The sequence below is a fragment of the Sprattus sprattus genome (genome assembly GCF_963457725.1).
Source record: "Sprattus sprattus genome assembly, chromosome: 2".
Classification (NCBI taxonomy): Eukaryota; Metazoa; Chordata; class Actinopteri; order Clupeiformes; family Clupeidae; genus Sprattus; species Sprattus sprattus.
In genome coordinates, this window is record NC_137921.1 from 58,138,024 (window position 1) to 58,198,971 (window position 60,948).

The window sequence follows — 60,948 nt, forward strand, 5'->3', positions numbered from 1 at the left end:
TTACAAACACCCTTTTCAAGATATGATATGACTGCTTTAACATTCATTTTTTTTACTTTATTTTATTAAAACATATTTCACTGTGAGATCTGTGAGCTAGGGTGTTAAAGGGTGTACCACATAAGAACAAAGAGGCAATTAACACTATCTACATAACAATCTGCACTCCCGATGAGTGGCACCACAACACAGATTGCACACTGTGCAAGTCCCAGCATGCCAGGCTTGTTTGCAGAGTTTGCAAATGGACTTGAACTAAGGCACCAGAGAGGAGTGCAGAATACACACATAAAAGCATGAGCCTCCCTCTGTCATCGGTGTATTTGAGCAATTACACTGTGACTACATTGGTGTTAAAGCAGAGGGAGAGACATTATTTGAACGGCCGGTAATCATCCCCACTTGAGCTGATATGTAACTCAAGCATAATGGGCCCAAGAGGGAGCAAACATCTTAAAGCTGACGCGCTGCTCCAGTAAGCACAGACGCATGCCTGGCAACTATCTGACAGTGCAAACCAAATGAGGCACTGCTAGGGGTTCCTGCATCAGGGGACAGGAGAGTACCCAGGGCAGGGGGTATGTGTAACAAGTGAGTTTATGATGGGTACACGGTGTACCAAGTGTGCTGTATTGCACTGGTTGGCAGAGGAGCTCGTAACCTTTTTGTCTGAAGGGCCTACCGATTGTTGTCGTGTACAGAAAGGTCTACACCTTGCTATTAAAATAATGACTCATACTGTATATGCATACAGTTGGATTTTAGGCAGTCCACAAAATTGTAACTACAGCCTTTGTTGAAGCACAGTGGGAAAACACTAACAAACAAACTAAATTCTTGCATAATTCTTACAGTCCACAGAGCAGCCCTTGATTGTGAACCAAAGGTTGAAGAACATGTTTAAAGGGTGTTAAAGGATGTTCTTTAACATTATTTTAGAGGTAGGCCTGCATTATGATTCTTCTGGAAGAACGCCATAGGTCACTCACAGATTCGGAGGACTCGGAGAGCTCCCCCTCTGGTCCAGAGTGCTGCGTGCGGCTCCCCCTCGGACCTGTAGGAGGTCGTGGAGACAGCATGGGGATGAAATCTTCATCGTGTCTTTTGGAGCGCTCCACCTAGAAAACAGAAGTATACTGTAAGTGAAATATTTTTCAAACTGAGACAAAAAGACACAATTTGGAGAATATGTTATTATTGTAAAGTTTACAGAGGACAAACCAAAAATCTAATTATTGTTTATTTGTCATTTATGGGATACAGTTTAAAAAAGAAAATGTGCTTTTATACCTTTATTTTGTACACTCTCTCCCTCCTAGCAAATTCCTCCAGCCTCTTTTTGATCTCTGTCTGGTGTGATCGCTGAATTGAGTTTAGTAAGAAAGGAAATACACGATCAATACCGCAATGATACTGCTAAGTTATTGACCAAAGCTTTAAAAAAAAAAAAAATAATAATAATGCTGTGTCTATATGTTCTGCACAACTATTTTCAAAAAGGTTTTCCTTTCTCATCTCTGACTTTAATTTAGTGTATTGTCAGCACTTTTACATGGACTTTTTTTGTCAGAGATAGGTAAGTAAGGTATCTCTCTCAACACCACCTTTGTTATCTCCCTCTGAGTGTGGCAATATTTTAAGTTATATTTAACTTATGATAAGTTATATTTAGTTATTTAACTCTATAATGACCCTCTTCTTGGCAGGCAATAATAAAACATGTTCTAACCTCCATGTCCAGGACCTTGTGGAATATGGCCTGGGCCAGACATTCTCGCACGTGCCTCTGGTGGGTTCTGTGGATCAGCTTTTGTCGGTACTCCTTCTCAGGGACGATCCGGCCACTTCTGGTGATCTAATCACACATTGAATGTGTGTAAGGAAACAACCAAATTCCCGCGTGTATTGTACGCGGGAAAAAAGGTTGATGATCTCTACAAAGACGCACAATGTTTAACCTGTATTGCTGAGATTATTGTATGTCATTATGGTGTTGTCAATGGTATCAAGTACACACACACATGACTATATATGCCTTACGATAGTTGTAATAGCAACTGTGAAAATTAGCATTCCTAATGCTTGTTTGAAAATTAGCATTCCTAATGCATTTATACAACACATTTATAAGATAATATAGAGGTTCATGGTATAGCCATGGCATATTCATAGTAAGTAGTAACACTAAAATTGAATCAATGTATATTTGAAAATGATAACATTATAATTAGATATAACCAAAGCCAACCCCCAGTACCAGTCCAGCTCTTCGGAGATGTCTTCGTATTCTTGTGTTGTTAAAATATCCAATCAGGTGCTTATCTGTCAGACTGTTGTACGCTTGGAGGAGTCTAATTAAAATCCATAAGATTGATTAGAAACATCCAACATTCAAGTGATTGTTATTGTTGAAGTAACAGTCCATATTTAGACTCAATCTAAGCTTGATTTAGCAAAGTAAAGCTAACAGAATGGGCAGAAATAACAACATTTCTGTGTTGAGTTGTGGAATTTGCTCTGAAATTGTTGTAGAAGTTAAGGCTTTTTTGCTGGCAAAATGCTTGGTCTCTTTTCAGCAAAATTCTAAATACAGACGTCTTATATTTGCAACATCTGTATCCTGACAATGGATAAATCACATGATGCTTTCCAGGGCAGTTGTCACAAAGTAATTGAGTGATCACACTGGTGTCAACTGTACCTTAGGAAATGCTTTGCTGTTGGTAGCTAGCTTTTTCCAACACAGATTTGATTTCCCCAAGCATTTGTAAGGAAGACAACAGGATCTCTACAACTATCGGGTCGAGTATACCATTACAGGTGTCTTATTACTTTTTGAATTAGGATGGATAGCACACTTAACCTGTACCCCTTTTCTCATTACTCGTTCCTCTCTCTCCTTCTGTTTCTTTCAAAGAGAATGTCAAAACATCTTCTGATGAGTGGGGAGAAGATGAAAAGCTAATAGATCTACTTCACAATTAATGACGGTCACAAGACTCTCTTTGTGTCCAGATAATTCATTAATAACCCAACACTGTTATGTCCTATTAGGCTACTGTACACTCACTGTTAAACTTCAGATACAAATGTAAAGTCATGCTTATGAAAACTGGTGTGTCTACTACTTTGTATGCACGATTAAGTTATTCTATAACATCCCCAAGGTAACGGTAACGGTAACAGGCCTGCAATGTTATGCAATTTTCTTCTCTTGATAAACTTCAATAATTCGACTTTGTCAGTCACACAAGTTGTCTTAAGAGGTCAGCATTGTACTCTGTAGCAACATATCATCAGTTGTTAACTCAAAATTAATCAGACAACGTGTAAGCACATTGCTAAAGATGATATGAGGCAGTGCATTAGGCGGATACATACCCTGGGCTGAGGTAACTCATGACTGAGATCCGCAGTTACCCTTGAAACCGCTGGAATGTTTTGAACAACCCGGGACACTACTTCACATAGGCTGCTGACACATTATGAGCTCAAGTAACACGTAGTTGCTTCGTTTCTTCACACCTTGTTAGACCTGTCTCCATCCTGTACTTTTCATTGCGCCCGAACCACCTGATGTCAGCCAGCGTTGCTATGGAGCATCACGTGACGATGCCATGCCAGAGATTGGTTAAGCGTACATGTTGCTTTAACTCCCCATGCTTGTGACTATCCAAAAATGCATTGCCTGAATGCACAGTTTAACCGTGGCTCAAATAGGAAGTAAAATAGCTATTTATACCTAAAGAGTATGAATTAATAAATATTACATAAAAGCTTCATGCATTTGTCTTTTGTATCATAGGTCCTGAGACTCAATATGCCTAACCTATGAATATTTCTTACTGGTAAGTTCATGTTTTCTTAAATGAGCATAGATAAATAAAATAAACTACTGAAAATGCGTTATAAAATGTATTCTCAATTTGGGGGCAGCTGCAAATAGTAAAACAACATTTGACCACCTATGAGCGCTTCATTTCGGGTAAAGACTGCTGTTTCTTTCTTGAGATGCAGCTGTTTAATTACATTTGGTAGACTACAAATTCCTATATGAAACCTGCTCAAGGCTGCCTATGGAGCTGGGTGCACCAGAATTGTGTTGAGTAGTGTGTTACCGCCACCTACTTGCGAGAGCAGAGGCTGATGTGGGATTATGACATGCTCTAGCGCACCTCAGCGGTTGAGGGCGCTGTAGAACAAGCATGAGCACTGGAGGTTCAAGGCCAGGCTCCCCCCCTCCCTCTAATATACTGATACAAAAATAAATGTTACAGAAAGAAACTGTAATTGGATTGCCTTGTACATTCTCAACCTTGTTTATACTTCATAATAGATATATATATTCAGTTGATTCTGATTTATAGAGGTAGGCTATTATTTGTATTTTTTATATATTTTCCTATTAACACATGTAGACATCAACCTGTTTACGGTTTACACACTATTCTCTAATTCTCATGTGGGTTTTGAAGGCTACAATGAGGAAGAAATGTGGGCTGCTCAACAATGTTTTGCAGTTGAGTTTTGTCTCTTGCAGTGTATTCTGAGTGAGGAGAGAGCTTAACTACAGTCTGTAGGAATCTGCTAGGACTGACCAGCTCTGTTTGATGAGCAGGACCCCATAGGACAGAGATGATACAATCAATCTGTAGTCCCAGGAGGTACACTCCAGCCTGCGCTAGGCATGCAGCAGGGGGGAGATATCCCCCCACAGTTTTCTCCCCATTGGCTGGTTCTGTCCCCGTTGTTTGTCCTTATAAAACCTTCTAGTTTTCCAAAATTACATTTTCAAAGACACCTTCAGCATTTGAACATTTTATTTGACCACATATTTATTGAATAAAGTTAAATTTGCTTGAGTTTGTGTCATATTTTTTTTGTACAGCTTTCACCATCTCTTATTATTTTTTGCATTTATTGATGAGTGTGTGCATGTCGCTTGTGCTGCATTTCCCACCTAACCTTCCACATATTTGTAGAGGAAACACACCCTCATGTTGTGTGTACAGTTATGTCATGAAAGCATTTCCTGGATACTGTCACCTTGCAGTTTACATAAAATCATGTGTTTATGAGAGGGCCATACGTCATATGTTCCATTGTTACGACTGTGTCTGTCGCATTCGATGATGGTGAGTGTTTTTATGGCACATAACCAATAACAACATTTATCTCAAATATCCTAAAGAGATTAGGTCTTTTTTTTTAATGTTTTTTACTTCCTGATGTCCTCCCTTACATCATATCCAGCAGTATTCCATTGGTGTCTCAGGGTTCAGACAGAGGCAGCCACCTAACAAACAATCATATTTGACTGAGGAAAAGCAAAGCAACAGTAGGGTTTTGAATGTAAATCCACTAAAACATTATAGTATTTGGTACTTTCCTGGTGATTGTAGACATAGTGCCAAATATTGAGACTGACTTTAATTAATACAAATAATAAAAATAATGCATTTTATTTGTAACGTACTCTTCATTCAAAACAATCTCAGAGTGCCAACAAAATTAGTCTCATTTACTTAATTTTATTTTATTGTGTCTCAATGCATTTTACCGATATTGAGGCCTAAACTCCACAAAGGAAGGTCAAGGTGGAAAAGTTCCTCTTCATCAGAAGAATACTGGTCCCAGATCAAAAAGGGAACCTAACGCCAGCCTGAGATTGGAAAGGGAAGAGAGGTGAGAAAGGAACAAAGCAGAGAGAGGGACGAAGAGAGAGAGAGAGAGAGAAAGAGAGAGTCCTGACTGCTTAAGACTGCAGACTGGTACAAAGAACTGTAAAGCGAGCAGCAAAAATGACAATCAAAAGTATCTGCAAGTTGCAGATTTGCAGGCTGTAAGTTATGTTATAGAATCACTGGCCCGCTAGATTGGCTATGTGAGACCAGTAAAGTTAGCAGGTAATATAGCTTTTCTGTTCATCCTGCATTCATTTTGTGACCTTTTAGCATTACCAGAAATCATTTACAGTAAAATGTGAAGGTATGTATCATTTTTACTCCCTGGGAAGTATATTATAACAAGTGCTCTAATTTAGGATTAAAGTAATATTTTATATGTCATTTATGTTTGAACATAAAATCCTGACATATTGTTATTTTTTTCTGGTGAGCTATCATTGTTATTGCTGCTTTACCGGCACTCTCTTTACATTCTGGACTTAACGAACAAACAAAGACCCCTCATGCGAGATAATTATGTGAAAATGAAAACCATCTTTCACAGGCAAATATTCAGTTATTTGAAAATGTGTTTTAAATATCTGATTTGTTATCCCAATTCCGTCATTGTACCACGTATCTGGGAGATAACGTGACTGAGGAGGCTTAGACCACTGAAGTATATCTGCTAAACATTAATAATACAAGTGTAAACATTTATAAACACTAAACCATAAGTTAAAATATAGGCTGTCATATACGTAATACCAGACCACCTACCTGTAATTAAAATGGGAAGCGTTTATTCTAAAATTGCACAGTCTGTCAATCAGAGGTGCTAATTGTGCCAATATACAAATACTAGAGATTACTACTGTCTAACTGATCAGTCCATGAACTTCAGACAGAAATTCCCTTTTCCAAACAGAGGATAGCGCTGAGGAAACGGCACGATAGAGTTTGTTTGTGGCCATTAGAGGGTAAACCACACTTAATTGGGTATTTGTTTACACACAGTTGCATGCATAATTAATAGCGGTCTTTGCAATTGGTGGGACTTGTTGACAAATTTGCTCAATTTGAAATTCTGTGCACATTGTGTTCAAGACAAGTTTTCCCCCAGGGCACCAACATTTTCCTTTTTTTAAATGATTTAGGAGATTAATTGAACGGCTAGCTGTAGAGGCAGAGTCAAATCTAAATTACTTGGTTTTCTTACTTTATATGTAGACTTGTAGACACATATAATAATATTTCAGTTGTAAATGCATGGTGATTTGTTTATACATGGTGATTTGTAAATGAATTGTAAACACAAATAAGGGGGATCCAAGTGAATAATGGAGCAGCGTCCTTTGTTTTTATCACGGCTTGCCATATAAAAATTGCGGAACATTTCAAAAGTTAGGATTCTCCCTTTTCTCCCTTTCTTCTTGTCTGTGAATAGAATAATGTTTCTCAGACTCCTAAACACAAGTTCAAATAATTAAATGCAGGCTGTGAAATGCCTTCAAAGCCTTTATTAACTATTGCAATCAGGCAAGACATTTTTGCCCGAATAAAAGCTTCATATCTTAAAATAACAATTAGTCTTCAAATAGACATCTGGTGATTATGAATTCCTTTCAGGAGAAGGTCCTGGTGTTTTGCTGGGGTGGTTAGGATGGGGAGGGGGATCAGCAGGGATATGTTGAGGAGTCTTGGGAGGGGGCCGAAAGGAGGTGTGGGGGGAAAGAGGAGTTAGGAGGCTGGCTGGGGGGGTTGGAGTGTTGAGGTGTGGGGGAGGGAGGGTGGGGAGGGGGTCACACAACCACTGCAATCAGTGTTAAACGGTTCGGTTTTGTGCGTGTGTGATTGTCGAGTGGGCCATTACTTCCTGATTAGGGCCCTTTTTCCATGGCTCTCTGATTGGGGCTGTGCGCGTGGCCCTGTCCTGCCGGCCTGCCTGCCTGCCTGCCTGCCTGCCTGCTGTCGCCGTGGCAATCACAGGCTTCTCACACTGCCATTTTGCGCCACACACACTCAGTCTGAATCTCTCATTGGCCCCCAACCAACACCAGGCATCCTTCAGACGTTCTCAAAGGGGACCGGGACAAGAGACCATTCACTGCAGAGAGAAAGGCTTATGCCGAAAGGGAAAAAAAGGGGAGGAGAAAAAGCGCTCAACATGTCAATTTCAAACCAGTCTATTATAATGACCCATTTTATTAAAACAAATGAGTAGGTCTTGGCTAAGGAAAGCAGAGGTCAAAATTTGGGTGGAAGGGTCGAATTAACCAGAGTACACTACAACTGAATCACACTCTGCCTGGGCTCCGTGCCTGACTGGTGTATATCCATGCCTGCATTCATTCATTCATTCATTCACATTTTTGAAGAGAATTCAAGTATTTTATGATGTGGATATTTATGGCCTAACCTTCCAATAGTCTTTGAGAAGTGACATTGTTGTGTCAGTGTTTGTGTGAGTATTCATAAAGATGGACCCAGGCAAATAGTTTAAATGGAGTCATGGTAATGTGATAATATCCATGGAAACTGACAAATATAATTGCAATGAACAAATTCAATTCAGACTAGCGTGTAACTTTCTGACCTATACCGCAAGAGCTACCAAACAGAGATTAATGTCTAAAATTAGGTCTTTGGTAGCATTACATTGAATCGTGACAAATGTAATCTGCTATCACGGTGTGCAAAGTCCTTTGTCTAGGATAACTTGCATTGCTCTATTCATATCATAGTCAAGTCCCCCTACACTGTGACCTGTTGGACAACAAAGGCAAATCATTTGAATGAGCTCCCTAAATCAAAGCAAATCAAATCAAACTTTATTTAGACGGCGCATTTCATAACAGGAGGTAACACAATGCGCCTCACAGAAGGAGAAATGGGTGGGGGGGGGTTCAAACACTTGTATGAGACACAGATTTTCCAGAGGCCATTTAGTCGATCAACCGTGGGTTAGTTCCCAACAGCAGGATCAACCATGGCTTAGTTATCAACAGAGATCAACCTTTGGTTAGTTATCAACAGAGATCAACATTGGGTTAGTTATCAACAGAGATCAACCTTTGGTTAGTTATCAACAGACATCAACCTTGGGTTAGTTATCAACAAAGATCAACCTTTGGTTAGTTATCAACAGCAGGATCAACCGTGGGTTAGTTATCAACAGCAGGATCAACGGTGGGTTAGTTACCAACCGCAGGACCAACGGTGGGTTAGTTATCAACAGCAGGATCAAACGTGGGTTAGTTATCAACAGCAGGACCAAATGTGGGATAGTTTCCAACAGCAGGACCAGCAGCAATGTCTGCTACAAGCAGTAACTTTGCGGGTGTCTCAGATCTGGCATGACCAAGTACCTCAGTCTCTCCTTCCCAAACCGTAATCTCTGACATAGGGATACACCCTCACTCCCCGCTCATTTGTAAAGGCTCAGTTTATTCGAGATTAATTGACTTGCCAGTACCAACAATAACTGGACTATGTATCTCTCTATCTATGATTGAGTAAAAACACAAAGATGGATCCTAGATACAGTGTGGAACATGTTTGCGTCAGAAGCTGATGTATTGTGTCAAAATAACAGTAGTTAAGTTGTTCATCTGTGCTTGTCTCAATGTTACAGAGATGCAGTGATGTGATCACTGAGAAAGGAAGGATTTCTATGCTATTTTAGGAACTGAACTATTATCCCCCTGTAACTTTTGAAAAGTCCCAAACTGTGAGATCACGTCACAGCTTTGTGTGAAGATGCTTGAGTGTCTTTGACAGATGGATGATAGGGAACTAGAAAAGCCATACCTTTGTCCTAAACATGTTGTTATCAGATAAAGGATTTCTTTCAAACATCCTATTTTCTCTGGATAAAATAGAAGTATAATTTAATTGTCATGGAGGGATGTCTGTCTCTGCGCAGGGATCCTGATTGGTTAACACATCTGAACCTCTATGAAATTGTCGTTGTACGCAACAAACCCAAAGAGAGTTCCAGAGAAAATGTTGTTTTCTGTCTTATTGATAATAAAGTTAAACAAACTGTCTCAATATTCCAAAAAAAGGTACCACCTAGGACAGTTTTCAGGCTATTACAGTATGCTTTTAACTACTTGGTAAATACTTCTTTCTCTATCAAATTACAACAAACAATAACAAACAATAAACAGTGTAGCTATGAACTGACAATTCAGTGTGCAGAAATGGTTAAGTTATTAAAATATAAATCTGTCCATAGGAAGATGAAGGAACAGAGGAAAGTGGTTGCATCATTTCTGTGTGTGTGTTTGTGTGTGTGTGTGTGTCTGTGTACATGAATGTGCGTTGGTGTGCCTGTGCACATTGGTGCGGCGTCCAGGGAGGCAGGGATGTTAAAACTATATTTTACTATTTGAAGGCTTTAATTCGAAACATCAAATCATTTGAGTCAACTTACCAGAAAGTAAGATTTACATATTTATAAAGCATTTTTGATATTATGATAATAAAAAATGGTTCATGTCAAAGAGACAAAATCAAGCTCTTAATCAAAAGTCATTGGACAAATCATAGGTCCTTTAAGGTACAAATATTTATAATCTTCTTATTGAGAGAGCCCTTGTGAATGAAGGCTGGCTTTCCATACACTCATATATTATTACAACTAGTCCATCTATTATGCATTGACCAAAATTAGCTGTCATGTGTTTTCGGTTTATAACTGAAATCCAGTATGGTGGCCGTGTTGCACATCAAAAGTTTTAACATGTAAGGGTTCTTCATGAGGAGACAGGCTTTTCATTTTTCTGGCAATCACATCGCTAGGCTATGAAAGCGTATATTCTTTATGTTGTAAGGACATATGACAGACAGAAATGAAAGTCAGACAAATAGAAGCACTAATTGGGTCATGTAGCTCACACAAAGTGAAAAATAAGTGTGAACTTTGTTGGCCAGTTGCTGGAGACGCTCCTGAAACAACAGAGAGCCTTCTTTGTTCAAAATCCAATGATGGATTTGTCTTTGTGATAATTCAAATATAATAAAAAATGCATTCATTTTTTATTTTTTACTATTTTTTTACTAATCTTTTCCAGACCTTATTCAGTGCGACATACCTTGTCTAGGGTCAAATCTCCCCTCCTACCCTGCTGAGTTAAAGACTATATTACCATAACTCTGTCTCTGACTAAACTACACAGAGTCCTAGGGAATTGCATTACCTTTGCCATCTGTTTGTAAATCATGCCATGTTGTAATCACAATTTAAATGAATATAACACAATTTAAATATGGACAGTCATGGCAAGTTCAAGTTTGTACGCAGCAAAAAGGATAGAGAGTAGGTGAGACCATGTTCACAACTTACACCAATGCGACTGTATTCAACTCAAGACACATTAGTAGACATTACCTCTAGAATATATCTTATGCAATGTGTCTGTTGTAATGTGTCTGGCAAAATGCTTCATTGTGGTTCAATCATTGTTAAACGATAGAGAGACTGTCTTTTTAAACACTCATTCAATGATGATGGTTGTAAAATAATGATGCTTCATGGGAAATGCAGATCTTATCTTTATCTTCCATTGACCAAAGCTAGTCATTGAGAACAGGACTTTCACCAGATGTGATCTTTGGGAAACAGAAAACATCTCCCTGCTCTCATGGCTTCAGGAACACCCCAGATGTTTCCTTTGCAAACCTGCAGCAACTTGCACATCTTGTAATCTTGCTATCTTACCCGCTTCAGTGAAGAAAACTGCTCAACTAAGACCGACTTAGATTCAATGACTGACCAGCTACTGACCACTGCTAAGTTATAAAAAAAATTCAAAGGTGGTTTTACTGTAAATTAATGAACAAACCGAACAAACCTTTCTGTTATCCTTTTCTTTTCCATGCACACACAAACACACACACACACACATACACACACACACACACACACACACACACACACACACACACACACACACACACACACACACACACACACACACACACATATACGCAAATAATGTATCTAGAGTAGCTTAGATGATCATCATCACCATCAATGAATGAATTAGTTCGTTTTTTTGGATGTTTTTTTGTAGTACAGTACAGTGGTTATTGTAGTTCAAGCAACATGCATTAAGATTTATCACACATAAGTTACATTATCCATTAACAAATTGCTTAATTTTAGACAGACTAACCATCTCAGAAGCAGGTCTCACCAAAAGAAAAAAAAACTTGATTCTTTTTAGTCAAATTGAGTTTAAAGTATATACACAGATACAAAGAATATTTACAGATTCCGTGTAAGATTAATACACTCCAACTAGGCTACCACTCCAATATTTGTTATAGTAGAGTTGAAAGGCAATAAGTAGCCATATTTTGCCTTTGAAGTTAAGGTTTATAAATCACCTACATGGTCAGTGTAACTGTTAGGGGTAGTGTTAGGTGAACATTCGGAAATTATCTTCATCAGGTAGTTTGAGTGTATTTACAATATTGATATTATAATGAATATGGACTGCCCTTTTTTCCCATGCTCCAGGAGCATTCATATGCCATACCATTTTCAAAAACGAACAAAGAGGGCATACTTTCATTTCATAAAGTCAGTTCTAAAATGGACAAAAGACTAACACGACCTTGTCCAGAGGTGAACACTTAGTCATTTATTGATTCAAGAAGCAGTTATAATTCGAATTGACCGAACGATTTAGTCTGGCCGCGTGGTTTTGGGTTATCAAAGCACTTGTGACCCTTACCGCTCTCTTGTCTCCTGTTTTTAAGTGATGGCATTAGATGCTGGGCAGGAGGTGTTGGATGAAGTCCCCTGTTGGACTTCGAAGTCCCTATAGATGTATTTCGAATATAATTCCTTACTGTAGCATAGACGTATAACAATAGATGTACGATATCCAAACATGCGTAAACAGTCTAGATGGGAGAATTATGAAACTTCATTTAAAATAAGGATTGCGTTTTGTTAACATTTAGCAAACCCTACACACAATTCTTACAATCGCATCATCGGAATTTTTCATGACTCTTGCCAGATATCTTTTGTGGGCTTACAATGGAACTTCATCATTGGATAACTTATTTTGATAAATTGCCTGAAATTGTATAAAATGTAACTTAATTTCAATTCGCGCGATATGTGTGATTTGAACCACTGCTATATGTTTTGCCTTAATGTTTGTTTGACTGCTTTCATACTACGTATGTATACTTCCACTGGGCTACATGCTTTGTTAAGATGTAGGCCTGAAGCTTTGCTTCAATACGATCCAAAATGAGATTGATTCATATAATAAAAGTTAGTTTCTGCTTAACTTAACCCAATTTATTTAATTTCCTCCTGCCCTTCTTCATTTCTTTCTTATTTACTTTTAGTAATGAGTTCAACAATTTATGTTCTGTTTTAAATCAGTCAGTTGCCATTATAGGCTTAATGTAGGCAACAACCAGCATCTCAAATCTGAGCCTACAATAATGCCTTACTTTAAAAAAATGTGCATAGCATGACATTTCAGCACCCAAAAAACTCCACAAAAATAGCATTCATTGCTGTATATTTTGCCCTGACCATCTGATGAAAGAAAAATTCGAAATTAGGTGTGACCTGTGTTTTAAAAATGTTGCTAAAATTGCTGGCTACAAAGAAGCATCCGTCCTCATTTTGTCCTCGAACGTTCAGCAATTAAAACTCAAGTAGTTAATGAGACCTCTTCACCTTTAGGTTGCCCAGGGCAGAGATTTGTGATAAACTTTGGCTTGTAATTGCTGTAATTAAATAAATCAATTCTCTTTTCCCAGAGACTCTTCACTAGTTTTGATTGGCACGCGAAATTGATATGTTTGGGGGCAACGCATTGTGTTAAGCGTTTCCGAATCCTTAATGCAGATCTTAAGAGTGTAATACGGCATGGATAACTGTTACGTTGAGAGTTTGCTGTTTTTGTAGGTAAAGACTAGACTCTGTCCTTTTCAAATGCTATTTTAATAATCGCCCAGGTTGTCATGGTGAACGTACAAGTGGGTCATATTTATGGGTTGGAGCGTAGAGATTTAAAGGCTGCCACTGGCTACTTGACTGCAGAGTGAATTTTAGTCAGTTGTCTAGCTCGTCATGTGCGGAGACTGTGAAGGAGACGCCGAGCAACTGGGCAGGTGTCTAAACAGACGTAGGGAAAGCCGACTGGTAAATACAAACTCCTGCAAGAGTACACGACAAATTTGGACAAGTACTGTATTCATTCTGGGCAGGTGCGCCTGATTTCGGACAAGACACGCACATAAGTTGTGTCGTTATAAACGTAGCTTTCACTGGATACAACTGCCTGTAGTTAGCGCTATAATTTGCTGGAAGTTTAGATAAAACTCAACGGAGAATAAAAGTTTTTTTATTTTTTCAGGGAATACCAGAAGAAGTTTTGGACGTTGACTCAAGTTCTCTGTCGTCCCCCTCCGCTTCACCGAAGGGAATGGCATCTCCGAGTCGTTTGGGGAAAGCGGTTTGCGCTAACTGTCGAGAGGAAATTGGGGATAAATACTTGCTCAAGGTATACAAGGATACGTACTTGCTCAGTGATTTTTCGCCTCGAAACAATATTAAGTTCGCTATTTATTGCCAGACTTGCTTATTAGCTTGCTAAGTAGCTTGTCCACCTAAAAATTAAGTTGCTTGACATGTATAACTGATAAGATAATATACATACATTTATTTTAAAGTGGTTACATTTGAATGGTTGATCTCTGTTCTAAGGTCCTATCACTGTTAAATCTAGGTGAACGACTTGTGCTGGCATGTGAGCTGTCTGTCGTGCAGCGTGTGCCAGACTTCGCTTGGCGGGCACACGAGCTGCTATATCAAAGAAAAGGAGGTGTTTTGCAAAGTGGATTATTTCAGGTAGGTTATTGTAATATATCTCAGCGTTGTCTTAAGGCCACGGACTATGTTTATTTTTGAATAGATATATTTTGACAACAATGTAAATTCAATGCCATTGTATTATTATGTTAAGCAGCTGTTATACTCAAAAACCTCAATCTCATAAATACACAACAGGCCCATGTTTGACACTTTATTAAGATTATGTGCTGCAAACATAATGGAGTCTTCTTATGGTATGTCAGATTATTTTTTCCTGAATGCAGGCACATGAAATTTGATTTCATTCTGAGGCTAAATGTCCCACTGTAGTCCATCAGCTCTTAAATCTTGTGCCATAATTACGCAGGAGATACAGGACCTGGTGTGCGTGCTGTGGTCGGAGCATCCATTCCACGGACTGGGTGCGGCGAGCCAAAGGGAACGTCTACCACCTGGCCTGCTTCGCCTGCTTCTCCTGCAAGAGGCAGCTGTCCACGGGCGAGGAGTTTGCCCTGGTGGAGGAGAAGGTGCTTTGCCGGGTGCATTACGACTGCATGCTGGACAACCTCAAGCACGCCGTGGAGAAGGGTGAGGAGGAACCGCCTACCCTGGAAATGCACTTTTCTACTAAGCTCTCAGTCAGGGGAGGTATTTTGTGTGTCAGTGATACATCTGTTTGGCAATGCTGTTTAACTCCGTTCTCTACAGAGTAGTTTGACATTGCCTTGGATGCCGTCTTTGAATCTGTAAAGCGTCTTGGTGCAAATACTTTTTCAGCTCTCCACTGATAAAGGTGAATGTAACTAAGCAAGAGCCTTGACTGAACAGTGGTTAATGTGCGCTGCTGTTACAGTAAGTATTTAGAATGCTGCAGTTGCACACACCACAGGTATTTGGCAGGTCATGTTTTTGGATGGTTGTAAATGTTACACGTAGGGCAAGCCTCAACAGATTCTAAGCGTGAAGCTGAGACATTTGTGCACAGCGTATCTGATCTTCCGCATCAGATACTGTACCCACTGACTGGTTTTGTTGCTCTTACTTTGATAATAGGAAACATGGTCAGTGTGGAGGGAGCCATGCCTACAGAACAAGAAGTGAATCACCCGAAGCCATCAAAGAGGGCCCGCACGAGCTTCACGGCAAACCAGCTGCAGGTACTGTAACAACATCAGCAGAGATTCCCACCGTTTTAATCACCGGCCCTGAGTTTTGTTTTTATATTGTACACATATGTGTATGTACAAACAAATTCATAAAAGACATGAGCATGAAGAGACATTGATGAATGAAAGAGATGCACAAAGAAAGGGAAGATAAATATTAACTGTTATGGGGAACATAGCGTGTGATCATCAGGAGATGATACTGGTCTGGTCAACGTCTGGTCAGGGAGCTCTGATTAGGGAGGGAGGGGGGAAATGGTCATTAATGTAAAAGAACATTATTTTTGGTACAAAGCTACAAAATGGTGGCCATTTTTAATTTTTTTCACTATATCCCAGTGAGGGATCTGCACAGCCTTATGGTGTTGATCTATTGCGTTAGTAATAGTGGTCTTGGGACCTGTAGTTCTTTTAGAGTAGTGGCGTTGTAACCTACAGTATTTGGTAGCACGGTGTAAGTAAAAGAGTTCATTAAGTGTTTTACACTAAAGTAGCTTCAGAAGCAGAAGCCCAACATCCCTCAGCATATCACATTTAGTTTATTAGATTCCAGTCTTTATGAAAAGCAGTGTCTGGTCTTTCTTTGATGGACAGGTAATGCAAGCCCAGTTTGCTCAAGACAATAATCCAGACGCCCAGACACTCCAGAAGTTAGCAGAACAAACTGGGCTCAGCAGAAGGGTGATTCAGGTGAGTCTTTCTACAACTCCAGCCTCTGTGCGTGAGTGAGCAGTTTGTTCTGATTGAAGGCTTACTCTTTGTAGCGTTACAACGTTTTTAAATTTACATTTTGTAGGGAAACTGTAGACAAGTACAGAATAAAATAGAACAAAGGAATATAATATATATATAGAATAGTATAGAATAATATATATATAGAGTAGTAGAATTGTAAGGTGGTGTATTCTTTGTAAAGTGCCACAGCTTACAGCATAGCTCGCTGCTGCTCTTCTCCAGGTATGGTTTCAGAACTGCAGGGCACGGCACAAGAAGCACATCAGTCCGTCTCACCCTTCGTCGTCGTCGTCCTCCTCTTCCTCCTCGTCTGTGCCTCCCCTCTCCTCCCTGCAGCCTTTCCGCCTGCCCCAGCCCGTGGTGGAGGAGCTACAGTACTCGGCCTACGAGCCTGAGGGCTCCATGCTCTCCGCACTGCACTCCTACATCGACGGTGAGTCTATACCTACATATACATTTACCTCTCCATTTATACATCCATTCATCAGTTTGGTATTTATATGTACATTTATCAATTCACTAGATGCATCGATTTACAGCAATTTAAAGTACAGAATGGGGGATCCCTTGAAACCTCATATAGATGTCATTAAATCCAGAACAGGTCGTAAGCTTGATTATGTTTTTGAGAGCAGTATATTTACACGGATGAGTGTCAAGGAGCGGCTGGTGAAGTTTAGGTGGACTTTAATTAACACGATTGAATCTATGTGTTCCCCTGCAGTCCATTCGCCATCATCCGTGATTTACCAGTCACTGCTAACACATCCAGGAATGCCGCTTCCAGTGACTCATGCCTGAGCCTCACGCTCTTTTTCCAACATCTTCTTTGCCACTAATGGGCAAATAAGCCCGGGACTGAAACTCTGGCCCTTGTTCACTATGGAAATGCTTATTGATTTATACATCAACTACCCAGGTTGTACAGTAAGTATATTGTTGCATTATCTTCTTTATAGTGCAAGTCATCAGTACGGAAAGGTTTGGGTTTTGGGGGAAGGTTTGGGTCTAACTCTTAGAGTGAGGTATCCTTCCTCCAACAGCATGAAATTGCACAATTTGGAGTCTATTTCTGCGTAGACTTTTTGGCTCACAAATCCTATCTGGGCTGTTAACGATGCCATTTGGTTCTGTACGTGATCATTTAGGTGACAGCTGATCATTTAAAGGGTGAACTGGCGTTACTACCTCCATGGTTGGCTTTGATTGTATACAGGAACTGAAATGTGGTTAATTACAATGGTTGAAATATAAAGTTTGAGTGCCCCACCCTTAATGTAAAATAGTGATGATTACCCTATGCGTTTGAGATTAATGCTAAATCCTGCCATATACTGTTACATGTGGTTAAATAATAATAATGGCTTGTTTGTACATGCAGCCAGCAAATGGTTAAAGTTATATAAGAACATAATATATCATCAGTATGATGATACCAGACACTATTTTGACATTACAGCATTGCATTGCTTAGATATGGAAGATGTTTGCCAGTTCACTAAAACATGAACGCTGCTGTTATTTGACTATGAATGTTGTGCTATAAAATGTTGTTTTTTCTGTATATTGTCCATATGAATTATTTATGTTCTATTTATTTCCTGTTCTTTACTGTCATTTTTTTAAATAAATGTAAAAGGATACAAAACGCTGTTAAAGTGTAATCTTTTGGCTGTTCTACCACTTCAAAGAGGCTATGAAATTATAAATATTTTACCAAAAATGGATTAAATCATACCACACCATTGTCTTTCACATGTAGATGAAGGAATAAGAATGTAAGATCAAAGGACATAACATTTTGCAGAGCAACACACTTACACAGTATTTAAGAATGAGTAATTGCAGGCTGCAGATTAGCGGCAAGAAAAAGCGGCTAGTACTGCTGAAAATGAAGAAGTATGTAATATCAGAAGTAAGAAGAATGGAATTTCAACCAAATACAATGCAGAACAGCTTTGCCTCACTTAAGTATCTATCAGCAGGGGGAAATAAGATCTCCCTCATCCAGCTTGGCTCTGCCATTGCAGTTATTTGTTTAACTACAGTTCAGTGTAATCTTCCTTTTACGTTTCACAGGTTATTGGTGAAACTGTGGCTCGTTTACAGCGTAAAATGGTCATGGTGCTCAAAAAGGATACCAGACAGTTTATACAGTGATGTTCAGTGGCCTCTCTTTAAATCTGAAAAAAATATGAGGGAGGGAAGAGACAGCATGTTATTCTTGCATAATTTAGCAAGTGGTACATTTTTGTGATTTGAATCCTTTTCACTGGTTTGCAGATGTTGACACCATCCTCAGCTCAGCAGTAGCTTAAACCTGTCTGACTTGTGTCTACTTGCTGTCTGTGGTGAGCTGAAAGAATTCATGAGAAAGATGGGTGGGGCAAGGCATGACGAACAACAAATATTATACATATGGCACACAACCCGTTGCACATAAGCTATTCACAGACTGATGCTGAATACAACAGCTCTGCTTTGGATATTTGATCATTTCTCATTTCTAGTACTCTGATTTTACTTAATTTTTCAGCTCTCATTACATTTTCAAATGTGTTTAGATTAACAGTGGAGGCAATCAAAAGACAGACACATCATACATGTTATAATGCAGCTTTTATTTAAAAACAATGACAACAACAAAATATTATCATTATTTGGCTCAAATGTAAATGTAAGAAATTAAATCAGCCCCCTGTTCCCAGAACTTTGGCACAGACACAGTTCTTGGTATGGACAACACAGGTACACGTGAAGGGCACACATGCTCAAGATGTGACCCCTGTAACACCCACCAACGTAATAACTTCCCACCAACGTAATAACCCTGCCAACGTAATAAAAAAGTGTGCATTTTAGACGTAATAGCCCGGCCAACGTAATCATTTCCTGCCAACGTAATAATTCTTGCCTCCTGCCAACGTAATACACAGCTTCCTGCCAACGTAATAAGTATTACATTGGCAGGAAATGATTACGTTGGTGGGAAGTGTAACACCCACCAACGTAATAACTTCCCACCAACGTAATAACCCTGCCAACGTAATAAAAAAGTGTGCATTTTAGACGTAATAGCCCGGCCAACGTGATAATTTCCTGCCAACGTAATAATTCTTGCCTCCTGCCAACGTAATACACAGCTTCCTGCCAACGTAATAAGTATTACATTGGCAGGAAATTATTACGTTGGTGGGAAGTGTAACACCCACCAATGTAATAACTTCCCACCAACCTAATAACCCTGCCAACATAATAAAAACGTGTGCATTTCAGATGTAATAGCTTGACCAAGCTTGAGAAGTCTTACATTTTGTTACATTTTGTCCCACCAATGTAATACATTTGATAATTTGCTTAATAGATTCCACTGGGCAGTAAGCTCTTATTTGTATTGAAGACTTTGTTCCCAATGACATTCTCATCTCTTGTCTGACACATTTAATTATACAGTTTTGAACAATAATACAAAGAAATAGTGATGGCAACAAAGTTAACTTAGTTGGCAACAAAGTCTACATGCAAATGCAACCCTAATTCAGGGCCCTGTTTCTCGACAGGTTAGTTGCTAACTAAGTTAGCAACTTACTTGGCTGCAATGCAATGTCCCATTGGCAACTTACTAAGTTGCTACTTAGTTAGCAACTAACCTGTCGAGAAACAGGGCCCAGTTAATGAATAAAAGTATTTTGATTCGTTTGTGCGTCGTTTGTGCACGATTGTGCAGGCAAAATGAGCGTTTGTGCACAAACCGTCTTTAAGATATTTAACTTTTAGGACTTAACATAAATAAAATGACAAAACCAAACAAAGTGACATACAAATGGTTTGTGCACAAACGTTAATTTTACCCACACACACATGCACAAACAATTCCAAGCATTTTTGAGTCATTTGGATGTTGACGGGCCTACTTCCAAAAAATTAAAAGTTAAATTATATAAAAACGGTTTGTGCACAAACGTTAATTTTGCCTGCACAATCGTGCACAAACGAAGCACAAACGATTCCAACCATTTTCGAGTCATTTGGATGTTGAGGGGGTGCTGAGTAGCCTATGGTCAATTAAGGTCACAAAGTTAAATAGGCTATCTTAAAGGCGGTTTGTGCACAAACGCTCATTTTGCCTGCACAATCGAAGGCCTACCAGAAAACAGTGGAAAAGAGGCATATATCTGTATGGTTAAATGTGTCAGATAAGAGATGAGAATCCTGACATGTCTTTGCCCCTTCAATACAAATAAAAACTTACTACCCAGTGGAATCTATTGATGATCAAATGTATTACATTGGTGGGACAAAATGTAACAAAATATAAGACTTCTCAAGCTTGGCCGGACCATAACATCTGAAATGCACACTTTTTTTTATAACGTTGGCAGGATTTTTACGTTGGTGGGAAGTTATTACGTTGGTGGGTGTTACACTTCCCACCAACGTAATAATTTCCTGCCAACGTAATAAGTATTACGCTGGCAGGAAGCTGTGTATTACGTTGGCAGGAGGCAAGAATTATTACGTTGGCAGGAAATTATTACGTTGGCCGGGCTATTACGTCTGAAATGCACACTTTTTTATTACGTTGGCAGGGTTATTACGTTGGTGGGAAGTTATTACGTTGGTGGGTGTTACAGACCCCCCCCCCATCCCCCCACCCCCCCTTGCACTCTCACTACAGTCTTAGTGACAGGTGAGTCAGAAGTGTCAGGGGGTCGCGTGGGACCCGTGCCTGGACTGATGGATGAACCCATGGTACTGTATCAGCATGGGCATCAAAACTGGTCAACTGCAGAAGGACACGCCAAAATAATCATAAATACTCTGAAATCTTTTGTGGCATAAGGTATGTAATTCTGGTTTCATACGTTATAAGAAACAATGCAAAGCAACTTCATAATGGGCCAAAGCCTGCTCAATTACTAGTTAATTCCGTCTATAGTACACTCACTGATTAAGAAAGAGGCACACAAGAAAGGTATGGATAGAGTGCTTAACTAGTCTCCATCTCTGCATGGCAGAAAGTAATAGAAAGTAGTAATTTACGTAACAGCCCTTATGACAAAGATATACTTAACAGGGCTTCAATTATCGAATTGGTCGGGGGGAGAAGTAGAAGAGATTTTGTAAAGGCAATATCCCAAGGTAATAATCTCAATATGAGAGGACAAGGAGCACTCCACCTACTGTAAGTGAAATAAACTGGATGGGAGACTTGTGTGCTGGGGCTGATTAACATCGTACCAATGCACAATCAGCTCACGTCTCAGAATCTATGTATACATAAATCCTTTTTACACTTACACACGCACTCACACACATAGACCTTCAGTTCAGTCATGCATTCAATATTTTGTATATTTGTTCTACAGCTCCATCTAGTGGACCAGTTACGGCATTTTACAAAATACATTACGCTCAAAATGCACAAAAAGAGCAACACTGTTTGAATACCAGAGAAAATCGCACAACTTAGTCTGTAACTAAGAGAACTGCATGAAAAAAATATAACTGAAAAGTACTTTATACAAAAAAGGTATCAGTGATGTGTACGTGTACATCCCCGATGTTTATATAGTATATATAAAAACACATGTATTTACAAATGCGTAGCCTACTTGACAGACTGTCAATAGTTTTCCCTTTCAGTTCGTTCCCTTTGTAGATAACGAGGATTCTACTTTTTGTTCCGTTGCTGGTTTGTTTTTAGAGGAATTCCCTTGGAATATCAACAGTTTATAAACTCCTCCCCACCTTATCTGGGGTCCTCTTCCTTCATTTCCTCACCGTACACGTCTATGTTTTGCAAAAACACGTTTAAGTGTAGCTCAGCTCCTGTGTGTGGCAGTGCCGTGCCACAGATCTGTGGTTGAGGTTTCAGGGCCTTCTCTCCTCTTTTTCCCCAGATGGACGGCATTACTTCTTCTTGCCAGGCCGACTCTTGACATTCTTCTTGTTGAGGATGCTCCTCAGCTCGCTGCTCATGTAGTACGGTCTAGCCGCTGAACCGTTGTTCCTCTCCAGGTCGACCACTGAGAACAGGAGAGAAAAGTCGTCAGAACCGCCAGAAACTCTTGTAATGAGCAGAGTCACCACATGGAGGTGACAGTGAGCCTCTGTAGGAGATCATGATGGCTTGTTATTTTGTAAAACAACTCAGCCAGTGTTTGTGAGTGGGTTAGTCTAGGATAAATTGTTTGTCAACATACCAAGGGTGCAATGATTCAGAAAATGCAATATATTTGATGGAAGACAAAGGGAAATGTCAGGCAAGGCAAGGGTTTGCAGAAAATAAGTGCATCTTGTTTGAAACATTCAAATTTATTTAGAGGGAAAAATCACATTGTCACGGATAGATTGATTTTATGTAAAAGGTTTCTCATAGAAAACATTTATGCACTCCCCTCCCCAAAAACAGATGTATCACCTATAAAAAGGCAGCACTGTCCCTCTCCCACGTAATACAAAATTACCAAAAATGGCTTTTACATCCTTATATAAATTGTATTTGAAAAAGAGTTTAAAAAGAAAAAGAGTAACACAAAAACAGTAAGTACTCAGTTTAAACTAGGCACATGTACCAGAGACTGCCATCAAGAGTTCCTGAAAAATGCACAGGCTCGATTAGAAAATCCCCTTCTCAAGATCGAACGACAGGAATCAATCTGTTGGTTCCCTGACATTTTGCCTTCAGGTGTGTGTGTGTGTGTGTGTGAACCCAGTGTGTGTGTATGTATAGTATGTGTGTGTGTGTGTGTGTGTGTGTGTGTGTGTGTGTGTGTCTGTGTGTGTGTGTGTGTGTGTGTGTGTGTGTGTGTATTTGTGTGTGTATTTGTGTGAGTATTTGTGTGTTTGTGTGTGCTAGAGTGAAGCTCCAGGCATTTGGAAAGTTTGGAGCGGTGAGGATGTAAGTGAAAGAGAACGTGTTTATGAGGGAGGGAGACAGACGTGGGCAGCAGCACCAAGTGCCAGTTCCGTTAATCCAGCCCCACTTCTGTGGGTGAGTGAGAAAGAGCCACATTCTGTACTGTAAGCAACACTGCAGAGTCATTTACAAAGTCTGGAAACAAATATACAAAGTGTGTACTGCAGAAGAAAAACAAAACCCCTAAGCAATGGTGTATCAGACGCAAGCCAGAGCGGAGGTGATCAGCGGTGACTGCATGGTGACTGCTTTATGAAGTAGCTAGGCTAGACAATCTTAGAGTCCACTGCTCTTCTTCTCAAATGACTCTGAAAATAAAGACCTGGGCGCTCCCTACGCTACGATGGCCTATCCAGATACACAATGCTGTAGACTGCACTGCGGTGCCATGTTCTGGGAGGCGTCGCTGTTGCTTGATGGCTAAGGCAGCGATGAGGAGGATGAAGAGGAGGCAGAGAGAAGCAGAGTACAGGCGACAGAAGGCAGGAAGTCAGAGGTCAGTGCCATGGCTACTGGGGCAGGGAGGGAGGAGAACTGAAAGCCCCCTGCTTGATAACAGCCACTGACGGGGGCCATGGAGGAGGTGAGGGCTGTCCCCACCCCTGTGTGGACCCCCCCCGGACTACAAGTCACATAAAGCCACTAGTCTAGCATGCTTTACTGTCCAGCACATGGGCAGCTGGGCGGCCCCTGGTCTATTCCGCGGGCCCTCAGGACCCAGAGTACTGCTTGCCGGCCTGGTCAGCCCTCCGCAGGATTTTGTGCAAACTGGGGGACATGAAGTAAGGCTTGCCGGGAGAGCCGTCGTTCCGCTCCAAGTCTTCGCCTGGTGGAGAACCGGCCAGCAGAGGAGGAAGAGGAGGAGGAGGAGGAGAACAGGGCAGCAGGGGCATGTCGCCAGTAAGCAGGAAGAGAGAGAGAGAGAGAAAGAGGAAGAGAGAGAAGGAGGAGAGATAGCAGAGAGGCGGAGAACAAAAGAAGGGGGGAAACAGAAGGGCAAAGGAGAAGGAGGGAAATGTGAGAAATCAGTTAGCTTCAAGTTTAAGAGGGTCAAGCAGGAAGAGTACTTTAGTTTCATTAAGTGGAAAAAAAATTGGTTACATCAGCCAAATCATGCATAGCTGCAGAAACTGATCAAATCCAGCCCAGAGAAGCACAATAGCAGATAGTCAAACCAGAGAAATCAGAGGAGAGAGAAAGAGGGAGTGTTTCCAGAGTGTTTATACATCAGTGTGTCTGAGGAGGTTAAAGCTGCCATAAATAAAATACTCACAGAAACAGAGGAAGAGTGTATCCACACACATGGCGTAGACGTTAAAGAAGCCATGCGCTACCAGGTATGATCCAAATATCACAGTCTGTGTACCACAGAAGAGAAAATGTCATTAACAAAAGATTAAAAACAGATCTGGATCACCTTGAAGCCCCCCCTAGAAGCAGTGAACTCAGTGCAGTTCAACGACTTACCAGCAGAGGTACCCAATAATAATTCAATGATGGCACTTCTTCCTGGATGACTGGAATCTTGCGAGTGAAGAAGAAGAAAGCCAATACACCTACAAAATATTATGAAAACCAGTGAGCTGACAATGAGTTTTTAAAATGGAACAGAATATGGTCTTTTATCCATGTCCTGTGGTCACATCCATTCTCAAAAAAGCTAACTTAACAGAACCATATATACAATATATGCAACTCACCCACACTCCCTGAAATGAGTAATTTCCCAAGGAACAGTAGGAAGTCTGTCACCTTATCCAACACTGCCACTCTAAGGAACGAGAGGAGAGACGTTAAACACACCAGCCTCACTCAGACACACAGACACAGCCCGAGGCTCTGAGAAGCAGCCTTTATCTCACCTCACCACATTCCTCATCAGGAGGAAGAAGGCTTCCCTCGCAGAGGTGCAGAAGCTTTTACCATATATTGCAATCTAGAGGAGGAGATTCAATTCAGTAAGTTCAATTGCAAACACGTTTCTACGGGGCTCATATCAATATTTAAACATAGAAATAAATCCTCAAACTACAGGCTAAAACATGGTATTGGTCATTTGTAATGAAATTGTACACTACTATCTTCCTCCAGTGTCCATGTGCTATGTGTACAACATGTGGGAGGTACACCCCATGGTGCCGAAGCAGAGTTTGAAGTGACACTTACCATGATGTAGGCGTTTCTGTTCATGAACTTAATGAAGTGCTCCAGGCACCAGAAACAGCACTTGAGACAGCACAGCAGGAAGCGAGCAAAGGCATTCTGAGCACCTGGTGGGGGTGGGGGGGGGGATTAGCAGAGAACTTGTATCAGAGACAGACATGATGAGAGTGGTGAGAGGAACAGGGGTGTGTTGTCCTTGGAACGTCCCGTACCTTTGAGTTTGTGATCCAGGTATTCCAGGATGATGCGGAAGAACTGGACGATGGAGAGGATGAGGGCGCCGAACGCCAGGGAGCCCGTGTGATACCTGCAGGTGAGAGGTCAAACATACAGTGCCACTTTAAAGTATGTGAACCCCTTGACCACTTAGGAGTTTTCTGTTGTTTTACCATGATTTTTCATTTTTTTCATCACCAATTTTCCATAGAAGGAATGTCAGGTTTATGTTTATCATTTGCCTGTACTTTTTTTAGAGGGAATTGTTTGAGTAGCCAAAAGACTACATGAAACATGGAATTAGTCCATTTCAAAAGTAAGTGAACCCCCAGCTGAATTGGTAAAGTCAAGCAGGTAACAGATTCAGTGAAACTTATTTGGGTGCTTAATTAGTCAATTAAGCAAACCGATCATCTGAGACATCCTTAGGGAAAGGTTTGGGCAACACAGATTAAAAGAGAGAGGAAACCAACCAAACTACTGTAGTGCCAAGGTGTACCCACACAGATCAACAATGCCGAAAGGAAACGAGATATCCGAGAACATCAGGAAGAAGGTTCTGACAGCCAATCAGTCTTGGGAAAGCTATAAGACCATCTCCAAAAGATTCCAGCTCCATCCATCCATCCAAGACAAATAATTTAGAAATGGAGGGCATTCAACATGACCGCATCTCTGCCTAGAAGTGGACGCCCATCAAAACCATCACCAAGAAGCATCAGAAGAAGAATAAATCAGGTAAAAGTCAACCCACACATCACCTCTAACGAGTTTCAGACCTCTCTGGCAGCATCTGGGGTAAATGTACATGGGTCTACAATCAGACGAAAATTGAATAGACATGACTTTCATGATCGGGTTGCTAGAAGGAAGCCTCTGCTCTCAAGAAAGAACAAAACTGCCAGTTTCAACTTTGCCCGAGAGCACTTGGATAAACCAAAGGCCTTTTGGAAGTCCCTTCTTTGGACAGATGAGTCCGAGATAGAATTATTTTGTCACGATCAAAACCAACAATTTTCGTCTGATTGTAGACCCATGTACATTTACCCCAGATGCTGCCAGAGAGGTCCGAAACTCTTTAGAGGTTATGTGTGGGTTGACTTTTACCTGATTTATTCTTCTTCTGGTGCTTCTTGGTGATGGTCTTGATGGGCGTCCACTTCTAGGCAGAGATGCGGTCATGTTGAATGCCCTCCATTTCAAAATGATTTGTCTTGGATGGATGGATGGAGCTGGAATCTTTTGGAGATGGTCTTATAGCTTTCCCAAGACTGATGGGCTGTCAGAACCTTTTTCCTGATGTTCTCGGATATCTCGTTTCCTTTCGGCATTGTTGATCTGTGTGGGTACACCTTGGCACTACAGTAGTTTGGTTGGTTTCCTCTCTCTTTTAATCTGTGTTGCCCAAACCTTTCCCTAAGGATGTCTCAGATGATCGGTTTGCTCAATTGACTAATTAATCACCCAAATAAGTTTCACTGAATCTGTTACCTGCTTGACTTTATCAATTCAGCTGGGGGTTCACTTACTTTTGAAATGGACTAATTCCATGTTTCATGTAGTTTTTCGGCTACTCAAACAATTTCCTCTTAACAAGTACATGCAAATGATAAACATAAACCTGACATTTCATCTAAGGAAAATTGGTGATAAAAAAATGAAAAATCATGGTAAAACAACAGAAAACGCTTAAGTGCTCAAGGGGTTGACATACTTTCCAGTGGCACTGTATGACCTTTGTGTTGTGTGGAATCGTCCTCTGCAGTGAAACACTGAGGCTAGACAGGAAACCACACAGCTGACACTGAGCTATATTTCACCACACTAAAGTACCTTATATACGATACATAGAAAACATGCCAGTTTGTCTGGGCCAAAAACGTACGGGGTTATTGAAGATGTTAATGTGGAAACACTATAGACAAGCCCATGTGCCTGGTTTTCCCACTGGCATAGATGTCTACCTTATAGCCCTGCCGAAGGAGGCGAACAGCGGGCATGCTGGGATGTCCCCTGGCTTCTTGAGGGCCCAGTAGTAGGAGGCGAAGGCCCCGGCCAGGGTGCACTGGCCCAGGGCGATGGTGAAGTTGACCAGCCACAGGAAGATCAGCAGGTTGCACAGCTGCAGGATGAAGATGTAGCGGTGGTACACGCTCTCCCCGCCGTAGAAGGCGAACGTGCACTGGGCTCCCGGGCAAACCTTAGTCACGTTGGTCTTGTTGAAGGTCTGAAACGCAAATACGTAACGCCACAAATGTCAGTTCTAGCAAAATGAGAAATTTGAGGGTCGTACACATTCCCAATGTGTCTTAAAGGTGAGATTCACATCTAATTTATTACATTTCCTGAAGAAGATCTATGTTCACATCTAAGGAAACTGTGGACAGTTTTTCTACCCCTGCACCCTGCACTTTTTTCTACCCCTGCACAGTTTCAACTTTGTCAATAAATAAATACTGAGATGAAGTCGATTGGATGAAACATCATAGCTTACCTCTGGGTCACAGGTGAGATTAGCATACTGGCACTTGGGCTGCGTGGACATGACCTTGTACACAGCGTCGCCAGACGAGGCCAAGAAGCTGATTAGAGCTCAAGTTAAGGACAGCTCCGACTCAAACACAGGGGACATAAATAACACTCAGACCGTGACACTGGGTCCCATTCAGTACGCAGTACAGACCAAGGACAAACTGTTTTCATTTGGGAAAAGGATACACAGCTGTTACAGCCCAGTAGGCAATGCAGACAGCCAAGAGGAAGAAGGTGATGATAGGGTAGAAAAGGGCCGTCATGATGTATCCAATGGCCCTGAGAACAAGAGCGTGGGAGAGAGGGAGAGAGAGAGAGAGAGAGAGAGAGAGAGAAGGAGGGAGGGAGAGAGATGGATAGAGGGAGAGAGAGGGATAGAGGGAGAGACAGAGGGATAGAGGCAAAGAGAGAAAGGGAGGGAGGGAGAGGAAGATAGAGAGAGGGAGACGGAGGAAGAGAGAAAGAGAGAGAGAAATAGGGAGAGAGAGGTAGAGAGAGACAGTGAGACAGAGAGAAAGAGATGAAGGAGAAAAAGTGATAAAAAGAGAGAGAGAGAAACATAGAGAGAAAGTGAGAGACAGAGAGAAAGAGTGAGACACTGTGCAGCAGTATCTGTCCAGTTCAATGGAAATTCATGAGCCAATCAGCCTTTGAGACTGGACTCAGCCTTTGAGACTGGTCTCTGCTCTGTTGTGCTCTGTCTGTGTGGACTCACTTGCTCCCCTCTTTCAGAAGGGCGATGGCAATACGCACTCTCCTCCTCAGGAATATGAGCACTATTATGACGACTGCCTCGATCACAGCCAGGGAGATCACTGCAACAAAATGCAACTTTTAATTACAATGAACTGTCACAAAACGTGTTTGACTTTACATATAGGCATGTCTTACACAAACTCACTTTTGTTTATAATACTGAAATACTGTAATACTGTTTATAAACCTTTGCCCCAAATGAATCTAACAAAACCACAGGAAGATAGAGAGGCCATTATTGTTATCTAAGGATCACAGAAACACAAGAAAAAATTATAGAGTGAGCCAATACCACTCCATAACTCGGGTACATTGATTTGTAATGATTTACATTCCCATTTCAGGGTCAGAGGACGACAAAAGTAATGGGGTCTACAAACAATGTAAATCTATTCTATGCATCCCTGCAAGATGTGTGTGTGTGTGTGTGTGTGTGTGTGTGTGTGTGTTTGGGTGTGTGGGTGTGTGGGTGTGTGGGTGGGTGTTCTTACTGAAGATTAGCCAGGTCTGGCTCAGCTGCAGGTACACTCTGAAGTCTGTCTGGAAGCCAATGTCTGAGATGGTGACATCAGCATCAGGCTTCCCCTGGAGCAAGCTGAACTCCCAATAACAGTGCCAGATTCCTGAGAGAGATTAAGAAAGAGAGAAAGGTAGACAGAGAGAGCAAGAGGAGGAAGAGAGGAAGAGATAGAATGAGCAAGAAGGACAAAAGGAGAGATGGAGGAAGAGAGCAGAGGGAAGGAGGAAGAGAGAGACAGACATGGGGGAGATTAAAGAATGATTAATCACTGGGTTTCTCTGCTATGCGATGAATGAGTGTAGGCAGCGTCAGGCAGTGAATGTTTCCAGCCCCAGCGCAGGCGTTAAGGCCCTCCCAGCTCCACCTAGTCCCGGCGCGGCACTCACCATAACCCACGGCGGCGATGACCCCGAAGATGACGAGCCACAGGAGCACCCCGGCTGTGTACCGCAGCAGCAGGATAAACAGCAGGCTCACCACCATGGTTATGACCAGACCGCTGCAGACACAGGAGAACACGCAGTGCTACGGGCTTAGTGACGGGGTGGAGCGCCCACCAGGCATAAACACACATACAACATACAACCACAATAGACATAGAGCCACACAGACACACACAGACAGACACACACACACACACACACCCACACACCCACACACACACCCACACACCCACACACCCACACACACACACACTCACACACACACACACACACACACACACACACACACACACACACACACACACACACATTTTCTCCAGCAGTGAACATGCAAACATTCAGCTTTGACTTACATTAGGATCCAGTACCAGGAGCTGGCGTAGTCCTCAAAGATCTTAATGCCCACCTCCTTGGCATCCAACAGGGCAGTGATGCCGCTGAAAGTGAACAAGGATGATTCAGAAACGGCGACGTCCACAGGCTGTTTACAAACACACTCTCTCAAAGCCACACGGAATTAGTCCTGAGAGTTTATGAGGAGGCTCTTTACGGACTGCCTGCCTGCACACGGCCAGGCGTTCAGTATCCAGGGCCTCCATCATCAAACCAACACAGGTGAGCGTTAGTGCTACCACAGTGGTCGAGGGAAAGCGAGTGTGTCTCGTAACTACCGGTTACTAACGGCTACAGTATGTCCGGTCACACAGAGGGTTATGCAGAGGAACACAGAGCAAACAGGCCACAGATCAGCCAGCTCCCTTTGGCTTTTCTTTTGGGTGACCCAAGGGTACATGAACAGAATCACTACGGCGGGGTTGTTGCATGTACACAGAAGAGGGCCAAAAAGCCAAGGCTATAAGAATGTGTTTGGATACTCGGTTCCGATAACCATCACTCAAAAAAAGTATAACGTTTGTACAATTCTTTCGGGCCCGGTTACAGATTAAGAGGGCGCATCTCGTATCTCTCTCTACTCTGTTTTTCCACTAAGAGATGTAATAGATATCGGAACCGGAGTATCGGTGAAATGCGTTTCTAAAGGTCGCTAGATGGACGGCCTCTACCTGGGTTGGTTCTAAAGCAAGTCTGCAAGTGTGTTGGGTCGGTTGGTCGGTCAGTGTCCATTTGCTGCCTGACTAACGCTAGAGCTCCACTTCTACTTCTGAGACCAGCTGCATAGCATCTCAAAAGGCAACCAGACCAATGCTACAGATCTGATTTAAACATGTATTTTATAAATTGGCTTCAACATAAAGTCACTTTAACTTACTATCTGTGAAATTGGCTCAGCAATTAGTTGCAGATTTTATTCCACATTCAATGAAGTTAAAAATATAACTACTAGGTCTCTACGTATGTCGGAGTATGTTAATGCAAAGGTTAAAACACAACACAGCACTACCCAAGCTCTACTGTACATGGAGGCGTGGACACGGAGGCTCTGAACAGTTTTCTAAGAGCCCCAGATTAAATGAAGGGCAAGTGTGTATGTGTATGTGTATGTTTTTGTGTTTTTCTGCGCTCCGGTGCAGATGGCCAATTATACGGGGGTGGAGGGGTTAGTCTGCAGGAGGCTTGGGACAAGGTCATGGGTGGAGGCTAGAAAATGAGGAGAGACCTTTCTGATCCTTGCTGTATGGCTGTTACTCGGCTACAAAAGAAGACATTGTGCTTGTTACTCGGTACAGAAATAGAGAACTTTCGAGATCAAAACAATTCCTCACATCATTGCATCCCTCCCTCTGAACGTACTGTGCCAATGCAAAACTGATTCATTGTGTAAAACATCATGTCATACAAAGCAGCTTAATCACATCTGCTGCGGAGGGAACTTTTCTATTCTAGAGTGTCCTTGTTTGTATTCTTGTGGCATAGTGGCTGTCCTTGGTTTGGTACTCGGCAGAACATATTGAGACAGTGGTTATGAAATGGTAGGCTGTAATTACTGCCTCTGATTTGCATACTCAAAGTGACTGTAAGTCCTTTGCACAGCAAAGCATTAAGGACTGCACATTCATGCAATCATGCATTATTCCATTAAAGAAGTTAAAGGTCTGAAAATGTCAGAGTCTCTTTGGTCTAAACCACAAACCAAATATCCTACCCCAAAATAGCTGTCCAGTCTTCCCTGAATGGAAAGATAATCAACTTAAGATGGTGGCTTTAGAATACCACAACATTAACTCACATTCATCTTTCGATTGATTTTCTTTCAAGTATAGCATTATGAAGTCTAGCTTTAGGACAAACATTCACACACACACACACACACACACAAACACACTCACACACTCATACTCACGCACACTCATACACACACACACAGTCACACTCGCTCAAGCAATATTGAGTCTAGCTTTAGAACACACACTCATTCACAGTCACTCTATCTCTCAAACACACACATACACAAACCCACAGACTCACAGACACACACACACACACACACACACACACACACACACACACACACACACACACACACACACACACACACACACACACACACACACATATACAGACTCGGACACACACAGATATACACACACCTTTACAATTTAGTCCAGTCTAATGCCATGACAAATTGAGAGAGTTTTCAGGACAAGTATGAAATGTCAGCCAAAGTATTGCCTTATTGTGCGGGCAAGCTGCACGGCCTCCTGGGAATGAGGAGGTGTTTGCCATTCCTCTGGGCCATTTTCCCCTCTAATGGCCACTGTCAAATCTGCCCTGTCGCTCACTGTCTCCCCTCTCCTCTACTCCCAGGCTCCCTCGCTCACACAGTTAGAGGAGTTACAGGAATCCTTCAAAAATGGACTCTTGCTGATCAAACTGTTAATTTTTGGGTAATATATCTTACATCACAGTTTGCTGTGTTAAACTCTACTAACAGCAAAGGATAATCCGCTGAAGTGTCACCCAGACAAATATGTTCTGACTAGGGGTAGATAATTGAAAGCTTTTTTGATTATTTCAAACCGTTCCCTGGTTTAGTGACTGATTGTATTCTTACATAAATACTCGTCAGCTCTGATAAGGAAAAAGCATTAACCTGGATTTATAAACAACTTCCTCTAAAATAAATATATAGTACTGAACACTAGGTGAAAAAAGAACTTACTTTGCGGCGTCTCTAAGATCAGTCACGCTCCTTGTTTTACCTAAGCCGTCTTTGAAATCAGTTTTGTTGGCGACGGTTAAGGTGCCATTTCTGGTGATGAAGTCAGGGAAGCATCTCTGTAGGACTGAAATACAAAATGGAGGAAGTCAGATATGGCTCAGGCTGTGACATCACACCAAGGGTGTATTCCACAGAGAGTGTCCAAAAACGCAGTGTTTACTTCTTTGAATCCAGACTGAGTAACTTCAACATCACAAAGATGCAGTGAGCTTCAGTGTTGAAACTACAGGTAGATGTGAAATAAATACAGACCTTCAGTGTTTTAACAGAGCTGCTGAATAATTGAACCACACACAAAATGTAAGACTGCCATTAAGCCTAAGTGATATAGTTACTTACAGTGTTACAGCCTTAACACTGAAGTGAGGTAAAAGCGACATTTTAAATGGTATTTAAAACACTGTCCTTTCATAAAGTTAAAGACTCATCTGTGGGCACACTTACAAGGCCTGCTTGGCACAATCATGGACGGGCAGTCCTCATCTCGTAAGACTTGCGCCACAGACTGCAGAAGGGGAGACAGACACCAAAATTAGCCGTCCTGAAGACACAGTGTAGAAAGATGACTGTAGACTGTGACTTTGATGAGTAGGATGACTGATGATTTTCAGCATTACAACACAGCCCTAGCGTCACCAGAGTGATAACGTGGCAAGGATTCTGACACACTGTGGACATGTGCGTGCGTATGTGTGTGTGCGTGTGTGTGTGTGTGTGTGTGTGTGTGTGTAAAAGATCTTGTATGCTCATCTAAATGTGGTGGCATGTGGGAAGAGAGCCGAGGTGTGGTGACTCAGCAGAACTAGGCCGTCAGCGTTTACGTCGGCGTGCGACCTCCGGACGCTAATGATAGGACGGCGTTGGTGTCGCCGGACTCCCCGTGCCAGATCCTACACACAGGCTAATGACACTTACACTTCCTGACATTCCCTACTTGGTCTGTCCTTGTGTATCGTCACCACAGCATTTCACGAAAACATTTCCAAACTCTGAACACCGCAACATCTAGCTGTGATATTTCCAGAGGTGAGAATGGTGTTTGGTGGTGTTGAAGATGAAAAGAAAGTACCTTTCGCGGATTGTCAAAGCCCGGCTTGCAAAACTGCCGATAGTACTCCCAGTGGCTCTTGTTGTATCTGTAGTTGTATTGCATGTCAAGGTATGTGGCAAATCTGTCTGGGCACTTGGACACGCACAGCTGGTGAGACAAAAAGAGTGTGTAAGCACTGGGATATGAGTATACAAAAGGCAAAAAGAGTGTGTAAGCACTGGGATATGAGTATGCATAGGGCAAAAAGAGTGTGTAAGCACTGGGATATGAGTATGCATAGGGCAAAAAGAGTGTGTAAGCACTGGGATATTAGTATGCATAGGGCATAGGGCAGTAAACATTGCCATTGATTATGTGTAATAGAGATTACAGTTTAGCACAGTCACTTAAACAGTTACACTGATTCGATGAGCAAAAACAAGCCAATTCAGGATGGACAAAAGGATGAATCACACATATGTAAAGTAACCCTACAAACACTATTCATTTTTTAGCCCCGGTATGGCAAACATGCTGAGGCATACTGCACACACATCCCTAAGCCATGTCCTAATTTAGAAACACAACACAAGCCATTACATCCCAGAATGTACCTCACAGACAACAGCTAGAAGTATGGAGAACTCAGATTCATGATTCAGAACTTCATGACTTCAAAACGGCACATGTCCTATTTTAACGTTACTTTATCATGTTCTTTCACTTCCATGCTTGCATAATATATGAAGATATATGTCGTACTCTGACAATGCGTGTCATGTTGTGCGGGGGCCAGTTTTATACTAGTGATTTGTAAGGTTACAGTCATGCTTTTTCTCAGAGGCATACACAGCAGCGTGTTAGTCACCAAGAGCAAAGCTTATTTATCTGAACTATAAAGCCCATCACACACAATCTGTTTATAAAAGCACCGACTGCCTTCTGTGCTCATTCACTGTGTAATGAGGCAGTGAGTGCAGTCTTCGAGTCTGATAGCTTTTTCTCCGGGCAATGTTTGATTTAGTCAGAGGACAATCTCTCTTTGAATGTAGTGTATTTGATTTGGTTGTAGTCGGACGGTTTGGTGTTTGATTTTGTGATGCATTTGATGGGTTTCAGGAAATGTGACATCGTGACTGGAAAAGAAACCGCAGCCATCTCACTCACCTGAGTAGTGGGACACTGCAGGTTTATCAAAACTGCAGGATTGGCACACTGTAAAATGTTGAAGTAAAATAATATGGCTTTGTTTCTGTGGACAAATAGGAAAACACAGGATCATAAAACACTGCTGACATACAGTATACGTATGGTATTACAAGGCCATAACATTTGATTAGATACTTCTGGCAGGGAGATTACTGTTGTTATAAAGTACTGATCCCAGTACAGTCAAAAGAGTACATAAGAGTTTACAGGGAAGTACTGATCCCAGTATAGAGTGCTTGTGATACTTACGCATTGGGAGTGCCCTGTTGGCCACAGAACTGTCCATGGCTGTCTGTAGGATACACCACCTTCCTGGGGTCCCCATGTATCCAGGCTGGAAGAAGAGCAAAGGATTCAAGTTCAAGTTCAATTTCAAGTATGTTATTGTCAGATACACAGAACAACACAGGGTCAGACTGGGCAATGATATCCTTATGTCAAGACACTGCACAACAACCTAACATAACTTTTAATATAATATATAACATATAAATATATAAATTCCCATTTTTCATCACCGTGTCATGTGATGTACAGATTTCAGATTAGATTACCTTTTCTGTCCCAAAATGATTTAATAAAATATGAAATATGTTTCATAACAACAAGGTGCTACTGAGACAGTTGTTGTAGCTGGGTATAGGGAAGTGAAGATGCATGCAAGCAATGCTAGATCTGACCTGAGAGCTGACACTCTGATTTAAATATATGTATATAATCACCATTCAACATTACTACAAATCTACGTGGTCAGCATGGCTACGCAGTACGTAGTCACTTTATACACACGGCCCAACAAATCTGGCAGATAATGTTGAACACGACCCAACTCAGCTCTACCATCAGCTCTCTCAACTCAGCTCCACCAAACAGGCTGGATTGTGTCAATATCCATAGAAAGCTGAACAAAACTAATCTCAACTAAACCACCTGGCTCAAGGAGAGATGGATGAAGCACAGTGTTTTAATAAGCTTTGGCATGAAAACCTCTTGCACTTGACCTCTGTAACGCCGACTGAGCGAGTCATGATAGGCACAGCCTTCGCCTTGGGAGGGAGGAGAAACAATTTAAAAAATGGGGTAGGGCCCAAAACACTCTTTACTTATTCACAGCCGGGCCCAAAGCCATTTAAAGTCTCCTCAATTCCCTACCACAACACACACACACACACACAAACTCCTCTCCCCCCCCCCCCCCCCCCCTCTCTCTTATAGTAATTGGACAACAAAGTCCACCCTTGGCCTGGGACGTGAGACTACTGCCTAAGGGGGTCTCCAGATAGAATTCTCAGTGAGATGATATCGCCAATGATCTCAATCTGTTTTACTCACAAAGAGAGAACAATACAGAGGGGTTTGTGTGTGTGAACGTGCATGTGTGTGTGTGTGTATGTGTGTGTGTGTGTGTGTGTGTGTGTGTGTGTGTGTGTGTGTGTGTGTAAATATGCATGTGTGTGTGTGAGCGAGAGAAAGAGGGAGATTGTGTGCGAGACAGAAAAAGAGCATTTTAGTGTGCAAAAGTATTTTTGTGTGTGTGTGACCAAAACAACCCCACAGAGCTGAGAGTCATGTGACTGGTATTGTCTCAGTCTCCTGTCAAGCTGTTGGCCGTCCTGAGAGCCTCAGACAGAGCTGGTCACTGCGGGTCAATGCGGTCCGGTCCATGGGAGAGACAGATTAACACGAGATGAAAGGGAGTCCGTGAAAATGCACGGAGACGCCTCGGCCGCCGCGGCACAAAGCAACCGTGTGTCTCACAATAAGCACAATCTCTGCATTCCTGCCACCCACTCATCTGTGCAGGCGTGACCCCTCTGAAGACCTGCCTGGGAGTCTGGCAGAAGGAGCTGGTTTCCTCCTCTCCCACAGTCTGCTTCGTACAATCCCAGGCGTTGTCATGGGTTGCAGAGGGGAGGCGGTTCAAACGAGTGTGGCTCTGTGATTTCTCTATGAGGTGAACTGAGAAAGATGGCAGCGCAGCATAGGCTGCAGTCAATAAGTGCGTTTCATCCTTTCATACGGGGCCAGCTTCTGCAGTCGCGGTGAAAAGGGAAGTCACAACGCAGCTGTAACCTCAGCGGGCGCCGTGTACCTTTTTTTCTAATCTTGTAGACAGGGAATTGTCATAATCACGACGTTATGAAAGGAAATAATATCTGCAAAAGCCTTTCTGAGGGAAAATTTGTGTGCCACTCTCTCCCCTAGACCTGCTTATTACCAGCAGTAATTCCGACCCAAAAACGAATCATTCCCCTCATTACACACTCGGAGAGAAGTGAGAGATGTGCGGTGGAAATAAGCTCTGAAACAGTCGTGATTGAATACAGGCGGCCATTTCTCCCCACCATGAAGATAAAGAAAGGGATTAAAGGTAATTGCTTCGCCTACTGGTGTTTGGGCCTGGCTGTATGTGTCACACGCTGTCATATTTCTCACTCAGTGCAAACGCCGGGCAAATATTACCCCGGCCGAGTCGCAGGAGGATGCGGAGACAAGGAGATGCATGTGGAGACGCATTTGGAGACGCATGTAGAGGCGTAAGTGGAGACGAATGAACCAAAATCATAATATTAAATGAATTAATATTGCAATACTAAGTCTCAATCGATTTAATGTTTTGCCACAAAATATTCCACTACACTGTATGGATTTTGATCTCCCACCGCTATTAGATAGTGGGTCACTCTGAACCGGGCCAGATGTGGCCCAGAACTGTTTCAATCTGAAGTTGAGATGCAACTGGGTCTGATGAAGTACAAGCAAACAGGGAGCGGGCGCCACTTACCCACGGTTCCCAGTGCAATGTAGCCGAGGATGACGATGATGAAGATCACACAGCATAGGACGTCTGTGCAGCTCCTGGAGAAAGACAGCAAAGGAGAGAGAGAGAGAGAGAGAGAGGGAGAGAGAGAGAGAGAGTATGTGAAAAAGATAGCCTCACATCTATTATTACTGGAATCTATACGCTCCATGAAAACAAACAAAGAATGAATCTGGTTTTGAGGCTTTGGGTTTCTTGCCACCACGTTCTCCACTGGGCTTCTCTGATTATCATATCTGGAAATAGTTTGGAAACGCAAAGACAGCCGGCATCCCAGGACCGCTCCGTATCCCAGGATGCACCTCTGTGAAGTGGATGGTAATGGGCAAGTCAGAGCGGGGAAGGGGGGATGGAGTGAGAAACAAAGCTTGTGTTTTGCGAGCTCATCTGCTCTTCTCAGTATTTTTGGCTCTTGAAATGACGGTTTCCCCCACGGTGTTCTGTTGTGTCAGGTGAAAGAGAGGGGGGGGGGGGGGGGGGGCGCATCTCACTGTGCAGTGTTCTCTGTCAGGTGAGAAAGAGGGGGGGGGGGCAGAGTGATAGAGAGATATATAAATAGAGAAAGAGGTAGAGAGAGAGATAGAGAGAGAGGTAGAAAGATAGAAGTATGGAGAGAGGGATAGAGAGAGAGGTAGAAAGTAAGAGGTAGAGAGAGAGAGGTAGAGAGATAGAAGTACAGAGAGAGGGATAGAGACAAAGGTAGAAAGACAGAGGTAGAGAGGTAGAGAGAGAGAGGTAGAGATAGAAGTAGATAGAGAGAGATAGAGAGAGAAAAGTAGAGAGAGAGAGAGGTAGAAAGATAGAGGTTAAGAGAGAGGTAGAGCGATAGAGAGAGAGAGAGAGGTAGAGGGAGGCAGCTCCCCGCGTGGAGTGAAGACAGTGAGGCCCGGCGGGAACAGGCCATTGCAGCAGCTCTAATGAGACGTGCTCACGCCCCCAGCCGCTCGCTGCCTCCCTCCACCGGGACTCCTCAAAGCGGCACACTTCAAAGGGAGGATGCCTGCCTCGTTCGCTCCTTCTCCCTTTCTTTCTTTCATCCACACTTCCTCTTCCCCTCCTTCCCTCTCTCTCTTTCTCTGCCTCTCTCTCTGTCTCCCCCTTTGGCATGCAGCACATCTCTCTCACTCCTCCTCCCTCTCTCTTTCTCTTTCGTCCTTACCTCTTTCGCCTCTCTCTCTTTCTCCCTCCCTCTCTGTCTCACTCCTCTTCTTACATATAGTAGTACATATCAGTTTGGAACTGTCACAGAAGAGAAAAGCCCCCAGAGGAGCTGTCACTCCAGTCTCTCTGTAGCCTCCTTTAGAAACCCCCCACCCCGCCCTGGTGTTCCTCTCTGTCCTCTGCACACTGCCAGACCTCTGTTTCTGTCAGGCATGACATCAGCCCCTTCATCTTCACACATGAAAAACAAACCCACACAGAGAGATAGAGGGAGAGAGCGAGAGAGAGAGAGAGAAAGAGAGAGAGAGAGAGAGAGAGAGAGAGAGAGAGACAGAGAGAGAGAGGACTGTGATCTCAAAGGTTGGACTGCAGCTATAGGGTGCATTGGCACACGCTGAGGTGCTCAGCTGGTCTTTAACGATGCGTCCTCCATTACATTACAAATCAACTTTTTTGTCAAATTCAGCAAATTTCTCCTCATTGTCCTCTAGCTAGTGTGTGTGTGTGAGTGTGTGTGTATGTGTGGGTGTATATGTGTGTGTGTGAGATTGTGTGTGTGTGTGTATGTGAGTTTGTGTGTGTGTGTGCATGTGTGTGTGTGTGTGTGTGTGTACGTGCGTGTGTGTGTGTGTGTGTGTGTGTGTACATGTTTGTGTGTGTCCGTGTGTGTGCTCAGTCCTTGCTGTGTAAATGTGAAAAACAAAGTGGCTTGGACTGACAGACACTATACCAAGGTAAAGGACTGAACCTTTAACTCCTCATGCTGAGATGGCTCTCTTGTGGCAGTTACGCTGGCAACAGGCAGCTTCTGGGGGTTCCTGATCGCCATTTCATAATTAAATATCAGGCGGGCCCCTGAGGCCTGCATCAGTGATGATTCACAGAATATCAATTTCAGCAAAATGGCTGTTTTAAGAGATAACTGCCTCAGACAAGGAGGTCCAAGGAGCAGAGATCAATGGCAATATGTGTGTGTGCATGCATGCGTGAATGCACACACACAAACATAGGCATATGCACAAACACCTTCACTGACATCATCACCTTCATCACACACTCACATGCGCGCTCTCTCTCTCACACACACACACACACACACACACACACGCATCACACACACAATCACACACACTCACACTTGTGAAACTCCAAACTCCAAACACACAAATGCACACACACACACACACACACACACACACACACACACACACACACACACACACACACGTATACACACTGAACTTTCAGACTAATGTATTTCACACACAAACGGGAGGACAGGGCTATGATGGCAGATATGTGTGGCACATTATAAAATGCTCGGGAGCACATCTGCCATTAGGCAGCAGGTTTATGCACCCGTATAAATACTGCAAGTAGCAGCAGCTGCGCTTTTATTTTAACTGTAAATATTTCAACAATATGTCTGCTTCCGTCATGTATCAGAGAGAGAGAAAAAAGAGAGAGAAAGAAAGAGAAAGACAGAGAGAGAGAGCGAGAGAGAGATAAGAGAGCCTCCTGGCTAACCTGCCGCTTCCAGAGAAAGAAACCCGCGCCGCTAATGACTCCTCCATGCCCTTGCTGCGGATGAACCTCTCCATAGCCTTCTTCCTCCTCGTAACACCAAAGGCTGGGCAAATTCTAATGTAATTCAGGGCACCACTATTAGACATCTCCTTTGATTGCGTTAAGCACGTTATCCCCTTCCAGCTCGTTAAGGTCAGTGCGCTGTATGTTACACCATCTGTTCAAGTGAGGGGCCTTCCGTCAAAGATTCAATCACCCCCCATCCCCGTGCACATCCCCATACACACACACACACACACACACACACACACACACACACCGTATTATAGGTCAGTACACCTTTCAGTTAATGCTGTGGGTGACTCAAGCAAGAGAGAGTGGGAGACAGAGAGAGGGAGAGAGAGAAATAGAAAAGGGAAAAGGGTTGAGAAAAGGAAAATAGAAAGGGTTGAGAGACAAAGGAAGATAAAGGGAAAAAGAGAGAGACACAGTGAGAGAGTTGAAAGGAGTGAGATGAGGAGTTGAAAATCAGGCTCCACAAAGAAGTCTATTCTTCATCAAAGTCCATAAATACTGTACACAGCCCTGCTTTCATCCCAACCGTGGCGATAAACTATTTAAGAGCACAACTGTGCTGTGATCCCGTGCTGCTCGGCTAAAAGCCTCACACATGCTCTCACAATGGCTCTCTCTCCCACCCGATCACGTCAGCATGTGAGCCCAGCACAGCGGCTGGTGTAGCGGCAGCGGTAAATCACACTCCCATGAACGCAGATGAGCGCGTTGGGGATGAGCTCTGGGTGATCAGGGCCGAGGGAGGAGAGAGGGAGGGCCGGTGCTGGCAGGTCTCTCTGGGGAGACTGTGAGGCCACACGGGGGCTCTGAGCAGGGACGTTTCCTGGCAGTGGAGGCATCAGTTAGCCTGTGATACAGACCCAGTCACCGTGGTGCCAATGACGTGGGGAGCATGGGGGGGGTTGTTGAGAAGGGGTGGGTGAAACTGTGACACTGTCACAAACTTGTATGGGTGCCATTCTGATTCTGAGCACAAATACACACAGGCAAATACACACGCGCACACACACACACACACACACACGCACACACACACACACACCAAACAGAATCTGAATCTCAACTTATTTACATGCACACACATACACACTCACACACAAACAAACACACTGACACACACACCCACACCCACACACACACCCACACACACCCACACACACACACACACAGTGAAGCTGTCTGTCTCCAGTAATGATTTCAAGCAGGAGCAGTGGCTCTGTGACAGGGATACAATGGACTCCCATGAACTACGAGATGATGTCACATGTTGACAGGCTGTCTGTTTGCGTGGCCAAAGCTCCCCGAGACCTGAGAGGCAAGAACACACACACACACACACACACAAACACACACACACACACACACAAACACACACACACACACATACACCACACACACAGACACACACACACACACACATACATCCACACATATACCCACACACACACACCCCAAGACCTGAGAGGCAAGACAAGTGAATGCCCACTACTGACTTGGATTAGAATATCATGAATTTACAATGAGTTAATTCGATGAATGAATTCATGAATAAAATGCAGCCAAAACTGATGTGTCAGTTCATTGTATTTTTGAATACATTACCAGGACAACTGCTTGGCATTTTGTGAAAGCTCCACAAATATGACTTGCATATTTGATGAACTGATTATCTGCTTCAGTCATTTCTTTCTGTGATCCTTAAATCCTTTAATGTGTATTCCCTGATTAACAGGCATTATTAAACTGTATGCTTAGAAAAATAAAATAGCTCAAATGGGGGACTAATCTGATATACTGTGTCTGACACAAAAAAAAAATTCTTGACACAATTCAATATGATTGAGTACACACACACACACACACACACACACACACCATTGTATAAAAATATTGTTTTAATACGGATAAAATCAAATGAAGCTCCGCATCGAGGGAAATCACCCAAACCCAGTTATTGCTGTTCGGAAACACTCTGTCCTGTCCTTCTATTTCTATCAGTGCTAGTCCTGAGCTCCAGCTCCAGCTGGCCTGTTAATAATGTGTGTCACTAAGGCAAATCTAACCAGCCGTGAGACTAATAGCCATTGATTGGCTGGTGCAGTGGTGCGGGCGCTCCACACTTCACCTCCTATCGCCTCGGCTCACGCTCGAGTCCGTCACCGCCTGACCAGTCATCGATTCGTCAAGGCCACTCAGGGAACAGGGCCAACGGGGTCAGCGCACTGGCTAAGCGCGCGTGGACGAGATCATGAACAAAGTCAATGAGCGGCCTGCGAGTGGAAAAATCAAAGATACGGGAGGCCGAGGTGGATGGATGACAGCGGGCTTGTTTGTTTGTCAGTGACGTGACGTTTCAAGGTGATGTTGTGCTTTTTGAGGCTATGAAAATGGAAACCGTAAAAAAAATAACGACGGATAGCGAACTCGCTACGGCGAAAGAAAACAGACATGCAAGGTCAAGTGGGTAAATTTGAAATGTGAACGTGAGGCGTACCTGTTGTGAATAGGTCCTCGGAATGTCGGGTCAAACTTCTGGGGCTCACCTGTACAAGGAAACACATTCATGTTAATTTCAATCAGATTTATCTTTAGACTCTTAACATAATCAAGATAGAAAAATTAACAAAATGCTGATCATGAATAAAGCTTAACACAACATACTATCAACAGATCAATACATAGAGCTTTATGACCAAAATGGCATGATGCCAATTAGTTAGAAATAATGATTTGCACTCTGTGACATATCATTGTTCAACGTGACAAAACGTGTCACAGAATCACATTGCAAATCATTGTAATCAGAAAAAGGCCACAAACCAGCTAATTTCCCAGCTACTGCAGACAGCACCATGACGGAGCTATACAGTGGAGCACTATTCCCATACAACAATACTTGGTTGAAATAGGGACTAGCCGGGGTAGTTCAGTGTGTGAGCTTATGTAGGTCAGCAAGAAAAAGTCACTGCCTTGGTTGTGAATAATTCACATTCCCACCTTCTGCAGTCTTCCACATCCATCCTGGCAGTACTGTTTGAGTGCACGTGTACCACCTTGACCCGCCCAGATTAAAGAAGTGCACCCAGACGAGCTCAGACTGAGAGCATGAAGTCTGGCAATCACTGCTCATTGTGTTGTTCTGGAGAGGAGTGGCACAGGTCACACACCATGCCAGCAGTGGGAGGCTGCTTCACTGCCATCTGCCCTTCTCTCTCTGTCTCTCTCTCTCTCTCTCTCTCTCTTTCTCTCTCTCTCCCTCTATCTCTGGCTAACCTGAGAGATACCGCACTAGGCTCCAAGATCTATCCCAGGCCAATTAAGTGCTTGTGTTCCCAGGGGAGGGTGTGGGTAATCTGGACCGGCACAACTCCATTGCTCCTCAGCACTGTACGGCTGGGTTGGTATGGTCAAATGCATCAGCCTGAACTTGCTGGATCTTTCACAGCTCAGACAATCAGAGGAAACATATTCTAACTAATATTCTGGTAGCTCACTTCAAAGGGATGACAAGTCCCATTTCTGTCAGATTGTCATTTATGGCAAGCTACAGAATGATCTAATGATGACGATATTTTCAGGATGGCTGTAAAAACTGACAATGACATCCTTGCTAAAGTACATCAGTATGCAGACACGCCACAAGATGCCATATTATTCCCTATCCTCAGCACCCACTGAACTGCAGGCCTGTCAAGATTTGAAACGACAGGTCATGATGAAACGATGAGCCAAATGAGCTTGGATTTTTCTCCGGGAAGAAATTTGAGACTGTGAGAGGAAAACATGAGAAGGGATCTGCCATTTTGATGGCAGTTAAAGTGACACATGAACAGCTAAATATCTGTGAGATAAAATCCATCTGTCTCAAGGAATTTGCTTTGGTCTGCAGGATGGCTCGTAATGCTGGTAATTTGTCAGTGTGTGCACACACTCAGTGCTGTTATCCACGGGGAGTCCATGAATCGTTCGGCCTTCCAGGAGAATTATGACAGCATGAGAGATGACGACATGTCTACAGCATGGAAAGTGCCTCCTAATCTATGTCTAAATCATAAACCAGGAAAGATCTCTTTGTTTGGGTTATAATCTCAGAGAAATCATCCATGGCAGTTTTGCTCTTGCTATAACATCTGCTCATCTCCTGCCAAGGTCAAACAGAAGAAGGCCCACACCTCCCTAGTTGGATATTACAAGGCTTTCAGGCGGCAAGTGGGCTCTTAATGCTGTTATGATACGGGCATCGCTGTTTCAACGGTTCAACAAAAACAACCAAAAGTCTAGTAGCAGGTTGAAGATCTATATGCTCTGTTTCTTGATTGGTCATGTGGTACTAATAGACTATTGCCCTTTCTCTGTGATGTCCCATTAATTGTCCTTGGCTCCTTAAAGCTCCCAGCGGTGCCGGGCGCACAAGCCCCGAAGCCATGAGGTTGCAGCACATTAGCTCAAATCAAAGCTAATTAGGTCTACAGCTGCAGTACCGACTGTAGGATTGCAGAGGGCAATGAGCTGAAATGAGCAAATGAAGAAGAAACAGAAGAAGAAGAGGACAGTAATTGATATTCATTTGGCTTGGACTTTTTTTTTTTTTTACAACCCACCGTGGACACTGTGCGATTGAAACGGCTCACTTAACGGCCCTCGCTATGGAACTGAAAGTCACAGTCGTTTTGGAGTTGGAGGCAAAACAGAGGAAAAACAGACTGTGCCATGGTGGGGGGGAGAAGTTTATTAATGGATGGAGGGAGATGGGGTGGGGGGGTGGGGGGGGTGCAATTTGAGCTCGCTTTCACTGCCAGTCAACCGCTGATGGGGCACTACTGGTGGGCGACTGCATGGCAGCGAAAGGCTGCCTTCACGCCCAACTGGATGCCCTGTGGGAGAGAACTGTCTCAGCCAATTCGACGACAGAACTCAGCCACTCTCTGTTACTAGATGTGAGCCCAGGGCTCCGTGGTGGTGGGGCACGAGCCATGATGGTCCCTGGATCCCCGCTTAGCACAGGCAAGCAGGAAACAGAACCTCACAAGCTCTTTGAGGTCTTCTTGAGACTGCATTGCATAGCTGAGCTCTGGTACATCTGGCGATTGAAACGGCTCAATTAACGGCCCTAGCTATGGAACTGAAAGTCACAGTCGTTTTGGAGTTGGAGGCAAAACAGAGGAGTGTTAGTAGTTCACCATGAAGCACCCTTATGGGTTTGCTTCCTGTACCCTCCTGTGAATGTCAAGGGTGGTTATGCTAACGCTAACGGGTGCGGACCCGAGGAAAGACCTGAGGAAATAATCAGCTGCAGCGCATGACTCATTTTTCTCAGGAAGCTGCAGTCTGTGAGGGCTCCTCACTCTGTGAGGGCTCAGCAACGGGGAACTGGGTAGTTACAGAAATCAGTGCCGAGCTGCCAGAGGCGGAGTTACTGCTGCTGCTGCTAAAAGCCTAAAAGCCCGAGAGCCTCTTGTGAAACGGCCTCAGAGGTGACTCGGCGGAAATAGAGTGTCAACTCTCCGCAGCCCCGCAGCCCCATGCAGAGTCGGCCATCAGCAGGACATTTGGAAAATGGCTCATAGGCACGGCGAGAGACGACACATCGTTGCCGGGTAATCTGCTCTGTGCCAGGCCTGGTGGCAGGCTGTGGCGGGCCAACTGTTCAGGTGGCGCTCAAAACACAGTTTCTGGATGAGGCGTGCAGCTTCGGCACACATTACCATTACGACCGAGAGAGAGTAAATGATCGGATGTTATCTGCGCGTGCCTGCTGACCCCTTTCATTACTGCGCTGTTTCAGAGCAGTCATTTGTATAAACGCTCTGTGATGCCTCACATAATGTCAACCATAACCATAACAGTGTTACTGCACACAGCGTGTTTCTACAACATACGGTACTGAGCTGTGCTGTGGGCTGCCTTCTCACATAGAATAAGCCACCACATCTGATCTCAGCACAGTCAATCAATTCCTGTAATAAGCTAGGCTAAATAATGAAGGATGTCCAATGTTTGTCTCTGTGACAGAGACAAACAACAGCTTATTCTAATTTGCACGGAATCAGCTGTGGAGGAGTTGGGGGGGTGGGGGGTACAATTATGTGCTGGGCAAACAGCAGAAAATGACCAGGCCAAATAATCCTCTCTGCTCAATCTCTTTTTAAATCTGCCACCCCGCATGGCAACAGATTGACTCACCACACAGCACATCTTAACAGCATTAAATCTAAGAAGCATAATGGGGCTTGGCATTTGTCTTACGTCTCTGCAGTGTTCTAGTGCAGGCTGTATCCTACTTTTGCCATCTCATTCCTACTATGAATAGGAACTCTGAAAGAAGTTTTTTTTTTTTTTTACCTCGGATGGCTTTCTGAGTAAAAGCTTTCACATTCGGATAGGAGCAAACACTTACGTTCTAAATAGGTCTGTTTTATTGACGAGTGTAGTGCTCTTCCTTATGAAAGGTATGCATACTCAGAGGATTCATTGTTGCACATCGATTTCAAGCTTTTCAGAGGACTGACCAGGGTCTGTATCCCTCTCAGTAGTCAATGCTGGATAGCTTTTCTTTTCTTGTTTTACCACTGTGGTACTGTCCAGTTGCCCCGGATGGAAACTCAGTTAATCACTAGTGACATGCAGAGCAGAGCAGGTATGCAGGTCTAAAGAGTTTGTGCTGAGTTTGTGCTCTCCATGTCCTTTCAATATTGCAAACACTGACTTATACTTAAAGGCGTCCAGTAGGATCTGGATCTGAAAATAGGGTAAAAAGTAAAGACGGTGTGAGTTTAAATGTAAGACAAGGTGTCACGACTGCAACCGATCACCGTGGACATGAGCTGAAGATCCTCCATTTTAGAAAATATACTGGTAAGATAATTACCATGGAGCAAATGTCAAGTCTCAGTTGTCATCGTTTCTCTGTTCCTGTGCTACCAAAACAGAAAACTGAAGACCCTGCACTACCAACAACAAATCACTGGGCTCTCAGCTTACATATCTCCTATTTGGTACATAATACCAAGCTTTACCTCCATGTAAAGTAGACATGCATACGCTGACCTAGTGATTTTGCTTACTACTGATATGTATTATTACAGTGGGCTTTGACTTTCATGGTGTCGTTTGAGATCCACAACAAAGAGGCTCTTACAACAGTGGTGAGCCATACCAACAGCGAGCAGCTAGAGCCCCATGTATGTCAATACTTTCACTGACAGATGGCCTCCTCTGTATTGCAAGTGATTTTTAAAAAGGTGTTCCTTGAAGAGTAAACCTTTGTATTACTGCAGTGCAGATTGTGTGAAGGTATCAGCAAGCAGAATATGCTCACAGTGTCTTTCATCACTACAGTAGTTGAAAAGATCCCCATTGTGGCCCCGATCGAAATCTATTTTTCCACAAGACAGCTCTGTAGTGAGGAGTTCTGTAGAGACGTCAATATAAAATGGCATTATTCATAACATGGAATTCAAAGTAATACATTTTTCACTTCTGTATTCAAATTACTGAAGACTGTCATTGTCTCTCTCACTCCCTCTCTCTCTGTCTCTCTCATTCCCACTCTCTGTCTCTCTCATTCCCTCTCTTTCTGTCTCTCTCTTCCTCTCTTTCTGTCTCTCACTCCCTCTCTCTCTGTCTCTCTCATTCCCTCTCTCTGTCTCTCTCATTCCCTCTCTTTCTGTCTCTCTCTTCCTCTCTTTCTGTCTCTCACTCCCTCTCTCTCTGTCTCTCTCATTCCTTCTCTCTGTCTCTCTCACACCCTCTCTTTCTGTCTCTCTCATTCCCTCTCTTTCTGTCTCTCTCTCTCACTGCTGTCACCACTGAGGGAGGCAGACCGTCGGTGAGGAACAGGACAGATGGTCTCAGATGGACTTGTCTGAAACCTCTCAGACTTCAAAATGTTAGCCAGTCCCCAAGAGTCTATTCTCACATCAACCACAACTCACACTCTCAACAAGAACCTGAGGAATAAAGTCTTCTTCCCCTACAGAGATGTCATATTCGCGTAGTGTTAGCGTACTAGCTACTGTGAGGCTGATTATACAAAAATGATCTGGATGACAAGGAAAGGTTTATGATAAATGAACACTTCGGAATCACATGAAGTCGTCATCCCTAAAAATGTGTCCTCATTACCTCATTATCCATCTCTCAGCCGTCTGGCCCTGATATGACTTGCCTGAGACACAGACCAGCTGTGGGAGGCTTTTGGAGACAAAGGAGCCCCAGTATGTGTGGCATGATGCAACCTCTCCTCCATCCCAGCCCTGTTTTTCCCCCTCCTATCGAAGCAGCGAGATAAGCTGAGCTGAGTTGAGCCGAGTTGAGATGAGCTGAGTGGTATTGGCCCCATCAAATCAACCCCCAGCCCCTAATCCTAAATACTGGATGCATCATCACTGGTGGTATACATGCTTTCGCTAAATATACCGTAAACAACACTCTTAATCTAGTTTTGCCTTATAGCAGGGGCGGGGGTTGAGGTGAGGGGGTGGGGGGACCCTAATCGCGTGCGATGCCAGCTTGCAGATAGCTGGCGAAGTTGTCAGTGGGAGCAGGGAGGATTGTGAGAGCGTGTGTGTGTGTGTGTGAGACGACGACTGTTATCTCCCTCACTGTCAGCCAGCTGTAAACTTTCAACTGAGTGAAAATGAAACACCTGCTCCAAGGCTGGTGTGTGTGCTGTGTGTAGCGTGTATCCTCTTTCTCCATTTAAGGCTTCCTGTCCAGGTCTAAAAAAGGGATGCTAGCGGCCATGCCACACACAGCTGACACCAGTGAACAATACACTCCAGTTTATGTGTGTAACATTTCAGGTGTTAAAATAAAATCATCCGCTGATGACAAAGAAGAGCCGCTTTCATGCGAAGTCTGATGATACTAACACCGTCATTGAGTTTGGAAACAGTGCCACATTAGGATCCATTTCATTTGAAGTTCTGCAGATGACAAAGTCCGAATCTCGATTCTTCCCCTTGCCCCTTTTGCTTTCTCTTTGTCTTGTCTTAACCCTAGCACTTGCATGTGTAAGGGCCAAGGGCTGAAAACTTTCCCCTATGAAATGAGACGCCACTCGGTTTCGGGTACGTCATGCGTGACTGTATGAGCTATGAAACTAGCGATTTAAAAAAAGTCTAATGAAGAACATGGTTGCAAATATATATGTATACAACTGTGTAGAGCACGAAACAAGACTGTCGTCATTTTTAAATTAATTATAAGCCAAAAATACTTACATGTAGTGTATGTAGCATCTAGCTGGCAAGCTACCATATAAGCCAATGGAGTGGTTGTATACGCGCTAATTGTATCCTAAAACTACCGTTTGAAAGCTTCAGTTAAGACCTACAATACTATGCATCGTTTGTGTAGTACATTTCAGATCAAACCGAGTCATTATAAACATATAAAAAGTTGTGTAGATAGCTTTATTCATGTAAAATATTCCTCGCTTCAAGCAGCCATGTTTTTTTGAAAATTCCCGAACTGGTTTCGCTATGTGCTCTGGCATAGCCCTTGGAGGTAAGTGAGCTCTCAAGTGAGCTCTAAAATCATCTTAAAAATAAGGGGTACATAGCACTCAATCTTATCCCTTAATCTTGATCAAATTGGGTATTGAGACACCACTAGCTCTCACATGAACGTGCAATTTCAAGGGTAAGGGGGAAGATAAGGGGTAAGGGGAAGTATTGAGATTGGGCCAAAGTCTTGGGAAAAGTGAGCAGAAATCCCCACAGGCTTTTCTCAGTGGAAAAGAAGCAATGGTTCATCATCCATCTGGGTTCTGTAAGTTTGAATAACTAAGTCCCTCTCTTTAGCCCCATCCCACTGGGAGCTCAGTGCTCGTATGGTGAGCCACACTCGATCCAGTCATTCTCAATTTGGATTTAACAATTCAACACTCATTAGCGACACCTCAAGCCCTGGCACCCATTGGAATGTGACCAGACCACAAAGAATAATGCCAATGTAGGCTGGCAGCACCAGGCTATAAATTCTGCACATTAAATACCACTAAAAATCCGCCCCCCCAACCACCACCACCACCCATCTAAAGTCAAACTCCTGCAGTTCGTCATGCCACCCCGTGTTTTACACAGCACATCCCAGTGGGTCAAATTGGACTTGTAAAGGTCAGTCCCAATGTTAAATGTCTACTCCGCTCTACCGCACAACAGCATGTTACAGTTTACGAGGAGAGAAAGAAGCAGGACCGTAGCGAGCGCCAGCACCCTGATCCTCTCCCGGGTGCCACAGCTTTAGTCTGAGCCCACTCTGCCGCCTGGGCAGCTGAGGAGGTGTGCGGTGGTGGCTGGTATGGAGGGAGTGTGGGGTTCTGGCTTGGCAGGTATTTTCACACAGAAGTCTCACTCACTCATGTTTAATGGAGGGAGCCTCACAGGCACTCAGGCTGAGCAGCAGCAGCATGTTCCCTAAAGTCGAACGGCACGTCTCCCAGCGTTTGTTTTATTTTATTCTTTTTCGTTTTTTTATACTATACATCCCTTCCTCCACTCCACCCATACCCACCACCCCTTGACAGCCCCAGCAGACCCCGAGCAGCCGTCAGTGTGTTGACACTTTATCTCACTGCCCCCACCCCCCCCACCCCACACACACACACACACACCCACCCCAGAACCCCACACACATCCAAAACACATCTGCGAAATCAGCCCGCCATGGTGCCCAGAGTCTGAGCCATTTTCACAGCAATTTAGCCGTCATCTCCTGAGCTGCTGGTCGATTACACCTCAGAGGTCTGTCTGTGTATTGCCTTGGCATTCTAAATGCTCCAGAACACTTAAAAAAAAGCTTTTAACCATCCCTTGACTGTGTGGCGTGTCCATAACACGAGGTCACCATGACACAAGAATAAATAAACGTGTTTTTTTCCCCGGCACATTGCATTCCAATAACACAGATCCCACCTACACTGAAGCGTTTTTATTAATCTCACACGATGGTCTTCCTACACATCATCCCTGCTACTACCTTTAGTGTGTTTAGTTTGTCCCCACCCTTTCTAAGACTTCCTGGTGCAGCCTACATTTTTCCATGGACAAACATAAACACACACAGGCTCATAGTGCCCCTCCACCCAGCACACACAGTACTCCTTTCATTGCACTCACAGTTTGTAGTAAAAAAAAACTAGCCTACATACAGTATGCGAGGAAAAGCAGGGTAAATAAAGTGTCCGTAGCGTATCCAGGATGTGCTGAAAATAAACTCCTCTAACCTTGTGTTAATCTCTCACAGTGCCCTTCAAACATTTTAAATACATTCAAACAAATTGTTTTTAACAAATAGCACATGTGGAAATGATCCAATGACACAACATGCAAACATGTTGGGAGTATGTCATGTGTATATTGTGGTCACCAGTCATTACTGAGTTAATCATTCAGAAGCACAGAGGATTTGGGAAGCGTCAGGCCACTTTAAATGAGGAAATTCCTTTTTTGCTAATGTAGTATATTCTGTCCTGAGGACAACTGAATTATGAATACATGGATGAATTAATGCTGTATGAAATAAATCTAATTTTAATCTCACTTCTTCTCATCCTTATTAGTTATACCTAAGTACTTAGGCATAGCTTTGATACAGCCTCAATACACACTAACCTTCGACAGTTTCGGAAGTTCTCATTTAATTTCTTTTTCTGAGAAAATATATGCAAATGCCAGAGGTAAGACTACTGCTTCTGTTTGTCAGGTGATCGCTTCCCTAATCCTCCAGAGCCTCATCATGTAACTGCATCCTCTGTCCCTGCATCCTTTCTCTCCTGCATATCTTCACCTTCTTTACCCTGCTGTATCTATGGCTACCAGCACCTTAGTGAGGAATCTGACTGTCTCTGCTTGCTATTGCTTGTGCTATTTTCAACAATAAACTAATACGCCTTTTTCATTCACCTATTCTTTTGAATAATATTATCACACACTCATTCTGGTCGGCACAGTGGATGTGTTGTTTGTTATCTTCAGCGGCATCTGCATACGCCTTTCTGAGATGAGATTAGAACTGTTATCTCAACTTCATAAATAATTTAAACTTTTTTTTGAAGCTACTCCTGCTACATCTTGCTTTTCCATTTGTACTATCGTTCATCTACAGTTGCCATGGAAACCATGACAAAACCCTATGTTTTATGTCAGAGCAACTGATTCCCTAAGGACCATGAGGACCTCCTAAAAACTGCAGCTATCCCACCTTTCCTTCCTTACCAGAGTTCCATCTACTCATCTCGCCACTCAGCCTTCCCTACAACCACTCCCTACAACTTTTCCCCTCAAACCTGTCTATGCTCTATGTCTCCCAGCCATCACTATTCACCATAGCTACCAGTTACTCATACTCGGACCATTCATTCACCCACGAACCTGTCCACACAGTTTGTTGAATCAACTGGTCCAAATACCCAGCTTGGTCACATAGACATCCTCATGTGCCTACCACGTCGTTGATGTTGAACTTATAAATAGGATAATGTCCACTTGACATGGTTCAGTAACTAATTTATTCAATGTACCACAAAAAGACTTTGCAATACATTGAGACGCTGCAATTTGTGGAGATCCTTAAATCACCCTGCATTGCACTCATCTAACTATCAGTCTTTCCATGCATTTATGTATCCCCTCATCCTTGTCACAGGCCCAGCCACTGAAAATCAATGAATCTCAGTATGGTGATTATATAACAACTGCAATACAGAAAAATAAAAAGGGCACAGATTGTCTGTCTTCCACCTGGACTTATTTGTATTTGTTCATCCATGGCCTCTAAAAACAACTACAATGTGACCTTTAAGGCGGTCATGACTTCCTTCTTGGTATGCAGGTGAGGAAAGACCTTGTCTCCTGATCCGCCCAAACTACGTTCTTATCAGCGCAGTCAAGTGAAGCTCCTCTAATCGTCTCCATAGGAACAGCGCACAGACAGGAGATGGGCAGGCAGGGGAGCCAATGATAAGAGAGGACAATGGGAATGTTTACAGGTCGAAGCCCTCCCCCTGAGGCTGAGTTACTGCTGAGTCAGACAGCAGTGAGGGGTACAACCTGATGTTCTAATAATAAACCCCCAGCTTCCTCCTCGAGCTTCGTTCAGGTAACTTCCTCTGCGTCAACTGCAAAGAACAACAACTTACGCCCTCATTTCCGAGTCCGCACGGGGGAGCATACGTAACAGCAAGCCGCAACAACAAAGGGTGAAAAACTGTGCCAAAGCACTGCAGTAGGCTAGTCAACTACTCGAAAGGGCAATCTCAACGCAAAACCACTATGCCTCTGTGGATCCCCTGTGGCTATGTGGGTTGAAGCCTTAGTCAGCAACTCTGTTGAGGGCTTCAGTCTCCTTTGGGGACAGCATTGTTGGTTGAGGCCCTGTTTTAGTTTGAGGTCATTCGGATGCTTTTATCACTGGTGACCTGGGTAGCAGAGAGATCCTATACCGTAACAAAGAAAAGTAGTCAATGCTCAACCAGAACAAAATGAACGATTGTCCCCCAATGACAGGCCTTTTGTTTCATTTAATACACACAATTTTCTACGTAAGCAGATCTGGAGTAATGACATATGGCTTTATATAAGGCTATATATGAAAGATGAGATATATGGCTTCGTACAGTGCTTTGCAGTCACTGCAGGGAAGCTCTGCTGAAGGAAAGGCTGCTTTGGGTTTCTGTGAAGGGCATTTGAGAGCTGCCTTACTAGCTTGCGTGACAGTCTGTACCAGGCGGTAGGGGTGGTCATGTTTGCCGAGTGTGAGCATGAATGTGTCTTTGATATGAAATACTACGCTAAACATTCTTCTCAGTCGCACTAGTAGCCTCCTCTGGTGTGAAATGATCCTTTCACGGGGGATCAGCCGCAGGCTTAATAGGCTTTGTTATGGATAATGTGAAGAGATGCTGGGGGAGACATCCATTTTCTTAATCCTGAAAAGTTTCAGTGTAGCTTGTACAGTCAGTCACTGTAGAGAAAATGCCACCATTATACAGTTACACATCCCCACAGATGGAATTTTTGCATAATCCATGTGCCGTTTGATTCGGATCAAATTTGTCGTGCACCCACAACCCAAACCCCACACACTGCACTGAATAAAGAAATGCATTTAAAGTACGCTATACATTATATAGTAGAAAGTACGCTATACCCACGGACCATATCATGGCAGGAGCAGTATATTCCCATCCAACAATTAGATCACCAAGTCTACTCATTAAACCATTTCTTTACTATATTCTGAAAACATAACAACATAAACACAATGCCAATTTAACTACATATGTTGTGGTTTGCAACTGATCAGAGAGACAGCAGTATAATTTGATTTATGACTTAATTGAACCATTTGTGAAAAGTGGCTCACCCAAAACTCCAGACACTACTTAACGGACATGATCCACGGAGGGCCAATGTTCCACAGCTGCTAATAGAATAATTAATTAAGATGATGGCAGTAATTAATCTAATGTTAAAAAACACCTGATTTGATGTAGAAGCTTAATCAACCCATGAGTAGGGCATGGCATGAATACAAATGAACGTCAAGGAATGTAGGACCCGGTTACCTGTAATAAATATCATAACTTATTACCTTATACTTTTATTATGGGCTAACTGACAGGTGTACAGTGTTATTACAAAATATAATACATAGATAGTTCACTGATAATTCAATGACAATTTTATGACAGAAGCAGGATTATGGCTGTAAGGCATATGACTTCTGGTAGTTCTACTAGGTGATTATTAACTATGACTGATACTTTGTATGACTTTTACATGTAGGCTTACATCCTTCCTCAGTGCATGACTTAACTGCATGATGGTGAGCCATGCATCGCTGTGACACTGTGTCATGACCAGGTGAGACAGCGACTCTGAGCTAAACCTCCTCTTCATCCCTACCCTTCACACGCCTGTCCCTCCTCTTCGTCGCTTTCCGTCTGGATTACACTGTCGCGTCTTGCTTATGTAAGGAACTACGTTAGACTAAGCACTGAAGTCCACTCCGCTCCCTTCACAGATAACATTCTCCCCTGAGGCACGTATTACATTCTCAGCCTTGCCTGTGGTGTTGTTTTTCATCATACTTATCATCCACATGTGGCACGTTCTGTAACTTTTTTTCTGGTGGAGGCGTTCATGGGAATTCTACGGCAAAGTCTTCAAACAGTGCCGAATTATCGGCCTCTCCTTAAAGATTTGCAACACATCCAATTAACTGCAAATTGCACCGTAACTCTACTCACCACTGAGCTCTCTCTCAGTAAGCGAAAAAAGTCTATAATTTGTTTCAGCCCTTCAGGGAGGGCCGGCACATTGAAGTGGACTCGAAAGGGGCATTAATGAGATCTCACTCTCCGTATCCCGAGGCTGGGGATTCCTCTAAGCCCTGTCTCTCCCAATACTTCTCTGATTCCAGATCAGCTTCAGCAAAGAGCCTCATGGCACAATCCTTCTCATTCCACTTCAGATCAACAAAGTCTCCTTTTTTGCCATGTATTCAAAACCATAAAAGAATGCCTGCATGCTATTGATCAATGCCCAACACAAAGTGGAATATCAAAGCCACAGAGTTGTGTTCTAAATTCTCTTTCCTGGATGTGATCTTCTTGACTCTGATCAGTCAACCACTGCCATTATCAGTTAGTTTCCAAATAAACTACGTACATGCTGTCTCTCTGTCTACATATTTGCAATGTGGGGCTTCTTCTCCATAAATAAATCAAATACAGCCCTATAATAAAGATACAGCCCTATAATAAAGATACAGCCCTATAATAGAGATGCTTTAGAGAGACTGCTGTCTAATTGGCTGGAGCTCTGTTGTTTGTGCTTTTGTTTGTGCACTTGAGAGAGGCCTACACCGCAGCTATTCCTGTTCCCGGGGAAAGGGACAGTTTTGAAGTGAATCCCTGAAGACTGGGGGTGCTGCGAGCGCATTGTCTCCACCTCACAATCAAGAATTCCATTTGCTCTCTTCCATCATTATTATTTCCTCTCTCTTCTTCCGCTGGCCTGTGGTTTAGAAACAGCACACTCAGGCAGGCTGATCATGCGGGGAATTTGTTAATTAACAAGGTGCTGAGCTCACAGCTTTCATACGAGTGAGCGAGCCTTTTAAGTCACCCCTCTGAAGTTTAGAGTGAGTATGCTGTGGTTTGTACAGTCTTTATTAATACTTTAACCCAGCGAGGTTGAACATTGGAGGAGTTTGCCACAGCTCCCTCTGCATGCTACGTTAGTAAAGAGTAGACCATGTTAACGAATGGTGGCCTTTTTCGCTGTCATGAAAAAGAGCAGCCGTTTACACAGCACAGTGCCATCTCAGCTGGGTGTCAGCGGCGAGAATGGGGAGCAGACGGATGGGGGAAGTTTCTTTCACGGGCCTGAGCTGCTGAAAAGGATGGCCGTTTGGGGCAGAACAGCTGACCTGAACACGGGGAGTCAGCACAAGTCCTCTCCATGCCCCACTGGTTCTCACAGCCCATGAATGTAAAGCCGCAGAGACCTGCCTTCAAGGCACCACAGAGGAGAAACACTTCAAAATGCCCACAGTGAGAACTCACTCTGACGTTTGAATGAATTACTAAGTCTTGTAATGTTTTGGAAAGTTATAAAAGATTGTTCATTATTTCTTCAAAGCAGAGAATACTAAATAATACTGTACGGTAGATAAGTGTTACAGCCATATTAAAGGCCAGTGATCATTCTTACTTCCACATCACAAATGGGTACAGTGTCATTTAGAGGCACAGTTGGTATTTAAAGGTGGCAGTTAGCTGCAGTAAATCCCCTGCTCCCCGCTGACAGGCTATAGTACATGATTGGCAGGCCACTGGAGTACTGGGAGCTGAATCATACAAGGGGTCACAATGCAAGGGCAGGGACCTTGCTGTGCCAAGGTTGACAGAACCTGCTACTGTACGCCTCCTGCCCTGCCCTCACACTGAGTACGGTAGAAAGTCTTATATTAGCCATCAGACTGCAGCAATAATAGCCTGCCGTATTAATAACTGTTTCAGCCAGCCTGTCCGGAGAGATTGTAAACTTAGATTCCTATTTTTTAGACTGGATAATAGAGTGAAGTTAGGCTGGCTCATGGTGTGATGCTTTCCTATAGGTATAGATTTCAGACTACATATAACTGCCAATATTGAGTCAGTTCCACAAAAACAGCGATATGAAAGCCGCATGAGAAGAGATACTGTGAGCTGTGGGAGAGGGGGCATACAGTGTAGGCTACTGTTCTGAAGCTGTAAGATTACTTATTTCCATCACCACTATAAAATTGTATCTTCAGACAGTAAGCAATTTAATAGTCCAGTTTTAGATAACAATGACAATGTAATTTTGTAACAAGCCAAGAAGGTTCACTCCAGAACACTTCGAATCTGACAATTAGATGTAATGAGAACATTTTACTGTTAACACAAAAAAGCCTACTGTACAAAGATGAGACAGGGTTTGACAACAAAGCGTCGCATCAACATCTGACAATCGACGACAATGTTTTGTAGGCTATAAAAATCTGTTTAGGAATTTTTTTCAAGACAGGACAAGAAGTGAATGGAATGGAATTAGTATGAAAATAAAAATCGCTGCCTCTTTGTTTTCCCCCATTGACGACCCACTTACCAGTTTGGTAAGAAAGTAGCATAGTCGCGAAGGAGAAAAACTGACACAATGCAGCTATTATGCACCCGTAGTGTTGCGAAAACGCACTGTTTTAACGAGGATATTGAGCCAAAAGAATTAAACAATTAGAGGGGGATGCAGTGGAATTCCGGGGAAACCGTTATTCCAGTCTCTTTGTCAGCTGTCTTAACGAGAGCATACGGTGAAGAAAAAACTTGCTCATACAACAAAGATTTCCTAAAGAAGAACGCTCACCATAATATGAAGAAGGGATCTCCGTTTTCCTGGCCATTGCACGGCAGATGGCAGATTTCTCGCGTGTCTTTGTTTTTGTGATTGCATATGAGGTTCAGGATGTGAATAGCGCTTCGCTAGCCCCGTCCACGAATATAATGCGAGTCCTTGATTAGAGCAGTCTGGGCCACGCAGCTCAGCGTCAGCCGTGTTTACAGCACGGGACAGCGTCATCTACAGTGTGAGCCAAAGCGAACACAGCTCGACAAAACACCGGAAGCCTTCTTAAAGGAGTCGCGCACGCATTCAAGGCATGAACAATCTAAAGTGTTCTTGCAGAGGCTTTGTTCGAGGACAGCACAAATAGTGAGCTGTGGTCAGGCTGCTTTACACTATCGGATACATATAATAGGGACTTATCACAGACAGACACTTACAGTTTTCATGTTATTCACCAATCCGATTTAATCTTTTTAGTCTATAACATTGTGATAGATGCATGCAACTGTCATAAATACTCCCTACACCGTTTGTTGTTGGCTATTTTAGGTATCACTCAAAAATACCTGTTCATACAGACTAGACTACATTTGACGCTTTTACCACGAACCTGTACACAGAACCAACCAAATTAAGCATTCTGGACTATAACTGAAGATTTTGAAACAAAGGTTCACCTGTATCAAACAGCACAACCAGAAATGTCCCATCAATTGGGATGAAGACACCATTAAGTTCAGGCAGCATAGTCCCTAAGTAGTGACAGAAAGTAGCATGAATTAAATCTAGTCACACAGCTTATTACGTGAATTGTCCCTATGCTTTCAAACGTGAATCCAACAAAATAAGATTAATATAAAATGGGCCTCCTAATTCTTCCATAAACTACTCAGTCAAATGGCAGCAATTAACCCAAATGTCTCCATACCAGTTTAACAGTACAGCTGTTATCAAGACATTTTGACACATTTCATATTTGACTTCATTTTAGTCTTGCAAGCTATTATTATGTCTTTTCACAGAGTTGAAATTAGAGAATGCCATTTTAATGAACACCCGGCTGTTATTTTAGGGTAAACAGCAACAATAACAACAACATCTCAGAATGTTCATGAGTTACATGAATAGTCCTACTTTTTACAAATCAATACAGTTGGCAAGTGTTTAATAGAAGATAAGACAATGATTGCCCATAGTCATTATCTAAACCTTTAAAACCACAATTGTGAAGACTAAACCAGATATGAATTTCTGTGTTACATCGTGAGTGTATTTGCACCGTTGCATTTGCAACTGATCATACTGACTGACATCAAAATGCCATATCTGTGGTCTGAACATATCTGTGTAGAGCCAGCCATGAGTGCAGATAAGTGTTGCATCACTTCAAATGGACTAGTCTGGAATGACCTGCGGTAACAGTAAAAAAAAACATTACCTCTAAACAGTTTTAGGTCATAAACTCACTGACCCATATTTTGGTACATGTATTGACATGTATATCCTGGTAGCTGGTAAAATACCATTATGATAGTTTTAATCGATGTACTTCAAAGGCACTGTATGACTCCATGGCTTGGCACCCCAGGGTTGGCCTGCATACACTCTTCTGTGCGTTATGGCAGTAATACAAAATCTTATTTTTAAGGCATGAAACATTGTCAAATTTCTCTCATCTCTCGAGAAGGTACCGCAACTACTAACTCTCATATTTTTAAAAAGATAGAAAATCTGAGCGTATCTCCTGTTCAGTATAAATATGTTCATGTATGACTTTGATTATAAAAGAACTAATACACGCAGAGCCATTTACTCCCACATGGGGGCAGTATAACATTACCCTTAGTTACTCATTGAAATGTCCACTCAAAATAGGCTGAAATAGAAGAGTCAGCACAAGCTCCTGTTTAGGACAATGTCAAGTGGTACGAGATTTCTTTTAAAGCATTATAGCCTTTTCATGATTTAAGTAATCATTGAGGAGGAGTTTTTTGAGTTTTGGGTGAAGTTTTTGGCCAAAAGATCTTATTTGAAAGAAACCAGGATGTAGTCATTGCTGACCACAACAACAACAAAAAACATCAATTGT

The 60,948-nt window shown here is 42.9% G+C and overlaps 2 protein-coding genes across 3 annotated transcripts; one reads left to right on the forward strand and one right to left on the reverse strand.

Moving 5' to 3' along the window:
* Window positions 1–14,134: 14,134 nt before the first annotated feature.
* LOC308382790 (LIM/homeobox protein Lhx8) lies at window positions 14,135–17,225 on the forward strand (the record flags this gene model as incomplete). Its single annotated transcript, XM_080860314.1, has 7 exons — window positions 14,135–14,212; window positions 14,438–14,559; window positions 14,891–15,111; window positions 15,577–15,680; window positions 16,284–16,379; window positions 16,647–16,857; window positions 17,149–17,225. The coding sequence occupies 7 exons, from the start codon at window positions 14,135–14,137 to the stop codon at window positions 17,223–17,225; spliced, it is 909 nt and encodes a 302-aa protein (XP_080716440.1).
* A 4,841-nt stretch (window positions 17,226–22,066) lies between these two features.
* slc44a5b (solute carrier family 44 member 5b) lies at window positions 22,067–58,959 on the reverse strand. Of its 2 annotated transcripts, none has more exons than XM_080832609.1 (23): window positions 58,881–58,959; window positions 43,475–43,523; window positions 38,182–38,255; window positions 35,646–35,730; window positions 35,355–35,439; window positions 34,227–34,355; window positions 33,602–33,662; window positions 33,098–33,221; window positions 32,081–32,104; window positions 30,330–30,413; window positions 29,920–30,032; window positions 29,505–29,636; window positions 28,973–29,072; window positions 28,444–28,536; window positions 28,220–28,307; window positions 27,690–27,952; window positions 25,722–25,816; window positions 25,513–25,616; window positions 25,209–25,282; window positions 25,047–25,117; window positions 24,814–24,902; window positions 24,620–24,704; window positions 22,067–22,453 (listed from the first exon to the last, which is right to left on the reverse strand). In XM_080832609.1, the coding sequence occupies exons 1-23, from the start codon at window positions 58,915–58,917 to the stop codon at window positions 22,338–22,340; spliced, it is 2,175 nt and encodes a 724-aa protein (XP_080688735.1). In that variant the 5' UTR covers window positions 58,918–58,959; the 3' UTR covers window positions 22,067–22,337. The 2 variants fall into 2 exon arrangements, with proteins under 2 accessions (XP_080688735.1, XP_080688734.1); XM_080832608.1 differs by lacking the exon at window positions 22,067–22,453 and adding an exon at window positions 24,037–24,172.
* Between the last annotated feature and the right edge of the window lie 1,989 nt (window positions 58,960–60,948).

Excerpts from the sequence above, each read along its gene's own strand:
- slc44a5b (XM_080832609.1), bottom strand. The coding sequence starts at position 58,917 with ATGGCCAGGAAAACGGAGATCCCTTCTTCATATTATG. Across the intron at positions 34,356-35,354 it reads TGCAGTGTCCCACTACTCAG|CTGTGCGTGTCCAAGTGCCC; the intron begins GTGAGTGAGATG and ends TTGTCTCACCAG. Across the intron at positions 28,537-28,972 it reads CTTCTGAAAGAGGGGAGCAA|GGCCATTGGATACATCATGA; the intron begins GTGAGTCCACAC and ends TCTTGTTCTCAG.